This window comes from Callospermophilus lateralis, chromosome 6 (genome assembly GCF_048772815.1).
Source record: "Callospermophilus lateralis isolate mCalLat2 chromosome 6, mCalLat2.hap1, whole genome shotgun sequence".
NCBI lineage: Eukaryota > Metazoa > Chordata > Mammalia > Rodentia > Sciuridae > Callospermophilus > Callospermophilus lateralis.
In genome coordinates, this window is record NC_135310.1 from 139,963,175 (window position 1) to 140,035,263 (window position 72,089).

General features: G+C 42.3%; 2 protein-coding genes across 6 annotated transcripts; one reads left to right on the forward strand and one right to left on the reverse strand.

Moving 5' to 3' along the window:
- Positions 1-4,877: 4,877 nt before the first annotated feature.
- LOC143401547 (ribosyldihydronicotinamide dehydrogenase [quinone]) lies at positions 4,878-20,410 on the reverse strand. 5 transcript variants are annotated; one of them, XM_076859125.1, is made up of 8 exons: positions 20,234-20,410; positions 17,253-17,320; positions 16,795-16,889; positions 14,654-14,818; positions 9,879-10,009; positions 8,392-8,505; positions 7,420-7,521; positions 4,878-5,273 (listed from the first exon to the last, which is right to left on the reverse strand). In XM_076859125.1, exons 3-8 carry the CDS (start codon positions 16,799-16,801, stop codon positions 5,097-5,099), a joined length of 696 nt encoding a protein of 231 aa, XP_076715240.1. In that variant the 5' UTR covers positions 16,802-16,889; positions 17,253-17,320; positions 20,234-20,410; the 3' UTR covers positions 4,878-5,096. The 5 variants fall into 5 exon arrangements, with proteins under 5 accessions (XP_076715240.1, XP_076715241.1, XP_076715238.1 ...); XM_076859126.1 differs by lacking the exon at positions 20,234-20,410 and adding an exon at positions 19,997-20,223 and having other exon boundaries at positions 17,253-17,316; XM_076859123.1 differs by lacking the exon at positions 17,253-17,320.
- Positions 20,411-20,680: 270 nt separating this feature from the next.
- LOC143400898 (serpin B6-like) lies at positions 20,681-52,913 on the forward strand. Its single transcript, XM_076857863.1, has 4 exons — positions 20,681-20,852; positions 43,219-43,421; positions 51,726-51,881; positions 52,209-52,913. Exons 3-4 carry the CDS (start codon positions 51,747-51,749, stop codon positions 52,611-52,613), a joined length of 540 nt encoding a protein of 179 aa, XP_076713978.1. The 5' UTR covers positions 20,681-20,852; positions 43,219-43,421; positions 51,726-51,746; the 3' UTR covers positions 52,614-52,913.
- The last annotated feature ends 19,176 nt before the right edge of the window (positions 52,914-72,089 follow it).

Consider the following 72,089-nt stretch of genomic DNA (forward strand, 5'->3'; position numbering starts at 1 on the left):
ACAAATGACTGTATGCATTGCATTTTAGCCTATCAGTCCCACATAACAAAGAAGGAAGTGTCTGAGAGCCTATGTCAGGGTCATCAGACACAATTTTAACTCATTCCTGGGGTTAAAAGCCTGGATAAGCTTGCCTCAGTGTGGACCTTGGTTGCAGGATGACACCCTCTATATGGTGATTTCACAGCCTCCAGTCCCAAATCATGAAAGGCTTCTCTTGCCCAGTAGATCCAATTAATCCCTGCATTTAATCTCATTGTCTGCTTAGGTTATTGCTGAGCAATGGAATACTGTGGAAGCCAAGCCCTTGTCTGGGAGCTGTGAGATGGCAGACAGAGTGGGCTGGAGTGGGGCACTGAGCATGGGCCCTGTCATGAAGAGCCCACCATGCTAGTGTGAGCCTGAGGGTGTGACCCACCGCTGACTTGTTGCACAGTGGTAGCCAGGCCCAGTCTGGGCTGGTGCAGACGCCCACTCTACACAGTACTGCAGCTCTGAACCCCTAAGCATCCATGATCCACCAACCTCAACCTCCTGGGCAGCTGGGACTGAAGGCAAACAATGAGAAAATGGAAGGGGAGCAGACCAGAATAGAACTCCAGGGTTAACCAATAGCATTAGTACTTTCCCCAAATCTGATTAGCATAACTCTTAACCAACAGAAGCTAGCACTTCCCCAAACCCTGATTAGCATACATAGGGACCAACAGCATTGACCCAAGTGCTATATAAACCCTGAGACTAGCACTCTCAAGCTGCAACCTCTACCAGGTCCTGCTGCCCGTGGGAGCTGTGCATCTATTCACACTTGATAAATTCTACTTTTACACTCCTCTGCATCAATGGGTCTTTGGATTTCATTCTTTGAATTCACAAGACAAGAACCCAGACAGAAGAAATTGGCAGCAAGCTACTGGGGTCTGCTGCAACACTGAAGGGCATAGCCTATCATGGAGAGTTGCACCATGTTGCTCAATGATAATGGAGAAGAAACAGGCTTTCATGGCTGTAGATGCTTTCGGCTCATGCAGACCCCACCCGGGAGGAGAAGCAGAGAAACTCTGGTTTCACTGTGATTGATAAGGTCTGGCAGGGGCTGCTCCTAGGTACAAGGAGAGGTCGCGCCCATAAACATGTGTCTTGTCAAAAGGACAATTCCCCAAGGAAGATCAGGATGTTGCCATCAAAAGGAACAGAAACGATGTAGGACAGGTAAAGATAACTGTTCATAACATCTGCCACACAACAGCACAATTGGTGGCCATGATCTGTTTTCAAAGCCTTCATCTGCCTCTCTATAGTTATGACCCTTGGGCAAGTTACGACCCTAACTTTGCCTCACCTGTAAGTGGGGATAGTAACTTGTTCATAGGGCTCATGGGGCTGTTACAAGGATGAAATGAGCTATTAACACAGGTAAAGTATTTACATCGGCTATTTTTTCTATTATAACCAGCATTGCTAAAGAACAAAATATTTAATTAATAAAATTACTTTCTACTTCCCTAGAATGAATCTTTCTTTCTTTCTTTCTTTCTTTTTTTTTTTTTTTTTTTTTTTTTTTTTACTGCTAGGTACGGAACCCAGGGCCTTAGCACATGCTAGGCAAATGTTACCACTGAACCGCAACTCCAGTCCTAGAATTCATTCCTGTAAACAGAATGGTCTGCTGTGGTCAAAGTCTTTTTTCTTGACAGATTGCTCTCTGCAGTACTGAGCCAATTAATACCGTACCAGGCAAGTGCCTTGTATTGGAATATTCTAAGAAGAGAAACACATTTCTTTCTTTTTTTAAAAAAATTTTTTAGATGTTAATCAATCTTTGTTTTTTTCATTTATTTATATGCGGTGCTGAGAATTGAACCCAGGGCCTCACATGAGGTAAGTACTCTACCACTGAGCTATAACCCCAGCACCGCCCCCCCCCCCCGAAACACATTCCTTTAAGGGGAAAACAGTCACCTGCGCACACACCTGTCAGTGGGAGGGCTGTGTGGGACAGGATGGGTTGAACAGCTCACAAATCACCTCATTCCTCATCCCTGTCCTGTCACGATTTTCTGGGGCTGTTTACCCTGTCTTGAGACTTATGCCTGCTGCTGTCTCCCCAGGGTATAAGGCAACAACTGTGCTCCAGAGTCACCAAAATTTCCCCCCAATTCCTGAGACTTTCTTACATTAAGCGACATACATATCCTTCCTCTTTTTTTACCAACCTCCACCCAGACGCTCAACTACCAAAGAGACCACTGTAAGTCCACCAGGGGCCTGTGCTTGAGAGAAATGGAGTTTTATTACACAGCCAAGTCTTCAGTCATTTCCTTTTCTTTTTCAAACAGTTATTACCATAATTTCCTGCTGCCCTGGTGATGCTGAAGTTATTTTCTTTTTAAGTTTTTCAGCAATAAGATTTAAAGAAACAGTGATTAGTACAGGAAGGTGACGAGCTGATGGTATCTAAGTAAGGTCTCAGTTCTCAAACTGCAAGCAATTTTGCTTGGGAGGCAGAACTAATGTTCTTGGCATATGCAAGGCCAAGTTAAAGACATCATCTCTCAGGGCAATAGGTCTTGAGGAACTAGTACGGCAGTGGGAAGTCCTACCTTTGAAATTCCCATCTTCTCACCCTGACACTTTGGAGTTGGTAAGAGAGGATGGAGGACTTCCTAATTCTTCATAGTCTGGGTCTAGCAACCTACAAGGACCCCAGGATGAGGCTCTAAAGGGTGGGTGTTGCAGTCTCTCTACCTGCCAGGCTCTTGAAGGCTGCAGGCCACTGATCAAGGGATGGGGAGGAAGTTGTGCTGCTAAATATATCCTGAGCCAACAGGGAGAAGGAGCCTGTCTAGGGTATTTCTCCTGGGTCTCCCTGGCCTTGCCTGGTCTTCCTAACCTACAGTTCCCTATCAAGAGCCAGGGCCAGTTTGTGCAACCACTGAAGCAGAAGGGAAACCAGGGAATAAGCAATATACACTAAACATATCTGATTGGCCTGAAGTCCACAATTTCTTCCCCCTGGAGATGCATGCCCATCATACAGGGTGCTAGACTCTTGCCGAGAGTCACAATCTGCTGTCTGTGATCCAAGGCTGGATGCATAAGGAGGGTGCTGCCCTTGCTCTCCAATAAATGCTGAGGGTACACCTCCTGGGACTAGGTGAAGTTTGGGTCAACTAGGAGGCTCCTTCTCTTTGGCAGATGCCTCAGTGGTTAACCTCTGCATCCAGGATGAATGCATCCTGGGTCATTGCATTCAAATTGAGGTGGATGGTAGTTTGGTGGCTAGAAATTCCCCTCAAGGCATGGGATGGATCTGCAGAGGATAGGGTTGAAGAGACTGTGAAGCTAAGAGGGGCCAACAAAGGCATTCAGTGTTCCAATTTCATCTTTACCTCTTAAAGAGCAGGACTTTCTAAAGTAAAGCACTTTTGGGGTACCCTAGAACATCCAGGATGGATGTCCAAGAGGCCATAGTGAAGTGGTATTTAAAGGACCTATTCATGAATAAATGCTTGGGGAAAAAAAAAAGCAGAAGATGGGGAGATTTTGAAGAAAATGCTTCTGAAAAAAATGCTAAAGAAGTTAGCCCCTGAAAAGAAGCCCCAAAAGATAGTTCTAAGAAGGTACTTGGAAAAAGTCTTAAGATTCCTCAGAAAGTCTGAAGGCTACTCTGAAAAGTAACTTGAAGATGGCTCCAAAAATAATATTGAAAAATTATCCTGAAAACAGGGAGAGGAAAATGGCTTGGAAAGATCATTATCTGAAGATGATGAGTGTTCAGTGAGGAAAGCCCAGAAGAGAGTGTGAAGACTCAGAAGAGAAGGTGTATCTGGAAAAGTATCTGCTAGAAAATGCAGTTGGAAAAGGGTCTGAAGATGCTGCTGAAGAGGGGGAGGGATGCAGGTGAGAAGCAAGATGAAGACGCAGAGGACAGGAGGACCAAGATGATAACTCCAGCAGGAGCTGTCTGAGCAGTCCAATGAGGGTGGCTAAGAGTGGCTTTGGGAAGGTTAAGGAAGAAGGGCCCCTGGGCACAGGCTCTTTCTTCAGTAGTGACAACAGGGGGGAGGAATTATGATGACGATGAATATGTGATCCCTTAAACTTCCATTCAGAGAGATTCCTCCATCTACCTGTTCCTGTGCTTCAGGATAATTAGCAGTGGTGTCACGGGACCATGTGCATAGTGGCAGAATGCCATTCAGCTAATGCTTTGAAATTTTCACTGTAACCAGCACATAATGGTTCCAAGTACATGCTAACCAGCTGTTCAATTAAAACTTCATAGTAATAATGCAAGTGAAAAGAAAATAGGGGAGATATACCCCAATAAAGAACTAAAACATTAGCTACGAATGGATTAAACTTCCTGGGGAAAAAGCAAAAATTCTCTAGTTGAGTTATGCCAGCTGAGTTATGAAATAAAAACAAACAGAAAAATATAAATCAAGCTCCATGTCCAGAGAACTATCTGAAAATTAAAATTATCATGAAGGTTGAACATAGCAAGATAGATATTATCTTCTGTAACCTGGCTTGCTTGCATTGGCTAGACCCTCCGAACATCTCTTTTGCAGTTTTCAGGCTTATAAGGAGTGCCCTTACAATTGTTCAGGGCTGATTAGGGGAACAGCTTTATGTTCTGGTCAGTCGCCACCAGTGTGCTTCAATAAAGGCTTGATTCAATTATACGTGAGTGGTCTGGAAGTCAGTTTATGAAACCCTGGGACGAAGCTTTAACTATAACAGCTGTATAAAACTCTTGAGATCACTCATTCATAGTGACTTCATAGTGATTATTAACTCTATCCAGTTCACTTTGTTCTAATATTATTTATTTATATTTTTAGAGAGAGAGAGTGACAGAGAGAGAGACAGAATTTCTCAATATTTATTTTTTAGTTCTTGGTGGACACAACATCTTTATTTTATTTTTATGTGGTGCTGAGGATCGAACCCAGTGACCCGCGCGTCCCAGGCAAGCGCGCTACTGCTTGAGCCACATCCCCAGCCCCTAATTTTATTTTTGACAGTACCATCTCCTTGCATGTATTCTTAACTGCATCATGCACATGATGGACATGGGACACACAGTGTTATTCCCCAAAATACCAAGGGGGTGTGCAGCGGATGGGCTCTTCCTCCCAGATGCTCTTTAATCGTTGGGCCCAAGATGCCACCATTGCTTTTCTTTCTTCTTCTGATGAAAGCTCAGGAGCAAAACTGATCTGAGGGGCAAGAATTTTAAATCCACAGAAGTGCAAAGCCCCATGCTGAAGACATAAAGAAAAGAAGTGATCAGAAACCACATCCTTGATGTATGATTCAGTGAAATGATCAAAGGGAGAATAATAAAAAAATAAACCTTCAAAAAATAAAACAGCTCTAAAGCTATCAGGTCTGGAAACCTGTGACTTCCTTTTAACCTCAGGATGTGGGGAATAAACGAGCAGAAGAACATGGAGCAACTAGAATTTACAGATTTTCACCTGCAATTATTACTGCTGTTTCCAACCCTAAATGTCACTGTTTTGATTGACTAGACAAATAATGGTACCTTCATAGGATGGATCATTCTAGACTAAGGTTTTTCTAGATATAGTATGTCATTATAGTTGAAGTTATTTGTTAAATGAAAACTACAAATTTTAAGCATTACTTGTTGTATGCCATTTATATAAAAGAGCATTAAACATAACTAACCTATTAATAAAAGTTATGTGTATAAGAATATATATGGGTCTTAAGAAAATAAACCAAGTTATTAAAAGTGATGATTTTGTGGGGTTATAGATTGAGGGGACTTTTTATTATTATTTTTTTTTACATTATCTCCCTTTGTCCTGTAACATGTATTTTTGCAAACTGAAAAAAAAAAGTAGAGATTTTTTTTTTAAAAGAAAGAATGTAAGTGGGCCTGTGAAGAAGGAAGCTCAGACTTGTTAACTGTCGTCTCGTATTTCAGCTGAGTGTCACTAGTTGGAATCACTATTCTTTCTCCTTTCAGAAAGGATCACTTGTTTTCTTAGAAATCTCACACTCAGTCCTGTGCACTGCTTTCTTTTAAACCCACATCCTGGTCCAGGCCTGCCCCATCAGGAGGGTAGGTGGAGTGGGAGAGGCTCACACACCTCTTACTAGAGTATTTTTTCTCACACAACATTATTTCCAGAAGTCAGCTTTTCAGAAGCACCATTATGATCGACAGAAGAAATCAGAAATGGTCTGGGTGAAAAAGTAGTACTTGGAAATCAATAGCCTCCATAAATACAGAACTAAGTTTTAGAAGACACAATGAAAAAGTTGACAAAATCAGCAACAAAGGAAAGGAATTCACTTAAAAATAAATGTGAACTACCTGAAAGGAAGGTTTTCATGGTTTGAAAAGACACACAATAGGATTAATTTTGCTAACATCTAGAATGCTGATAAATCAATTAAAAAAAACAGACCCGTGGGCAAAGCATGTAAATCTAGAGTTCACAGAAAAAAGGCAATTCCTACTTCTTCTTTTGATTTTCTTTCTTTTTCTTTTCTTTTTTTTTTTTTTTTTTTGTGGTGCTGAGAATCAAAGCCAGCACCTCATGCATGCTAAGTGTGTCCTCTACCACTGAGCTATACTCTCTACTGCCACAACATCTATATCTTTTACAAGCTCACAGGCTGTGCTCTTCTCTATATATGCTCTCCTCTGCTAGAAATCCCTCATGACAACCTGGAAGCTTCAGGTCCCTCAGAGTCCCTCACCTAGAGTCTGCTTCTCTGCATCCTTGCCCCTGCTCTGTCCCTCACTGGGGAGCACTTTGCACATGGACAACCGAGACTGCTACAACTCACTCTGCCTACTGCCTTCCCCTTGGCAGATGCCCACTCCTTGGCTGCTCATCAGGCCCAGGGTGTTCACACAGGCATCAAGAGTCCACCTCGGAGAGCAGGTTGGAGTGGGGAAGCTCAGAGTCTGGGGTACCTGGAGTGTGGGCTTCTCCACGGGGAGCTCAGCCAGCAGAGGCTCCTGAGAGGCTACATGGAGCACAGGGCCTGGGGCACCTCTGGCCAGGGCTGAGGGTCTGCATGAAAGGCTCTCCTGGCCTCCCACATGCTCATCACACAAACACACACACACCTGGAACCACCTCAGAGCCATTCCAGTCTCCACAAAGCTGACACCAAGCTAACCAGGTTTGGCTTAGCTTTGGGCCAAATACCAGAGGCTACAATTATAACACATATTCCCTATTGATCAGCCTTTTCAATGCTCCCAAGTCAGAATTCAAAAGGGCAAAATGCTACCATCTGTATCCAAATGCAGTGAGAATGGTGTGGGGTGGCAGGCTCACATCACATGTCATTTCACACCTTGGAGAGGTGGGGATGTACAACAGGCTAGCATGGCATGGAAGCCTTTTGTCATCTGTTTACCTGGAGTGGCCACAGAAAGTACCGAACATCTCCACTGACCCCAGCTTTTGAGTACATCTCGGCTGTGCCTCCCGTGGTTAAGGAAAGGAGGGCTAGTTTATCCTGCAGGAGAGAGAGCAAATGCATTTAATGCGGATGCCAGAAGAGGATGTGAGTGCTACTGTGATCCTGGCAAAAAGGTTTATAATGGCCAGGGGAAATAGGGGGTCACTCACATCTCCCATAGGCCCACCCACAGGTGACAGCTATATCCCAACAGGAGGCAGAATGAAACAAACGGACCAAGTGAACGCAAAAGCTCTCACATGCCCACCTCCAGCAGAAGCCAGCTTCCAGAGACACCAGGTAAGTGGTCACTACTTAGGTGCTGTCTACAGAGCTGAGGAGGAGATGAGTGGAGCCCAGCACTCAGTGGCCACTCAGTAAATGACGGTGTCACTCGTGGTCCAAGACAGATCTTGTTTACAAGATTTGCTTTCCTCACATACAGAATTTGAGTCACTAATTTTAGCAGGAAATTCTTTTAGTGAGAAATTCATAGCTGCTAACATTGTGCATCTACCAGATTCCATGCAATGCTCACTGTGCAGTGTGGGTGTTGCCTTATCTTGTTTCATCAGGCCCACATGGGAAGTTCAGAGGGATGAACTCATACAAGGCCAGGGATGGTCTCTCCATCATGGAGCAGATGACCTCTGGAGCCAGGGCTGACCACTTTGCTGCCCATATTAACTTGCCCACTTCATCCCTAGCCCAATACTCAGCCCCCACATCCACTAGACAGAAAGATCCACAAGTTCAGAAATGATGGTTTTCTCATCTGTGTCCAGCACTCAATGCTGTGCACATCGTAGATGCTCAATCAGTACTTAATTAAAAAAAAAAAAAAAACACAGCAGCAAACTATAACTTGATAGCTGCCTCCTTCTTCCTCCCTAATAGTCCAGCGATCCTTATCCCTACAGCACATACCTTGAGAAAACCAGAATCATAGAACCCTGGGATGTCGAAGGCGAACCCTTGGCACAGCACCCTGTCCATCCAGCCCTTCAGGATAGCCGGCACGCTAAACCAGTACAGCGGAAACTGGGGACAGCATATTAAGAAAGAAGAAATACTGTGGTTTGTCTCAGGATTCCTAAGTTAGTCTGTTTGGGGATACAGAACAAATTCCACTCTCCTCCTCCCTGGTGGCTGGGTGGACAAGGGTAATAAACATGGCCAGCTCTGAGGTGTGGTGATAGTGGGAAGGGGCGTAGTTGAAAAATGGTCCTGTTGCTATTGTGTTGGCTCTGCCCCCCGCTGATGCTGATCCCCATGCATCGGGAAGAGGTGAAAACTTGACACTGGCTTTGGGGCAGCAGTCCTGTGACTGAGCCGATCAAGGACTGAGAAGAAGGGTGTGGAAAGATCATACACTTCCCACAGCTGGGGTGAGTTGTCAAAATCTGGGTGTCACCTGGGACTAATCAGATCCCTTGCTGGGAATTTCTGGATCTAGGGAATCAAGGCCTTGGCATGCAGCAAGAGAAACAGAACCAGGGGCTGGGGTTGTGACTGAGCAGTAGAGTGCTTGCCTAGCATGTGCGAGGAGCTGGGTTGGATGCTCAGCACCACATAAAAAATAAGTAAATAAAATAAAGGTATAGTGTCCAACTACAACTAAAAAAAAAAAAAAAAAAAAAAAAATGTTCCAGCTTGGGTCCTGTGTCCCTATAGCCTAGCCACAGCTCTGTGCTGCTTGTCTAGGGGACTCAAGTGGCCAAAGCCCTTGGTATGAACTCCCCTTTCTTTCCAGTCTGACTTGGATTTCTGTTAACCCACAAATTACCCTAAACACATGTGTTTACTTGACTGCTCCTTCTGCAGTGGCAGAAAGGAGCCTATATTCTCCTTGGGACAAATACAGGTAAGGTGGCTCGTGTGTGTGTGTGTGTGTGTGTGTGTGTGTGTGTGTGTGTGTTTCAACTAGTGAGAAGATGGAAACAAAAGTTTTTCCCCGTAGTAATCAGGCCTTTGACTGATATTGCCTTGATAAACATTTGAGGCCTTTGACCCCCATCCTTGATAAACAGTTGGGTAGAGAAAACTGGCTTTCAAGTGGCCCAGCATGTACAGGGTGGGGACTTAAAGAAAATGAACGCAACAAGACCTGCATGATTCTACTGTTTGTGGATCACTGGGCTAACAGAAAAATTCACTCCTGTTTACACAGGAGGTCAGAACTCTATAATGGCTGCATGAATCTCTCTACTAAACTAAGTAAAGTGTTGTAACTAGGTAAGTGTTACAACTAAGTGTTGTAACTAAGTACTGTGGTACAACACTCACCCAGTAAGTGTGTGAAAATGTGCTAAGAAAACACTGTTGCCACTTCTAGGAGTGTAGAATGTAGTATTTGCAAAGAGTCTTATGTAGGACGAATCTCATTCAATACGTTAATTAAAGGAAAAACAAACCTGGAATATCACGAGATCAGCTTCCTGCACCTTTTTCTGCTCCTCAGTGATGTCACTGGTTAGACAGTTTTTCTTGTAGGCTTCATAGGCTTCCACCCCATAACTGAAGACCTCAGGATTAGAAAGGTCACCTGAGGAAAGAGCCAAGTGCTCTCACTTCCAGGTGAGAGGTCATAGCCTGTCCCAACAATTTCACTAATGCTGTGTGCGTCTGGACTCCTCAAAGTGAGTCAATGACATTTGCTGTGACCCAACCCAGTCAGGGTACGAGAAGGACCCTACAAGGGCCACTCAGTGAGCATTTCCCACCCACCAGATGCTGTGCTGTGCACCCATCACCCTTCTTATGCTCCTAACAACTGATGACATCGTACTAGTTCTCTACCAGTGAGAAAGCCGAACTTTACAGAGCTTAGTAGTTTGTTTGGTGACACCCGATTCCTAAGTAGCAGAGGCAGGCGCAGAGGTGGGATGACTAGAGAAGCAAGTGTGACTTCCTCCACTGTTCCATGTGCAAACCTGAAGTCACTTTGAGAAAAGCCACAAAAGAAAGTGAACTAGCCATCAATTTGTAATTAAAAAAACAAAAAAGGATGTTCTTTGCTTCCTCTTTTAACCTATTTGTATTTGATTTTCATTCAAAGAATACACACCCAGTGCTTCTAGGTATAAATCTTGTCTTTTCAAGAAAACCGAAGAGAGTAACTACTGTAGGCCAGAGGCTGTGTGGCACCAGGGAGGTAATTAGATGGGGTCATAGCTGCCATATTACGTCAAGTCTGAGACCCCTCTGGGCCCTTTATACCTATAGTTGTCCCTCAGTATCCACAGGCGTTTGGTTCTAGGACTTTCCAGGTCACCAAAATCCATGGAAGCCCAAGTCCCTTACATAAAATTGTGTAGGATTTGCATAGAACCTACAAACATCCTCCTGTAGACTTTAAATCATCTCTAGATAACTTCTAATATCTCACGCAAGGTAAATCTATGTAGGCAGTTGTTATATTGTATTGTTTACAGAATAATGACAAGAAAAAATGTTTTTATATTCACTACAAGTGCAATTTTTCCTAGATATTTTCTTTTTTCCTTTTTTCCATCCTTCCTTCCTTTTATCTTTTTAATTTTTTTTTAGTTGTTGACAGACCTTTATTTTATTTATTTTTATGCAGTGCTGAGAATCAAACCCAGTGCCTCATACATGCCGGGCAAGTGCGCTTCCGCTGAGCCCAGCCCCAACCTCCCTTTTATTATTTTTTTATAGCATCCTTTTTAAGATTTTTATTTAATTAATTGATTTATTTTTATGTGGCGCTGAGGATCAAACTTAGTGCCTCATACGTGCCAGGCAAGCATTCTACCATTAAGCCACAATTCCAGCCCTTCCTTCCTTTTAAATTGGCGCTGGGGATGAACCCAGGGGTGTTTAACCACTAAGCTACATTCCAGACCTTTTTAATTTTTTATTTTGAGACAGAGCGTTGCTAAGTTGCTGAGGCTGGTCTTGAACTTGTGATCCTCCTGCTTCAGCCTCCTGAGCTGCTGGGATTACAAATGTATGCCACTATACCCAGCTCCAAATATTTTCAGGGTTAGTTGAATCTGTGGATGAGAAATCCACAGATACGGAAGGTTCACTATATATCTACAGAGTTTCAAAATTACACATGGTATGTAGTGGGTTAATATCTAGAATAAGATCTACAACAACCCACTCCAGAAAGTTAAGTATGTTTGCCTCAGGGCTGTGGTGCAGACCTAGAGGGTATGTGAAAGGGGCTTGCACTTTTTATCCTTTGGTTGCCTATATTTTAAAATACTTTTTACAGTAAGCAGGCATGGTGGCTTATGCCTTTAACCTCAGCAATTTGGAAGGCTGAGGCAGGGGATCTCAAGTTTGAAGCCAGCCTCAGCAACTTAGCAAGACCCTTTTTCAAAATGAAAAACAGAAAGGGCTTAGAATGTAGCTCAGTTGTAAAGCACTCCTGGGTTCAACCCCCAATTTACCCCCCAAAATACACATTAGATTTGAGTTGGCTTTTTCACTTAAAAATTAGTGGCAAGCTGGGTGTGGAGGCTCACACCTGTAATCCTAACAGCTCAGAAGGCTGAGGCAGGAGGATCACAAGTTCAAGACCAGCCTCAGCAACTTAGCCAGGTCCTAAGCAACTTAGCAAGAACCTGTCTCAAATAGAACATAAAAAGGGCTAGGGATACAGCTCAGGGGTTATAAATGCTCCTGGATTCAATCCCTGGTACAGATTTTAAAAAACAAAACAACCCCCCCCCCAAAAAAAAAAAAAAACAGTGGCAAACAAACAAAAACAAACCAGTAGCTCCTTATCCCACTATTCTCTATTTTTGTAGAGAAATAGAAAAATTTTTTGCTGTTTGCTAAGAGAAAATACTTTATGATGACGATAATGATTTTGCAGTGCAAAGGGTCAAACCCAGAACTTTATGCATGCAAGGCAAACCCCAGCCCCAGTTGATTTATTACAAAAAAAAAAAAAAAGAAAGCCAAAAAACACACAGGATGAGTACTGAATATTGTATCTGGAGATGTAGTTAACAGAACTACAAAGAAATCTGAGATATTAAATACTGGAAAAGAGGAGGTATAACTGTCATTATTTGTAGATGATTTGGCTGCATGTCTGGAAAGTCCCAAAGAATCACCTGAAAAGTATTACAAACAAGAAGGAAACTAGGAGTGGGCTACACACACACTCCTCTTCACATCAAAAAGCTACTGTTGGTTGGTAAGAATTAAACGAGATCTGTATGATGAAAATATACAAATACACCCATTATAAAAATAGACCTGATGGAAGGTCACACCATTCTCTTAGAGAAAATCAACATGAAAGGTCAGTTCATCCCAAGTTCATCTACACATTTAATGGGACCTGGATGAAAATACCATCAGGCTTCTTTTTGAATCTAGGTGGCTGGTTCAAAAGCTTTTATGGAGGGCTGGGGATGTGGCTCAAGCAGTAGCGCGCTCGCCTGGCATGCGTGCGGCCCAGGTTCGATCCTCAGCACCACATACAAACAAAGATGTTGTGTCTGCCGAAAACTAAAAAATAAATATTAAAAAAAAAAAGCTTTTATGAAAAGGTAAAGTAAAATAGTTAGAAAAATTTGAAAATAAGATAAATGTAAGTGACCTATTCTAGCTGATATTAAATTGTATTATTTGCCAAAATAATTTAAACCATGTGGACGTAGAAAAAAATAGGAGTAGAACTAATAAACTGGAATATAGTTAGTTGAAAAGTGCTTGCCTAAACCCCAGAACCACAATAAATAAAAATAAAAAATATTAAAACAAGTAGAATAGAAGTTAAGAAGTGGGAATTTGGATCACAATGAAGGTGGCATTTATATCAAGGGCAAACAGTTGAATCATACAGTATGACAACTAGGTAGGCATTGGAGAAGAAATTGGGCCCATATTTCAAATTATATGCCAAAATAAATTTGAAATATATAAAATACTTAAAATTAGAAGTAGCACCTATAGAATATTAGAAAAAACTATAAAACACTTTTTCTTATAAGCTTGGAGTTCATGTAAATATAACAAATTCCTGAAGTCATCAATGAAAAAGACTGATCAAATATTAACTAAATGAAAGTAAATGGAAGCTAAAAGGAAAAAGTCACTATAAGCAAAGTCAAATAAACAAAAACAAAAACAAAATAGGTAAAAGTATCTTCGGGCTTGGGTTGTGGCTTAGTGGTAGAGTGCTTTCCTAGCAGTGTGAGGCACTAGGTTCGATTTTTAGCACTGCATATAAATAAGTAAATAAATAAAGGTCCATCAACAACTAAAAAAAGATTATTTAAAAAAGGGATTTACAATTCATATTCCATACTATAGGTTTTTTAATATATAAGAACTTTTTAAAATCAATAATAAAAAGACTAACAACTCAATAGAAAAATGAACAGATGATATGAACAGATAATTCACCGGAAAGAGAATATTTAATATTTTATTAAATGTTAGTTAAAAATAAAAATAAAATGTTAATACAAATAAATATTAATAAATAGAATATAAATATTAAGATATTAAACCTCACAATGAGAGAAGGACAAATTAGAACTATTTGGAACACTATCTTTTCACCTGCTAGACTGACAATTATAAAAAAAAAAATTGGCAATACTATTGGTGACATTGAGGAAATAACATTTGTAAACATTGCTGACAATAGTGTAAACTGGTATGAGATTTATGGAGAGCAACTTGGCATTATCTAGGAAAATTAATATACACACTCTTCTAGACAAACTTGCATATGTGGGAAAACACATATGACTCTGACTGTTCACTACAACATTGTTTTTGATAGCAAAAGATCAGAAACAACCTAAAATGTCCTTTAGTAGGGAGATACCATGACATGGCCATACAACAGAATACTTTCTACAATAAGAAAAATAAAAGCAACTTGTAAAATGATGAGCATAATATGTTTCCATTTTTGTAAAATGTAGAGGAAAAATGAAGAATACTCTCATGACTGCTTATATAGCAAGGACTATCTCAGAAAGGACACAGAGAAAACTCCATCCTGACTACCTTGGGGACAGAGAAACTGGGTGGCTGGGGGATAGGAGGGAAAAGAGCCTGGCACTTTGGACTCCTTCCTGACCTGAGACTTACATATTTTGTGCAATGATTAGCTTTTTAAGACATGTTAAAATTAAAGAATACAAAGAAGAAAGTTAAAAAATAACCAAGCATTTATGCCATGACTCACCAGTGATATCTTTCCTTGTGGCCCTTGGCTCAAAGTTCATGGCATACAAATCAGACACGGTGACGGTGCATCCCTGCTGGCTCAATTCATCCACTGCCACTTTCTTCAAGGAGCCATTGAAAGACTTGGGTTCTTGGTGTGCATAGACAATGAGCACTTTCTTACCTACATCAGGAGAAGGAACATTTCCTACTGAACAACCATTTTCCTTTATCAAAATCCCATGAAGACTAAGATGAAAATTGCATGCTTAGATGCATCACTACTGTTGAAGCTAAGCAATACCAAGGATCTTATTGGATGACAGTTTTTAAATTAACATTTTTAAATTCAGTTATATCATAGTTCATCTTTACTTGAGTGTGCAAATATAGGTTGAGTATTCCTTATCTGAAATGCCAGAAGTATTTGGGAATTCATATTTTTCAAATTTTGGAATATTTGTGTAGATTTTTTAGGTAAAGCGTCCATGATATGAAAATCCAAAATCAGAAATACTCTAAAATCTGAAATTTTGTGTTCAGAGAATTTTGGATTTCAGAGTATTTTAGAGTCATAAGCTGAAAAATGTTTTGGAGCTTTAGGGATGCTCAACCTGTACATACAAACACAGCAGGCCAAATTATGTCTTCTCAAAACGAAACTACACAATTAAATCTTTAAAAGCCTGATGTAATCTGGTTAGCTCTATGAGAAGTTTTAGCCTGACTCCCCAACATTGAAATAAAAAGCTATTAGAACTCATCTTTTGTGCCAACCCTCAGCTATGGCCCCTTTCAGGCTGGCACATTCTGCTTCCATCTTCCAGGTTCATGGCAACTGGGCACTTAAACAAAACACGAGGAACTGGTCCCCTCGTCCCTTGAGGAAGGCAGGACTAGGTGAAAGCCATATTTTGGTGGCAATGCTAAAGCAGAGAGGACTCTAAGAACAGGTTTTATAGGCACTAGCTGTATCATGAACAGCAGAGGCTTCTGAACACAGTATCGTCCACATTCATGAGAGTCGGTGGGATTATGTACTGAATTCTTCTAGAAGGTAACTTGGTGATTTGCTCTGGTAACATCTAAGACTAAAATGTTAAATGCTTGACTTCAATTTTGCAGTCTAGGATCTTGAAGAGAAAATACATATATTAGCTTGAAGCAGACAGTTTCAGGGTATTCAGTTGAATGTAAAAGGCTGAATTCCATGAGTTAAGTAAATTATTAGTCTTGGCTTTCTCTGACTCCAATGTTATAAAGGAATTCTACTTGGGGGCTTACCAGGAGAATGGGTGTGAGTGAAATCCTGCACCAATGTTTCTCAACTAGGGGCAGTGTTGCCAGTCAGAGGATATTTCCCAATTCCAGAGCCATTTCTGGTTGTCACTGGTGGGAGCAGGCAGAGTCACTGGACTCTGCTAAACATTCTACAGGGCACAGGGATGTCCCCACAACAAAGGATTACATGGCCCCAGACATCAGTAGTGCCAAGTTCGAAACATCCAAATCTATAGTAGAATGTACAGAATAAAGTGAATACGTATATTCTAAAATAAAAGCATTTCCATGTTATGTTGTTGAGTGAAAAAAATAAGTTGCAAAATTCTCCATATAGGTGTGCAGGTGTCTGTGTCTGCAGGCATGGTAAACAAACACAAAAGTACAGATGGGGCCGGGGGTGAGCTCAGAGGCAGAGATTCTGCTTACCATACATGAAAAAAAATGTACTGAAAAAAAAAAGAAAAGAAAAAGAACAAAGAACAAACAAACAAAAGTAAAAATGGAATTATTAAAAAAAAGTAAAGACGAAATCATTTTAAAATTGGGACTTAAAGTGTAGTTTAAAATTGGGGCTCACTCACTCACTGAACAACTATTTTTTGAGGACCTACTATGTCACAGGATGATTTCTGGAACTGGAGGCAGGGTAAAGACAAGGTAGGTATGGCCTCCATTCTTGAGGAACTTGCCTTGCGGGGGTGTTTAAAAACGAACAAGAAAACTAAAAATATTCAAAACAAGATAATTCCAGTGTGAGATCCACGGTGTAAATAGGTTTTACACACTGCCATGTTGTTTGGGTTTAGATTTTTTAAATATCAAATGATATACTCAATCTTGGATTAAAAGTCTAACTCCCCCATAATGAGCCATTACCTGCCATCCCCGAGGAAGAGGGATTTTTTTCCTCTGATTTGGTGTGGCAGCCCCAGGCTTTCAGGTGCAGTCACTCTCTTTGGTGATCCAATAATCTGAAAGAGAAAGTCCACTCAAGGGAGGTGGGGAATGCAGAGGTGAGGTGCAAGTACAAAGTCTAGGCTCTCTGCTTCAGGAGGACATGCGCATGCATCAGAAAAAAAGGCTCTTGGGAGAGGCAAGGCTTCCTTTGGAGACAGGCCTCCAAGGACAAATCATGCCAAATATCAAAACCAACACTTCTTTTTTCTCAGAGGACTTGGAACCTTCAGTGAAGGCAGTCAGCCATAGAGAAGAGGACCTGAGAAATGAGTCACAGGCAGGAAGCAGGCACTGTACCTTCTCAGCCTTTAGGTAATACATGAGGGTGAAGAGGCAAAGGGCAGGCACATTAATAAGCTGACATGCACGCAGGGCACCTGAATACCCAGCTGGTGTTGGCGAAGCCCAGGATATAGTACTGGGTGTCACTGGGTCTTTTTCCTACCTGTAAATAAGGAGTTGGTTCAGTTCTTCTTTCAAGATAGAGATCTCAAAAGTTTCTCTAGGGAGGTAGCCTAGGCCAGTGGAGACTTCCACATGAGATGAATTTTATCCAGATTCCAGTTTTGCTATGTCTAATTATGTGACCTGCAGCAAGTCTTTGTACCTCTCTGTGCCTCAGCCTTCTCAACTACAAAGCCACAGAATGGTTTATCTATTTTGTTCATCTCTGTAGCCTTAGCACCTGGGTTCAGTATCCAGCCAGAGGGTCACTTCCACCTTTTTGGCTGCTATGAATAATGCTGCTGTAAATGTGGGTGCACAAGTGGGTATATATATATAGATATAGATATAGATATAGATATAGATATAGATATATACACTCACACATATATGTATACATATATATGTATATATATATACACACACATGCACATATATACATATATGTGTGTGTAGTGGCTAGCACACGATATGATTCCAGAGGGCAGGGTGGAGTTCAGTAGTAGAGCATGTGCTTAGCATGTACAAAGCTCTGGGTTCAATCCCAAGCACCAAGAAAAAAAAAAGAAAGAAAGAAAAATGTTAGTTCTCCTAAGAAGACCTCAGAGGCACAAAGGAGGCCGTGTCCTCACCCCTGGCTAGCCATCTCCAGAAAAACTAGCTTCATGCTGAGAGAGCAAAGGTACTGCCAATAAACCTACTCCCAGTGCCAGGGTAGGAGGGGGGCTCAACAACAAAAAACAAACAACCCAATTAAAAATGAGAGCAGGAATGGAATAGACCTTTCTCTAAATGAGATATATAAATAAGGACTAAGCAAATAAAAAGGTGCTTGGTGTCATTGGTCACTGGGATTAACCAATCAAAATTACAATGAGATATCACCTCACACCCATTAAAATGGCTATCATCAAAAAAGTCAACAATCCACAAGGTTGGTGGGAAGTGGAAGGATTTAGAACCCCTATGGACTGACTGTTGGTGTGGATGTAAAAAGTGCATCTGCTATGGAAAAATGGTACAGAGGTGCCTCAAAAGATTAAAAATGAAGTTACCATGCACCCTGCAATTCCACTTCTGGGTATAACTTCAAAAAATTGAAAGCAGGGTGAGATCACGTGTGCACCCACATTTACAGCAGCATTATTCATAGCAGCCAAAAAGGTGGAAGTGACCCTCTGGCTGGATACTGAACCCAGGTGCTAAGGCTACAGAGATGAACAAAATAGATAAAAAATTAAATGCTTCCATTTAAATGCTTCCTGGCACCCTATGCATTTTTCACCCTTTGGTGGGTGGGGGGAAGAGACAATAAACAAGAAGACAAGGAAGGCACAGAATTCCAGACAGAGATATGTACTAGTGATGATGATAATAGTGATAGTGCTAAGAAAATAAAAAACCTTAGTAGATAAAACAGCAGGAGTATGTTTGCTATTTTAGATAGGGAGCTCAAGAAGGGGTCTCCAAACAGGGACAGTGAATATGCAGTTTGCCATGCAAAAATATGGGGTCCAGGCAGACAGAATAGCAAATAAGTGCTGAAGTGGGAACTCTGCTGAAAGGTTTGAGGAACTAGAAGGGCTATTTGGCTGGACTATGGTTTTTAGTTTCAGTTTCGTTTGGTGGTTTGTTTAAGAGGTGGTAGGGGATACAGACAGAGTTGAATGGGGTCCAACCAAGCTGACCTTATAAGGAAGGGACAAAACTTTTATCCTAAGCCTAGCAAAAAGCCACTGGAGCCTCTTAAGTAGAAGAGTAGTACTGAAAGGTTCCCAGTGTCACTGCAGACTCAGAGATGCTCACCCTGAGACTGCCAAATTGAGGGACCAGAGACATCTTGATTTGGATCAATTGCTTCCATTTAAATGCTTCTTGGCGCCCTATGCATTTTTCAGCATTCCCAGGCCTCACCACTCCCTATGTCTTGCTTGGCTCAGGTGAAATATTTCTATCACATGTCTTGGCTGTTCAATAGCCACTTTAGTAATCTGGGTTCCCAATTCCAAATCATCCACTTCTTCTAGAGGCTAAGAATAAGAAACTGAGGCCCACAAATGAATCTCCAACACAGGCTCTTCACCCTCAGGCACCCCATCCACAGCAAGAACAACTCACCTTTGTTGGAAACCATGTCCACAGGAAGAGTCATGTGCTTTTAAACTATACATACCACACCAAACTATTTTTGACAAACATAATTTCATCTTAATGCATCCAAATGCTATTTTATAAAGTTTTCACTTTATTATTTCCTAAGCCTCTTTCCACAGTCAGCCCCATAATGGTCACAGGAACAACTAGACATTTCTTTGTGTAGCTACGCCATTGTCTGCTGCCCTTTTGTGCTCATTTAGGTTACTCTCCTCTCCCCACCCCAGAACTATACCTAGCACTACTAGAAGTCTGTATGATTTATACACGTTTCTTTTCATGTCTTTTCTTTGGCTGAGGTTTCCAGAGATTAAAGTTTACAGAAGCTGTTACTTTCAGAGATTACTGGTTAGGAAGATCCCGCCCCCCAGCCCCCCCCCCCCCCCCCATTACCACAATGTTTTTGAAAGCACAGCCAAACTACAGCGGCTCTGTGGCGCTTCGGTAAACGATGGCACCCTTCATGAAGGGTACTCTCGGGTTCCCTGCGCCCTTATTAGTAATATGAGGATAATGCGGTCACCTACTTCACAGGGCGGCGGGCACATTAAACGAGATCATTCGTGTGAAGCACTGTGCCTGGCATGCGGTGGGGCCCAGGCAGAGGTAAGAGATCATATTTTCTAGCCGGTCCAGGACCCGGAGTGCCAGGAACCACGGGGACACACATCCACAGTCTAGCTGGCAAGTTGTAAGCCAGAGACCTCTATGGCCTGCAGTCCCTCCCCTGCCCCCAGGTCCCTGGCCGGTGGGCACTCACTCTCTGGCCAGCGCGCCCTGGTAAGCGGCGGAAGGGCTCGCACATGTGCGTCCGTAAAGGATACTCCGTATCCGCGCCAGCTTCCAGCTACCCAACCTTGCACTGCACGCTCCACTCGCTGTACCGCCGAGGCTGCGCTCTGGAGCACCCGAGCCCCCTGCCAACACGACGTGGAGGCGCCCCGCCCTCTCCCTGAGGCCCCGCCCCAAGAGCAAGCTCCGCCCCGCAGCCCCTCGCCCCCGCAACAAGCTCCACCCCGCACGCCCCCTCGCCCCCGCAACAAGCTCCACCCCACCCCCGCACGCCCCTCGCCCTCCCACAAGCTCCACCCCACCCCGCACGCCCCCCGCCCCCCAAACAAGCACCACCCTGCACGCCGCCCCGCCCCTCTGATAATAAGGAGGCGCGCCTTGGCTCTGCGCTGTTGCAGGCTGGACTTGGAGGCGGTGCTCCACCGAGCAGTGGAGGAGCCCTCCTCTCGCAAGCCTGGTGTGTATCCAGGTTAAAACAAAGGAGGATCCGTAACATGCTGCTTAGCAATAAAAAGGAATGAGCTGTGGATCCACTCGGCTTGAATCTCCATGGAATTACACTGAGTGAAAAAAGCCAATCCCAAAAGGTTACGTACTGTATGATTCCATTTCTTGAAAGGTCGAATTATAGAAATGAAGAGCAGATTAGTGGTTGCCAGGAGTTAGGGAGGGAAGTGGCTGGGAAGTGGCTGTGGCTATAAAAAGGATCTGCGGTGATGTAAATGATCTCTCTGGCTGTATCTGTGTCGATTGTCTGTTTTGGTGTGTGGGGTAGTTTTGCTAGGTGTTGGGGAAAGCTAGATAAAAGGTGTATGGGTAAAAAAAAAAGAAAAAGAAAAAGAAATTTAATTGACACAATTAAATTCAGGGCTTTAGCCCCCAAGAAAGTGGAAAGAGCCTATTAGTTGGTGGGAGGGAGTTTAGAGGGTACTGGTGAGCAGTTTGGGTTAATTGTCTCTTTTTTCAGCCTTTTTCTGGTGCCACCTTATTTGGTAGCCCACCTGCCATTGTGGCCCCTCCCAAGGGCCCTGGCCCTCTCCAAGCTTGTTTTTTGGTGTCCTGGGATGGTCTATTCATGCTTAGAGCAGAGAGAAGCTTTTGCCTGCATTTATAATGTTCCTAGTGAAACTTGCTGTTGATTGTGCTCCATGTCAGTTCTTGGTTCTTTCCTGCTTAGATTTAAGGCTTTGGGTTTTAGATTTCTTTTGACTTTTTACCTACAGTGGCACCTCACAGTGTTGAGTCAGGTTGAAAACCAGACATCCTTGTCTTGTGAGCCCAAATCCTAGAGGTCATCTTCATTTTGGAATAGAAAAGCAAGTGTAGGGAGCTTTAGTACCCGCTCCTTGGTCATGCATGACTGTGGTATAGCACTGCCACCTTGTGGTACATAGGAGAAATCACAGATGTGGACTGAGCAAGCCGCTTTCTGCTTGGGACTGGAAGCTGGAATGCCTACAATCCCTGGGTTTTTGAACTTTGTAAATTGAATGGTGGTTGACTCTAGGACAATTTAGTAGAAGGCCGTTTTAAAAAGGAAAGAAAAGAACTTCCTTCTAATCTGGTATCGTTGCAATTATTGCCAACATGTGAGATGTGACTTTTTTGTGTTATGAGTTTTAGGAGGATGTCTATGCTCTCAAAATGAGATTAGAGTTAGCATCACTGACAAGCATCACCTCTAGGGGCTTGAAGATTTCCATTTTTTTTTATTTCATCTTTAAGTTGAAGAAATGCAAAAATAGGATTAGGTATTTTAGGCAAGGAGGCAGATAATCCAGTTATACATTTCCTCTTCTCAACTCCCCATATTTTATTTAAGAATAAAATGGAACATAGTGAAACTACCTTAAGCCAAAGCAAATTAGCTAAGCTATCAAAGAGCTGGTAATTTTGGATTTCATTTAATAATAGCTCTTGCCCTCCTGCTAACAGGAGGAAACTGTTTTTTGTTTTTTGTTTTTTTGTTTTTTTACATATAGCATTTGTGTGTGTGTGTGTGTGAGTCTCTGAGATGTTATTTGCCATTTATCATTTTAAAGTGTGCAATTCAGTGGCATTGATTACGTGCACAGTATTGTACAAGCATTGTGGCCATTTATTTCCAAAAACTTTCCATCACACCTAACAAAAACTGTGTTCCCATTTGCTATCGTTGGGATCTTGAATGTCCTCCAAAGGCACATATGTTGAAGGCTTAGTCCCCAGCCCATGGTGTACTGGGAGGTGGTAGAATCTTTAGGAGATTGGGTCTAGGTGAAGGAAGTTAGGAATTGGAGGCATGCCCTTGAAGGGATATTAGTACCCTGATGCCATCCCCTTCCTCTCTCTCTGTTTCCCCACTACAGTGAGGTGAACAGCCGCTCCCCCTCCTGCTCACTGCCATGATATGCTGCCTTGACATAGGTCCAAAAGTAAGAAAGCTGATTAACTGTGGACTGAGACTTCTGAAACCATGAGCCAAAATATACATTTCCTTCTTCAAGTTGATTTAGCTCAGGTATTTTGTCACAGTGATAGAACACTGACACACTATTTAACAATAACTTCCCACTCTCCCCTCCTCCCATCTATCTGTAGGAGTCCAGCTCTGGCAGGGGGTCTCAGGAGACAAATGGATGGTGAGGAGTCAGCGAAAGGGGGTGGAGAAACAACACAGACACAAAAGTGAAGGTGCTGAATCCCAATCTTTACTTGTGAAGTTAATCCTATATACTTTGCGTTTTGGCAGGCTCACAGTATTTTGTGGTTACAAAACAGGAATCATTATTCAAAGAAACAAAATATTACGTAGCTACAATTAGATAAGAAGAATGTATTGTGGCTTATGCATAAGCAAGCATTTTTACTTTCAGTTCCCGTTTTGCTTTGAGCTGTTTCTGCTTAGTTAGCTTTTAATCATAGTTAGAAATGTCCCAGACTATTGGCCTATACCTTGACTTTTCTTTCTTGACTTACTGACTAGAACCGGCGTCATGGTCATGGCAAGTGGTTCACTTGAAAAGAGAGGCTACTAATTTTAATCAAATAAGAGTAAGAGCACCAAACCATTGTGCACAGGAACAAGAGCAAGTTGTCCAGTACTAAGCACTAATCTGTCTTCTTAATATTAATTCTTCTTCTCTAGATTTATTTTAATTTCTCAAAAACTTCCTTGACTGTTTTTCCTACAGGGGGTTTCTCATTAAACATTAACAATTTACGCTCCACAGCTGAATCATTGCATTTAGAGCAAACAGATTTATTCTTTAGAAGTAGTTGCATTAATTGGGAAAGTCACTTTTTTTTCTTCATACTTAATGGTCATATGAGAAGTCGCAACTATACTTATTAAAAGAATACAAAAACAAACCAGAAACATACTGCGCTCCTCCAGAGGATGGATGCCTTGCACCATCCACCTCAGCAGGGCCTTGCCATTGCCTGAGTCAGGGGAGGGGCGCAGCACCCATCCACTGGAAACTTAATAAATTTGTCTATTCTATATATTTCATATAATAGGGGTCCTTTTCACTTAGCTTACTTCCCTTGAAAGCCGTGTTGTCAGGCTTCACCCATGTTGTAGCATATACCAGAGCTTCATTCTTTCCTCTGGATGAATAATATAAAAAGCGCCTACCACATTTTATTTATCCATTCATCCGTTGACAGACACTTAGGTGGTTTGAGTATTGTGAATAGTGCTTCAAAGATAATTTTTATACAAGTATCTGGTTGAGTCCCTGTGTTTGGGCCTTTGGGGTATATAAATATTTTATTATATATAAAAAATTTTACACATGGGTTTTGGTGGGGCATTTAAATTTCAAACTATATCAATAGCCTTTGACACATACAAGTTTTTAATTTTAATTAAATCCAATTTATCAATTTTTTTGTTGTTGTTGTTCTACTTGGACTTTCTGTTCATATCTAAGAACCCATTGCCAAACTCAAGGTGATGAGTTTCAAGAAACTCCTATGGTTTCTTCTTAGAGTTTTATGGTTTTAACCCTTATATTTAGGTCATTGGTTTGACTTATTTTTTTATAGAGTATGAAGTAGGGGGCCAACCTTACTCTTGGGTGTGGAAATCCAGTTGTTCCAGCATGATACATTGAAAAACTGTTCTTTTCCCAATGAATGGCGTTGGTATTTGTAAAAAGTCAATTGGCCATTAACATATGGTTTTTTTTGAGGATCCCTGGTGTATCAAGTATTACATCTCTCTTGCTGTTTTTAATATTCTCTTTTGTCTTATAACCAGTTTGATTATAATATATCACAGTTTCAGAGGTTCAGTCCACTGTTGGCTGACTCCACAGCTCTGGGCCCTGAGTGAAGCAGAACATCACAGAGAAGGATGTGGTGGAGAGAAACAGCTCAGTACAAGGCAAACAGGAACCAGAGAGAGACAGTTCTGCTCACCAGGGACAAAGTATAAACCCCAAAGTCATGTGCTTGTGATATACTTCCTCTACATACACCATATCTGCCTACAGTTACCACTCAGTTAATCTGCATCAGTGGATTAATCCACAGATTAGGTTACATCTCTTATAACCCAATCATTTTGCCTCTGAAAAGACATGCATTGTCTTCCAAGTGAGCCTTTGGGGGACACTTCATATCTAAACCACAACAATAATATGGCTTGGTACCAACTTTCAATTAATTAATTTGCTTATCAGCCAGGTATCTATTAGGACTGACATGACTTGATCACGTGATTCTGAACATTTTGAATACTTAAACTGAGCATCGGTTTCTCATGCAGTACATAATCTGCCTTTTTTTTGTGGGTGTGTGGTGTCCAATTTTCATATATGCTAGATATTACATAAATGTCAGTTCTCATGACCTTACTATTGTATAGAAAAGATGTTCGGATTATTTAGTAAAACATATGAAACTGAAGAGAATGGTAAATACAACTGTAGATAATAAAATATTAGATTCAAGCTCTTGTAATGAAAGACCCACCGATTCCCTGTCCAGGAAAGACGCACGAGGCACTGGCTGCAAATGCATGAGGTTTATTCGGACACAGACGCCTGTGGGTGCTCAGCGAAACCTCAGCCGGAGCTTTGGTGAGCTGGCACACCGGGCTTTGGGGTACAGGTTTTTTATAGGGTCAAGGGGCAGGTTTCACGCGCGCGGTAAGCAACAGGTTTCTTATTGGCTATTTTGAACCCAGCATATAGGTTACCTAAAGGGTAAAGTTATTTTTCATTTTATGTTCCTGAAACAATACCACATGACAGTTACATATGAGCATTCTGATTTTTCTGTTCCTGCTTATTAGTCCCTGTTTATTCAGGCATGCCCTGGAATCTGTTTTTCTGCTCTTTCCCAACCATCCTGTTTTTCCCTTTTCAATCGGTCACACTTAACTGATTATCTGAAAAACACATTGTCTGCAGGTTTGTGACGTGCCCTAATAATTTTGTAACTAAGCCTAAGGTTGCTGGGCTGGGGTCTTTCAGTAACATGCAGGCTTCTTTCAAACAGTGCAGTTTCTGACCTGTAGCTGTTGTCACATTATTGATGCATGACATTTACAGATGTTGTTAACAGTTAATAATCAGGTCTAGAACACTCTCAAACTGCAAAAGAATGTGCTTTGAAACAAATGTGTCATTATTTTTTTTTTTTTTTAAAGTAAGTGAGTCTTGAAATAATGTACTTTGGAGATCCTAGTATATCGATGCAGGTAAAATGTACAATTTTATTCTATTTTTATTTATTTATTTACTTACTTTAGAGTGGAAAGTAGAAGCTTTATTAAAGTCAGCAGAAAAGACTTCTCCCCGGAGGAAAAAGAGGACACAAAAGGTGGAATCCAAGGAAGGGGGAGGTCTTCCCTCTTTTATATAGCTAAGGTCTACTTTCAGCTTTCCTGCATTCCTGCACATTCCTGTCCTTTGTTCTCTGTTATCTTGCAGTGATGGAATGTAGGTGGGAAGGCCCAAAAGGTGGGGGACAGGTGAGCTGAAGGAGTAATCTGGGCAGGGAGGGCCTGGGGAGGCCTTTGCATTAGCATCTCCAAGTTTGCTGGGAGCTGCTTCATTAACATTTCCTTGGGATGGGCTGGGGGGCCTTGGGGACATTAACATTTCAGTTTTCCCAAGTGCTGCTTTGGTTTCCTGGACTCCATTTTCTATAATGGCCTCCATTCTTGATTTTACTCAATATTAGACCTGATTTACCTAACTACACTAACTATCTATCTGTAAATCTGGCTTCATTCCCCCCTCTAATTTTGGGAACGCCTTACTGCTGTAAGGATAGAGGGCCATGACCGTTCTGTCTTCTTTGAGCTGAAAGGGGGCAGTATTGAGCAAGCAGTTTTGGAGTCCCAGAGACCCTGGGAGGGTTCAGACTTAAGGGCCTTACTGCTTTCCTCCCTGCCACTAAAAACCCACAGCAAAAGAGAATCGTGCACTCTCCTTATTGCCTTTTTGCTCTGTATACTAAAAGAATCTCCTGGGGGTGAGGATATCTACAGGTTATAATGTAAGAGTAAAAGAAATTGAAGTTAAAGTGTAAAGGACCAGGTATTGTTAAGTTCCTCTGCTACACCCAGAACCTGAAATTCCTGAGGCAGTTAAGACAACGCCCTACTGGCCATTTAGCTGATTAATAGCCTAGGGCCCTGTGCAGCTTGTCACATAGGCATATAGGGCCCAAACCAATCTGTTTGAATGTGTACCCCGCTTAGGAGTGACCAATCACTTTTTTTTTTTTTCAGGGCCTGGCCTGTTCCTGCCAATTAATGTACTAATCAAGTTTAAGAGTTGTTGTTTGATTTTCCCGAGCCTCATGATGATTTGTCCTGATGTATGCAAAGCCTACGCCCTCCCCAAAAAGTGTACTTAAGCACAGCTTGACCTCTGCTTGGGGCTCTTGGCTGCTCTCCCTTCTTGAGTGAGCTGGGAGCCCCAGCGCGCTGGAATGGAATGGATCCCCAATAAATCCCCTTCTGCAATTGCATGAGCTGTCTCTTGGTGGTCTCTTCCTCGGACGGTTCGCCGGACCCTTACAATAAGGCATATAGTGCTTTCTATCAGAGAGACTACTGGAAGAGTTGATTCTAAAAATGCCTCCCTCTAGCAGCTTAAAGAGAACACAGCACATTCTAAACATCGGAGCAGTAATGGGAAATTTTAAAACAGACTAGTGAAAGTTCCTATGCACATGAGGGGAATCTGGGCACCTTTCACTAATCATCCCATGTCCATGTCTTTCTTAGTCCTACAACCTGAGTTGCTAGCTTTTCTGACCGGCAAAGGGAGGGGAGCATCCAGGAGGGAATGGATGTGGGTTTGGGAGTGTTGCACAGCCCACATGGAGGCAAATGTGATTGGGGCTTTCCCTCAGTGCCTTTCATCTACTGATCACCTTAGATACCCCTTAGGGCTGTTGGGAGGGGGTTCAAGAGAAAGGAACCTTAGGAATACATCTGAGTGTAGCCCAGACCAGAATTCTGCAGTTGTTCCAAACTCCTTCCTCCACCTCCACGCATCCAAGGCAGATCGGGATTAGGGACACTGTGTACTCACACCAATGCTCTCTGGGCCCAGACAGAAAAGTGGGAAGCGGTTTTGGCAGAACCCAACATGCCTGCTCTGTATGGAACAGGTGATTGAGAGCTGCCTAGGCCAGGAAACCTCTCACCTGATTCTTGAAGAGTGGTGGCTGCACTTATTGCGTTTAAGTAGCCATCGGGTTCCCACATCACCCTCCAGAAAGAAAGATGCACCTCAGATAGAGGTGGGGTGTGTGCAGAGGCTCTTACCTCTGTGTAGATCTCAGTGGGGAACCTCCAATCTGTTACTGCTGTTTACTGATGACAAGTCCTTGCTTCCCTGAATGCTGAAGTGTAACACCAGAGAAGCATGCCGAGGCAAGTTTAGAGTGGAAAGTAGAAGCTTTATTAGAGGACAGCAGAAAAGACTTCTCCCCAGAGGAAGAAGGGGACCCAAAAGGTGGAATCCTAAAATGTTATTTTAATCACATAAACAAATTTTCTCTTTATGTGACTTTTTATAGATTTATCTTTCTTTTTTTAAGAAAGAGAGAGAGAGAGAAATTTTTAGTATTTTTTTTTTTTTTTTTTGGTTTTCGGTGGATACAACATCTTTATTTTATTTTATGTGATGCTGAGGATCGAACCCAGCGCTACCGCTTTAGCCACATCCCCAGCCCAAGATTCATCTTTTTACATTTCAGAAATACTATGCATTTCAGTTGAGTGCCTAATAATTCTTGAGGTCACTGTATTTTCATTGTCATTTCTAACACTTATATACATCAACTAGTGAAGAAACATCTTCACTAAGGCCTGATGTCTCAGGTATATTATATAATATAAAGGTAAAAGTGATATGTTACTGATAATCATGAAGCTTTTCAAAAATATCATTTGTGTTTTCACTGAAAAATTCCTCTATTCTGCTGATGACTTTAAAAAGATTTATGTTGACATTCATGGAAAAACTAGTGACATCGAAATGAAGTCAGAAGTTTAGTCAATAGCAAGAAATAAATGTTAGCATCTTAGGTTTGGCAAATGTGTCATATAAGATGACTATCAGGGGAAACTGTACTGGGAGATTAAGAGGGCTCTCTGAATTATTCTTCCAATTTTTCTAGGAATACAAAATTATTCCAAATTAAAAATTATATTAAAATAACTGTTATTTATAAATTTTGAATTTTATGACTATCCCTGCTTTTAAAAATCTTATGAGCTAGTGGGGCATGGTGGTGTGTGCCTTTAATCCCACCAATTTGTGAGGCTGTGGTAGGAAGATTGCAAGACTAAAGCCAGCCTCAACAACTTAGTAAGACCATGTCTCAAAATAAAAAGTAAAAAGGGCTGGGGATGTAGATCTGTGGTAAAGAACCTCTGGGTTCAATCCCCAGTACCAAACAAATGATGAGCTAAAAGAATACATTTCTAGTGTAATTATTATTAGTAGTAGTACCAGGGATTGAAGCTAGAGGGCGCTCAATCATTGAGCCACATTCAACCACCACCTCCTCTTCTTTTTTTTTTTTCCAGGGCCTGGCTAACTTGCTCTGAGGCTGGCTTTGAACTTTCCATACTCCTACCTCAGTCTCTGGAGCTGCTGAGATTACAGGTTACGCCACAGCAGTGGACAAATTTCAATTATTTTATGTAACTATATATGCTGTTGGTTTTAAGAAAATATTCTTAGTAATATGAAGCTCTCCCCCAAAATTGTTTTTGCAATTTCTTAAAAAAATCCTAATACACAATTTCTTTTTGGCAAGCCCACTAGCTCTTCTTCTAATTTTAGATAGATTGCATTATTTTAGATTCTTTTTCCATATCCTTGTAATATAATTAAAGACTGGACCTGACATGGACAATGTATAAATTAATACAAGATAGACTATTTTCTGGACCAAATTTTGGTCCTGTATTGCAGACCTAAAGAATTATTCTGTCCGTAACACCCAAAATAGAAAATTGCGGCAATTGTTTTACAATATCTTTAAGAAACATTTTGCATCTATCATTATGTCACATTTAGTATTACTAGAAAAAGTCCTTTATGTTTGTGTTCTAACAAATTAAAAGTTGTATATCATTGTGAACCCAAAAGAGAAGCAAGTAACAAATGAATTAGGACCATGGAAACGAAGCTGGAATGAAGGAAGACTACCACAGCACTATCTCAGAGGCCGACAATTATAAGATTTTAGACATGCTACATTAAATTCAACAAACTTAAAAAAAAAAAAAAAAAGACACTAGAAGCTTTTGATCAGTAAGATTCATTCAGGCAGTCATTTTACTGTGTCAGTCACTGTTTGGGGCACAGGGAAGTCACTGCCTAACAAAAGTACCCTAGCCACCAGTTCTCTTGGAGTCGCGGAGCTTACAAAGAAATGAGGGAATCAGATTCTAACAGGGAGCTGGTGCAAAAAAAAAAAAAAAAACTGCAAAATAAGTTGCAGTCATCCTGAGGCTATGTGCATGTGCATTCATATGTATCTATGCATACTTATTTATATGTTTTATGTATATGAATGTATACATATATGAATACATGTGTTTATGTACATACATATTTTTATTTTTATTTAAAAAGTTTTCAAACCAAGAGACTAAGTGGGGGCATTTTGTTGGTGTTACATTTTCTCCTCCATTAGTACAAATGTATATAGCCTGTCTTTTTGTTTGTTATGTGCATATTTTCTTTTTTCTTTCCTATTTTCTTTAATGTTCTTTTTTTTTTTTTTTTTTTTTTTTTTGAGGGTCACAGTGGATGATAATCATTCTCTGTAAACTCATTTGTTGCCAGTGGAAAGTAAAACTATTTCAGGGTTGTGTCAGAAGGGATCTCACTTGCTACTGGTGTTGTTTTTTGTTTGTTTTTGTTTTTGATTCCAACTCTTCTTTAAAAATAGTCTAGTTTTATTTTTGTAAAATATTATACAGATGTAGATGTTTCTACAAATACATATCTTAACGAACACTCGGGTGTCTGGGGGAGAAAGGAGAGGGAAATTTCACTCTTTCTGCAAGTCTGGATTTCTTGATTTTGTTACAAGGACACATATTGTGTTTGCAGCACTTTTAAAGTGTATGTAGAGCAGTCCTCTGTGCTGAGATCCATGTGGAAGAGGAGAGGCTCACATTTATGTAATTAAGAACCTTGTGGAAACATTCTGTTGCAAGATGGTAACAGAACTGTGTGAAGCCCATCCACATCCCTTGAAACAGAAAACGTTTCAAAACATACATGATTGCTAATCCCACGGGAAAAAAGAAGGGAAGCTCTGGTGGGCCAGAAAACCTCCCAGCAAGTACTAAAAAGACAGAAAGCTGCTACAAACTGTGGCTGACAATTATGTGCCAATGTAGGTTCATCCACTTTAACAATGATGTACCACTCTGGGGTGGAGGATGTTGGCAGTGGGGGAGGGACAAAAGGGATGTGGGAAATCTCTCCCTTCTTCATTTTGCTGTGGACCTAAGAGTGCTCAAAATAAATGAATAAATAAAAGGGGTTTATCTGTCTGTTTGTCTTAAATGGAAAGCTGGGATCAATTCAACTGTATGACTGATCCAAACATTCACAGAATACTGCTATAAAAGATGGAGAGAGCTCCAGGAAAACCCTGGGCCAGTTCCATCATTCCCTGGGGCCCTCAGGTCGTGTAATCACCCAGAGTGCTTAGGTAGATGCCGAGGTCCAGCCCCTGCCGGGGGAGTGAGGGTCCAGGGTGGTCCTGAAGGAGGAGTGGCATCTGGCGAAAGAAGAAGAGTTGGGACGACAGGTTGCAAGTTAGGAGCAATCTCCAGAAGTCATCTCCCTGTCCCTGGAGGGACCTTTATTTTTATACCTGTTTTACAGGTGTTTTTTCAGGTAGTTAATGGATAACTTCAAAGCCCGAAACTTTTTGGATTTACATAATTTTCAGGAATTACAACTTTTGTGACATACATTGATTACCTAAGATTTTGAGTACATTGTTCAAAATATTTTTCTGTAACCTTAGTCAATCATGATTAAGCTTTTAGGTTTTCACCTCCATCACTAGGTGCTAGGCAATGCAAATAGACTACATGACTCCTGACCATTATTCACTTCTAACTTTAAAGCATACCTATAATTATTCAATTAACCTTTAACTTTAAAGCATACTTATAATTATTGGTAAGCTTTCTTATTTCTAACCTAAATACACTTAAAGTAGTGAAAGTCTATTATTTAAAAGCCTACTACTCTGAAGTGCCTCTAAAATATATCTATGTTAATTTTACATTATTCTATTTTAATTTCCAAGGTAATTTCCTTTTATCATATGATCTATTCAACTGCTTTCTAAAAGAACTTCCTGGATCCTTGGTCAAAGCACACCAATTCTCATGTCTTTGTAATCTTTAACTAAAGGCAGGATTTACACCTCAACCCATTTGTTATTTATATTAACTGTGTTTTCCATTTTCATCATAAGTTTCTGCATAAAGCAAATGAGGGTCTATTGGTTTGAGAATGTATTTTTATTAGCCTCTTGTCCTCAAGGGGATACCATAGGCTACATATGGCGGTCCTTGTACCGTTGGCACAGCAATTGTTTTTCTGTAGCTATGTTACTGTAAATGTTGTGGCTTTAGGATGGGGTTGGGGGTGGGGCTAGAGTAAATTGTTAACCATGAGATAAATATTTCTTGTTGCTTAGGCTTGAGGAATAACACCATTGTTTGTATCCTGAGAGACACTGAAATGCACTTCATGGCATATCTCAATTGTATCCTTAGTCTCATTCTAGGAATTTTCCTGCACTCTCAGGCAATACATACTTTTATTAATGATTGACATATGCCCTGTTATCCATATCATGAGTATCACAAACAAAACACTTAACATTCCTAATGGTTCCGGTTTCCAGATGGTGCGGCCTTGCCACTGCATCCCCCATGCTGTGACCCTGTCAGACAGCGGGTGCAGGAACACCTTCACCAGGTAGAGACCTCAGCAGCCAGACAGGAAGATCAGAAATGTGAGGTCTGTTTCTCCAACCAAGGTGAAGAGTAAAGCTTTGCCATATTTATTTGGCACACTTTGAGAAGAGTACACTAAAGTGACTGACTAGCAAATCTGCAACATGCATACAACATTTTAAAGGTCTGCACCTGATACTGGAAACTTTCCTGTTGAAGTTTGATTATTTTTATCTTGTGTTATTTTGGAAACTGCTGTAAAAATGGTCTAAGGTGGAGGGAAGATCTCAATTATCTAATAAAAAATTGGAGTGACGATTGAGAGCCTGTCTTAAGAAGGCCTTCTGCAAGCACAGACTAAACATGGGACCCAATGTTAGTGTGACTTGTGGCTCTGACTTATCTACGGGTAGTGCCTTAGCAAAATCAGGGGTTCTTAGCAATGGTCTGAAAGGGCAAATTGGAGTGGACCAGCAGTTCAGATGCGATGTGAAGTTTCTCTTCCTGTGACACCTCGGGCACAGCCAATGCCAGCACCTGATGCTGACCTTGGCCCCAGGAGGGCTGGGGAGGGGGGCCCTGTGCATAGGCTTCCCACCCTGAGGGCCAGGCCTGGATTTTCCAGGGGCTTTCCAGCTTCCTGAACTTGACCTTCCTCCCAGCCTTCTGGATACTTGGCGACTCTAGCACTGCTGCAGTAGTGGGGGACGTTAGCAAACTTGGCACCTTGTCCTGGAAATCACCGTCCAGTGAAAACCGAGAATGGACAGATAAAACTGCTAGGCAGCTGGTGCTTTGAAGGAAACGGTGCTGAGGCAAGAAAGTAGCAAATAGGCCACCACAGGGTACACACACAGTGTCTCACTTGACCCTCTTCTGTGCCCACCCTGGGCCCCAGGTGATTCATCCTCCCAAGGATCCTTCTCTCAGGCCATCTCCCCACAGGTCCTAGCTCCCTGGACTCCAGCTCTTCCTGACCCTGTCCCCAGCCACATTCCTCTGAGCCTCAACCCCAAGAGCTCCTGGGCCCATCCCACAGGGCCTCAGACCTTTTGTGCCTCTGGCCATCCTCCCTGGCCCCAATCCTACCCTTAGGGCCCAGCCTCATACACCCTTGCCACCCCTGCCGATCTCCACCCCTTAGCCCCACCACCAGGGCCTTAGCCCTATGATCCCCAAATCCCCAGCTCTGTCCACCTTGGTCCCCAGCCAGGTCCTCCCTGGCTCTTCTCAGCATGAGGAGCTGGGATTCAGATGCACTGGAGAGGACTCGGTGGCACGCTCGTCGGACTAGGACTCCTCGCCTAGCACCCAAGCGCACCCGAGATGCCAAAGGTAGGGCGCTGAGGGTTGGGCTTCTGCCAGCCTGGGCATGGGCACGCAGCTGGTGCCAGGACACAAAGCAGAGGTAGAGTCCTCCGGGATTGGGCTATGGCCAAAGGACCCTGGGGTCTCTTCCCAGCTCCTCCTGCACCCTGTAAAGGTGGGGGTCAGGAGTTGACCTGGGTTCCTGCAGGGCTTAGACCCATTGGGAGGTGTCTGTGGCTTTCAGTGGGTCGAAGCCATGTTCTCTCTGTGTCTGACCCGGCAACCCAGGCCATGTGAGCCCTTCCCAGGCCCATGCCCAGTGACTCAGCTCTTACTCAGCCCTTTAACTCTCCCTATAGCTGCCCCTGGTTTTCCTGGAGTACTGTATCCTCTCTCTGGAATCCCATTTCCCCTGCAGAAGTCACTCAACAGAAGTCACACATTCTGTTCCCTCCAATACAGGGTTGGGGAGGCCTAAGTCCACTTCCCTGCTCTTGGGCCACTCCCAGGCCACCAAGCAACAGCAACCTCCACCCTCATTGTCCCGCAAACCTGGTCATTTCAAGACTATTACTGGAGGATTTCAGCATCTGATTCAGCTGTCCCTGCAAGAACATCCACACATGCATTGGTATGACTTACTGAATATAAGGCCCTTTGTAGATGTAGGTTTAAACCACTTTACATTTAATGATATAAGTTATTTGTGTCCTCAAATACAAGATATGTTGGATGGGTTTCCAGTCTCCTAGATATTGTAACACCTCCCTCCTATGTGTTACCTGATCAGCTCATCCTCATTTTTCAGTTCTCAACTCTGGTTAAGGTCTCTGGTTCCTCCCAGTTGGCATTATTGTTTCTCCTTTAATTTGTTCTTGCCCCTTATACTCAGCACCATTATGGTAGTTCTATTTCATCTGTTTGCACATCTGTCTGATATCTTCAGGTCAGCGACTGTGTCTTTTCCCTTCCTAGGGCCAGCCCCTAACTGTAGCTCCTGATCTATATATTAAATGCTCAGTAAAAGTCTGGAATGAATGAAACAGTTAGTCACACCACACTCAATGAGTCACTGATATCACTTCAGCAACACAAACTCGTTTATATATTAAAGTCATTGAGAAAACATCAAATTATCCAAAGAACAACATTGCAAGTGAACTAAAGGGCTGTGTCTCAGATTACTTGATAACTCAGAGGATAAGAATTCCCCGAGTCCTTCTAATCTTATGTTGCTTTTGGAAGCGATCATAGCCCTGGGAAACAAAAAGGTCAGTGTACTACTTGGAGATCAGAGTGGAAGCCACAGTGGCTACTGGAAAATAGAACCCTCACTGGACCCGAGCTATTGTTGCAACAGGAGCTGGGGGACTGGGGTTCTACTACATCAGGGTGGAGTGTTGCTGTGCTTTGATTGTCCCTACCAAAACCCATGCTGAACTTCATCCCTAGTGTCAGATATGAAGAGGTGGGACCCTCAAGAGGTTATTGGGGGGCTGGGGATGTGGCTCAAGTGGTAACACACTCGCCTGGCATGCGTGTGGCCCGGGTTCGATCCTCAGCACCACATACAAAGATGTTGTGTCTGCTGAAAATTAAAAAATAAATATTAAAAAAATTCTCTCTCTCTCTTTAAAAAAAAGAGGTGATTGGGTCATGAAATGTCTGCCATAAATGGATTAATCCATTCATAGATTAATGGATCTGTTATAAAAGCCAGTTTGGCTGTGTCTCTTGTATGTGCCCCCTACACATCCTCATCAGGATTCTGCAGAGAGTCCCCATTAGCAAGAAGATCATCACTGGATAAAGTCCCTCTACCTTGTACCTCTCAGGCTCTAGAACCATGAGCTCAGTAAACTCCTATTCTTTATAAAAATCCCTGACTCAGCTATTCAGTTCAAATAACAGAAAATGAACTAAAACAGGTAGATATCAAAAAAGTGATCTGCCCATCTTTGTTTAAAAGGATACAAATTTTCTGACCATCTTCCACCAAGGAGGAATAATGAACATGTTTATCTGTGCCTCATTCTGTTGTCATTCGAATGCCCAAGCCTGCAATTTGAAATTAAACTGTTTGCCCTTTGTGTCAAATCCAAACACCATGTTCAAGGAGATTGTGTCAAGGGCAGCATTGAGTTTGATCCAACAAGGATCCTACTGGGCCACCTAGTTTGACAAAGACCTCCTTACTATAATACAAGTTTCAATCTGTCAATATCTGTCTCCCAGAGTACCCTCAGGGCCAGGGTAGCAGGGTCTTGAGGAGCTTGATGCTCCATGGCTCCAACCACAGGAAAACTGAAATTAGCCTCATAATCTTTGAACCTATTCTCAACAGGTTTTGTTTCCTTTATTTTTAGTTTTAGGAATTTGATTGTCACAGGGTCAGGACTATTCTGGTCAAACATGCTAGGTTTCTCTCTCACTCAGTCTACTATCTTTTAGTTCTTGGATTTGACTCCAGAGGCATTTTATCACTCAGCTACACCCCCAGCCCTTTTTATTTATAATTTTAAGAGGGAATCTTGCTAAGTACTTAGGGCCACGCTAAATTGCTGAGGCTGACCTTGAACTTGCAATCCTCCTGCCTCAGCTTCCTGAGTGGCTGGGATTACAGGTATGTGCCACCATTCCCAGCTCATGTTAAGTCTCTCTAAATTGGCATTTATAAGCAGTATTCTTGAGCTCCTTAGCAAATTTTTCCAGTTCCCTTCAGCAAAGCTGCCCTGTCCTATCCTGACACAGTGGGCACTGGCTCACTTGGGTCTCTATTTGCATTTTGAAATGGATCACCCAGTAATTCTAGCCCAGATAAGGAGATGAGCATCTCTTGTTATGAAAAAAAAAAAAAAAAGAGAGAGAGAGAAGGTAGGGCACTGAGGGCCTGCTGTAGAACCAGGCCTGTTTGATCTGCAGCACAGAATGCCTGGTCACTGGCAAAAGGAGTTTTGCAAAAGAAACAAAGTATATTCCCAAAGTGGCTGAGCATGGATCAGAAGACCAAGCCTCAAATATGCCTCCCTGATGATGTTTTTTAGGGGCATTTGTGGGATGGAAAAGCAAGATGAGTTAAGGTGTGGGGAAAGGTGATTGAAGCCATTGGATTAAAGGTGATATAAAATAAGTTGAAGGTGAGGGGGCTGGAGGTGTAACTCAGAGGTACAGCACTTGCCTAGCATACTATCTGCAAAAATAAAACTATAATAATAAAAACTTGTCAGGATATAAATAAGCAGCATTGCTGTGCTTCACCATTGTACTCTTGATAAAGCAACTATTTTCAGTAGATTCTCCTTTAAATCAGACAACTTCCTCATTTCCCAGTATTCTGCTAGTTATTTCTGATTGTCAGTCTTCAGGAGGCAAATGACATGCTCAACTCTGTTGTCTCCTTAAAACACAACCCTCTTTCCAGCCCACCTCCAGCTCTGGGTGGCAGTCTGGCTCTCATTCTTCACAGCTAAGTTTCCTGGGTTTTCTAAGAGGCTGCCTCCATGTGTCTCTTCCCATGCCTGTGTCCCACTCACTTTGGTATCTGTGCCTTCCACTGCCACTGGGTGACTGTTGACATGGCAATAAGAGGTGACCTTCACTGAGGTCCACCACCTTCAATTCAAACGCTCCTCTTCCTCGGTGTCAGCTTCTGGATGCTGTTGATTTCAGGGCAAACACCAGCCTTGGAGCTGAGGCAGCCATTTTTCTCACCAGTTCATATGATCACGCCAGAAAGACTCCAGACATCCCACTCAGAGTTGCAGGCTAAGTTTATTGAAGGGACAGGAAAAGGGAAAAGAGGACACTGTCAAGGGAGAGAGTGGGTCCTCTCAGAAAGGGGGTTTTTAAGACTTTTTGAGTCCCAGTGTTCTTGACTCCATTTTTCATGCTTCTTTTATCTGTTTGTTACCCTTTGAATAGCCCTCAGCAGACCTGGGTTGTCCAGGTCACAAGAAGTGGTGGAGGTAGTTTTGGTGAAAAGGGAGGGTCCAGGTCACTTGTAGGGTATGACATGATCTTGAAGCAAGTTTTTCTTTAAGGGGATGTAATTAACCATGGTTGTGGAAGGGGTTTTTGTTGGCAGGGGAGATCCTGGGTGCTGCAGTCTGGCTGGGCACAAAATCACGAGCCACTCACAGCTTTGTAGATTCAAACAGCAATTCTTTATTCCCGATCTCACACTGGCCCTCTACAAACACGTTCTGGGGAAATCCACGTTCTCTGCCCCAATCCACCTCCTCTGCCTCCCCAAAACTCTCTGGAATCCAAATTGGCTGCTGTTCTCCCTGTGGAAAAACACAAACAGAACCCCGACTCCAGACAATCACTGGGTCAGGACCTTTCCATTGTCCTGTTAGAATATCTTTCCAAAGTACTTTAGGCTTATGTACATTTTTTGGATACATATGCCTTTCTGCAGCACTAAGTCTTGATGAATCCAAATTTTAAAAGTTTAGAGTAAAAAGGGTTATTTTAAGTTTATCTTTGGGGGGATCATACCCAGGGGCACTTTATCACTGAGCCACATCCACAGCTCTTGAGACAGGGTTTTGCTAAGTTGCTTAGGACCTTGCTAAGTTGCTGAGACTGGCCTTGAATCTAGGATCCCCCTGCCTCAGACTCCTGAGCTACTGGGATTACAGGCATGTGCCACCATCCTGTAACTTACCAAGCCTCCATCTTCCAGGTGCCTGTCTGTCAGATAAGGCTCCTGTGACTTTCAGTCTCCCTTCCTTGTCCCTGCCCTGCTCACCCATCATGGCTGACTAGCTACCTAACACCCTAGTCTCTGGGCTCTGTCTTTTCCTTTTACTCTTCTCAACAACTGGTTCCTAAACCAGTAAAATCATCCCTACCTTTTACTCTACTCTCTCCTTTTGCTCCCCAAACTTTGTCCCTTTCATTAAGGATCTTCTTTCCCTCACCCCTGATGGAACCAGCTGGGGAGACCCGTTCACCTTTATCTACTGGTCTCTGTCTTAACTGCAGCTTCTGGTAAGTGGTGGTTCATGTCCATTTACTTTCTTCAGAGCCTCTCTTCCTGTGCACTCTTCTGAGTCCAACACTGGCTCCCTCTGGCCCTTGGCCATGGTCTTCTAAGAACATTCTCTTCTGTTGTTTTTCTCCTCACACTCTGGGCAGCCAGTTCTCAACTTCTAGGTCTCTTTGTCTTAACCTTTTTTTGATAAAATAAAGGCAGACAGAAGGATGTCTCTGAGTGGGTATCTGTGAGATCACAGCCCACATTAAGTACCTGGGCAGAAGAAATTCTTTTGGGGGGTCTTAGGACTGAAGATCCAGGCCACATCCTACCTTATGGGCTATCACACTCTTTGGGATATTGGGATATCTTGTCTGGCCCTGACATGATCTGGAAGTGCATTCTGCCTTAATGTAGTTGTTTAATGTGTTTTTTTGTTTTTGTTTTGTATATTGGTTTTGTTCTGTGTTTTTCATAGGGGCTAAGATATGAACTTGATGACTGCAGGGACAGTCCTATTATTTCACTGACTCTTGTTCCAGTCATCAGAAAGCCCTCTCACAAAATGAGTTCTGGAGGTAACATTGAACACATCCGAATCCAGCATTCACCAACGTAAACTGCCCCTGGAATTCTTAGGGCTAGGATTTCCCTAGCTGCTTCATTTTGGGCAAAATTTTTATATTTATTGGCAGAAATTTTTATATTTATTTTTGGCAGAAATTTTGTAATTATTTTTTATTGAGTTTACCTTCATATCTTATGGCACTTCTTATGATAAATTCACTTTTGTGTTATGTGCACTTAAGTAGATATTCTTTGTGTGTGTGTGTGTTTGTGTTTATGTGTGTGTGTGTGTGTGTGTGGTACTGGGGGTTGATCCCAGGGCCTTATGCATGCAAGGCAGGCACTCTATCAACTGAGCTATATCCCTAGCCCCTTAAGTAGATATTTTTGTTTGTCCAGCATGCCTGAGTTAAAACATTTCAACAAATAGTTCTGGGAAAACTGGAAATTCATATGTAGCAAAATTAAATAAAACCTCTATCTGTCTAGATAGGGCAGAGGGGTGGGAGGGGAAGGGAGGAGGCAGGGGATTAGCAATGATGGTGGAATATGATGGACATCATTATCCAAAGTACATGTATGAAGACGTGAATTGGTATGAACATACTTTATATACAAACAGAGATATGAAAAATTATGTTCTATATGTGTAATAAGAATTGTGATGCATTCCACTGTCATGTATTTAAAAAATAAAAGCAATTAAAAAAAATCCCCCAAACCTCTCTCTCTCACCCTGCACAAAAATCAACTCAAACTAGAACAGAAACGCAGCATGTAATAGAAGAAAAAGTAGGCCCAAATCTCACCATGTTGGCTTAGGAACTGACTTTCTTCACAAGACTCCTAAAGCTCAAGAAGTAAAATCAAGAATCAATAAATGGGATAGACTCAAACTAAAAAGCTTCTTCATAGCAAAGGACACAGTAACAAGAAGGCAGAGCCTACAGAATGGGAGAAAATCTTTTCCATACACACATCAGAGCAATAATCTCCAGGATATATAAAGAATTCAAAAACTTAACACCTAAAATCCAAATAATCCAATAAATAAATGGGCTAAAGAACTCAACTTCACATATTTTACACAATCGATCAATAAATATATGAAAAAATGTTCAACATCACCAGCAATTAGAGAAATGCAATCAAAACTACTCTAAGATTTCATCTCACTCCAGTCAGAATGGCAATTTTCAAGAATACAAGCCACAATAAGTGTTGGCTAGGATGTGTGTGTGGGGGGTGAAGAATGGAGGAATTTGGATTGGTGGGGGCAGGGAAGGGGGGGATTTGAGGGTGGGAAGGATGGTAGAATGAGATGATCATTATTACCTTATGTACATGTATTATTGCACAAATTGTGTGACTCTGCATGCTGAACAGCTGGAGATATGAGAAGTTGTGCTCCATTTGTGTACTACGAGTTGAAATACATTCTGCTGTCATGTATAACTAATTAGAACAAAAAGAAAGAAAGGCATGGCAGAAGAAAGATCTCAGCTCATGGCAGCCAGGAAGGAGAGAGTTGGAGGCGGGGTTGAGGGGAATCGGGGATAAGAGGCACATCCTCAGTGAACTCTAACCTTGTCCAACCTGCCTATAGTTTCTACCTCCTCCTAGTAGTTAATTCATTCCATTAATCCTTCAAAATGGATTAATCCACTGATAAGGTCAGAACCACTATGATCCAATCACTTCCCCAAAACCTGATCTCTGGACATTGCTCATTGGGGACCAAGCCCTCAACACATGAGCTTTTGGGGGATATTCCAGATCCAAACAACAACAGTCATATAAACAGATGACCTTGGCTTGGTTCAGTTTTTCATGAATATAGTTTGTATTCAACTCTCATTTTGTAAGTTAATATTACCATATTACTCTTTCTCATAAGTAAAATCTAATGTAATATATCTCACAAATGAGCTAATTTAAATTTGTTGGTAAGATAAAATTAAAGATGTCTAAAATTGTAAATAATTTTTTTGCCTAGGTTGCTGGCCATTCAGGATTATATTGATCTGTTAGGTGTTTAAGATTCAATGTCCATTGATTTCTGTTTTAAATACACTACAATGTTTAGGTTTAACAAATAAATAAGGCATTGATTATGCTTGTCTGATATCTTGGTTTTCATGGGTAATCTAAAAATGGGTGAATTAGGTAAATATAGGGGATAAATGTTTATGTAGATGGAGATAAAACATCTGAGTCATTTATATATTACAATGCTGAAAAATCAATTGCTAAATATAAATTCAAGCAGTCTTGGATTCCTAAAGTTAAAACAAGATTCTATCTATCTATTAATTAAATGTATTTTAAAAAACTGTTGGTATAAAGGAAAGTAACTTACTATTGCTTTTCCCTGGATCTTTACTTAAAAATAAGTTTTCTCTAGTGGCAGTGGTGCCCACCTGTAATCCCAGCAGCTCAGAAAGTTGAGCCAGGAGGATCTCAAGTTCAAAGCCAGCCTCAGCAATTTAGTTAGGCCCTAAACAATTTAGTGAGACACTGTCTCTAAATAAAATATAAAAAAGGGTTGGGGATATTTGGCTCAGTGGTTGAGCATCCCTGGGTTCAATCCCTGGTACCAGAAACCAACATAAAGGTTTCTAAGAGTTTATGTTCTAATTAACATGTATTAAAGTGCAATTCTTGGGCTGGGATTGTGGTTCAGCGGTAAAGTGCTCCCTTAGCATGGGCGAGACCCGGGTTCCATCCTCAGCACCATAAAAAAAATAAAGGCATTGTGTTGTGTCCATCTACACCTAGAAGATAAATATTAAAAAGTCTGTTAAAGTGCAATTCTATACAGAAAGAAAAAAGACAAAGACTTTAAGCTGCATTTTGATGAAAATACTGGAAAGTGTAGTATTTTATCTTGTTGGAAAGGAGTAATTTGTCTAAATCTTAAATGGATTGTTTCAAAATGTAAATTTACACGTAAGAGAGAAACAAGTCAGAACAACTTTTTACTTCAAACAAAATGTAAGGGGAAAAGATACAAAGAAAGTTACCAGGATGAGGATATATCTTTTAGAGAATGTTTTTGAATGAAGCAGGATTCTGTATAATAAAGTATGATTTTTGTCCTAATGTAAAATGACTGGATTGTTTCAAATGGGAAGAAAAAATAGGCCAAAAGCTCAAAAGCTAAAGTTGTAAACAAATTGCAGATTGTCTAAGCAGGTTGCAGGTTTCTGAAGGACAAATGTTATAAATGAAATGTACATGTAATTATGCTAAAAATGTACATGTAATTAATTATTCTTAAATTATAATTTAAGAAAAATTATTTGCAGGGCTTTCAAAAATAAAAATTTAATCCACTGAATTTAAAACCAGAATCTAGGTTTTTTATAATTGTTTGTTTTGGTACCAGGGATTGATCTCAGGTGCACTTAACCATGGAGCCAAATTCATCCCCTTTTTATTTTTTATTTTGAGATAGGGCCTTGCTAAGTTATTGAGGCTGACATTGAAACTGTGACCCTCCTGCCTCAAGGTCCTGAATCACTGTTGTGTACCAGTGGACGGGGAGGGGGACTGGGCAGGTGATGTGGTGAGGGGTTGATGCCTACACAACCTTGCTGAATTTTGATCCCACCCTAATCTTGTTATCTTTAAGGACAGAAGCCTGAAGACCAGAAGTCCTCCTCAAGGGGGCTGGCCAAAATGGGTTGGATCTAGGATGACTGCCCGAGTGACCTCCTGATAACCTCCAAATTCATTATAATTCCATCTGCGTGGTAAATGACACTCTCCAGTGCCATGAAGGTTGACAGTCGCCATGATGATGACCAGAAAGAAATATAAAAGGAGCAGAAAGAGGTGGTGCTCAAATTTCTAGAGGGGGAGGGATAGACTAGTAAAAAAAGGAATCTTCTTATCTCATTTATTTTATCCTCTGTCTAGGATTTTCCATACCCAATGAGCCAAGGAACTGATTTTCAAGGCCTTGTCTTCTGTTTCTTCTATTCTTTGACCAACAATAAACCTTTCCTTGCTCCTGAGTTGGATATGGGTCTTATTTATTGGCTCTGTATTTCCAAGAGAGAAAAAGGACCCAGTTTGGGGTCAAAATTGGTAATAATTGCTGTATTTTTTTTTTTTTTTTTTTGTCCAGGGATTGAACCCAGGGGCAGTTAACCACTGAGCCACATTCCAAGCCCTTTATTTATTTAAAAATTTTTTAAGTTATAGATGAATACCTTTATTATTTATTTTTATAAATAAATATTTATTATTTATTTTTTATGTGGTGCTGACGATTGAACCAGTGGCTCACAAATGTGAAGTGCTTTGCTACTGAGTCACAATTCCACTCCCCTTTATAGACAAACATGTCTTTTTTTTTCTCTCCTCTTTTCTTTCTTTGTCTTTCCCTCTCTCTTTCTTTCTTTCTTTTGAGATGAGGTCTTGCTGTGTTGCCCAGGTAGGTCTCAAACTCCTGGATCAAGTGATCATACAACCTTGGCTCCCCGAGTGGCTGGGCCTACAGGTACCTGCCACCATGCCTGGCTAGTTTCTATTGTTTGATTCATTCACATGTGAGTTCCAGTCTGATGCTCTGATACCTAATGTACTTTGAATTCAATAAGCTAAATGGGAGGCAACATTCTTTTCCAAGGTGTCTTTGTCAATGTATTATATCTAACAATCTAATATTTGCTTACAAATATACAATATATATAGACCTAGTGGTAAAGCATATGTTCAGCAAGCTTGAGGCCCTGGGTTTAATAATATAAAAGAAAAATAAACAGAACAGAAACCAGAAAAACAAAATATTTAATTGAAACAATTCCAAATACGGAAGTAAAACAAGCTGTGTTAGTACTTATGACCAGATTCCCGGTACATCTTTATTTCCAGTTTATTGATTGTAAATTCAGATTGCTGTCTAGCTGCCAAGAAAGCTTTTATTTTGCATGGAGTACTGAAGTCCTTTCAAAACCATCCAGGGATGTTTGGAAAAAGAAAATGTCAAGTTGTTACCATGTAAGAGCGGTTGCCCATCATTGTTAGCCTCAGGGACCAATTAAAGCTGGAGTTAAGAGACCTTTTTTGGGATCAGATCTTTCTGTTGTCATGACTAGTTTTATAGTAAATTTTTTTAAGTATTAGACACCAATGAATCACTGGTAACCTCTGAGTAACAGCTGAGTAATCTTCTGCAAATGACTGGGCACCCTTGTTATTCCACTGCTTATCCTCCTCTGATAGTGGCACTCCTTCTCCAGCTATTGCCTGGCACTGAAATGGCTTACTGGCCCTCCAAATTTAGCTTCCAGGACACCTGGGGACATTCCATGGGGGAAGATACAGACACAAAAGTCTTAGGGAAAACTAAGTTGCAGATGATACTCAGCATTCATGGATTTGTTCCTGCATATCATTCCTTCCTCTTTCTTGACCCCACCTAGGGAGAAGAATATATTTACCAGTTATTCAGTTCCTCATTAAATGAGGAAGAGAGGAAAGAAGAAAAATTCCAAGGTAGCAAGTGATAACCTTTACTCTTCTATTTTTTTAAATAGAAGAGTAAAGGTTACCTTTATTTTATTTTATATTTATTTTTATGTGGTGCTGAGGATCAGACCCAGTGCCTCATATGCACGAGGTAAGCACTCTGCCACTGAGCCACAATCCCAGCCCCATCTTTACTCTTTATCATCAGTGGTAACCTTTATCCTTTATCTGGAAACTGGTTTGCCAAGAGTCATATTAAAGATCACCATCACAGCCACTGTGCAGGTGCAGCTTGGTGGTAGAGCACATGCTGTGCTTAACATTCAGGAGACCCTGGGTTCAATCCTAGCATGAAAACAACAACAACAATGACAAAAAAAATAAACAAAAGGAACCAAAATAGAAAAACAACAAAAAAAGAGATTTCCAGCACCTGTTTCTGCCCCCTGTAGTAAATGGCTAAAAAGAGCAAGAAAGGCCCTATAAGCATTTCAGGTGGTGCCAGTTCAAACTGATTTTCATGTTGGATTATAGACAAATCAAGTCCCAGGCCTTGGTCACATGAACACCAGAACTACTAACTCACTAGAATAGTTCTCCAATTGTGTATTCCTATCATATATGATTAAAAACCTGATATTTTTTATTTTGATTCTATTTTTCATCATGAGCCTGTTAAGATTGTGTTATACAAAGGGGGAAAGATGTGTTAAGCAACTTTATGCTGAAAAAGGTTTTTAGAAGGCTGCTGAGCCTCGTGATATTAACCTATGTGATTTGTAAACATTTCTTTAATTTAAATAATTAGAATCAATCCTTCAAATTTGAAATAGTACTAGAACAAATCCTTCATGGATTTAAGATAGAGCTCTTGCAGACATCAAAATCTGCATGTGCTTGAGTCCCTTATATAAAATGGAATAGTATTTGCAGAGTCTATACATCTTCCCATATATTTAGGTCATTTCAAGATCACTTTTAATACCCAATACAAAGTAAATATTTGGTAGATAATTGTTATACCACATATGCTCAGTATAGACACAGTTTCCCCCCTGTTTGAGAGTTCTCTAGAGGAACAGAATCAACAGGAAGTATAATTATAAAAGGGGAACTTATTAGATTGGCTTACAGGACCAGAAGCTGGATAGTCCACAATGGCCATGTGCAGGCTAGAGAGCTGGAAGAACCAATAGCTGCACAGTCCAAGAAGCTGAAGCCCCAGAACAAGAGGGATCAACAGTGCTACCCTAGTCTGAGACCAAAGGCTTCTGGAGAATAATCCTAAAATCCATAATTGGAAAGTGCCAAAATGTAAAATATTTCTGCACATGTACATTTTGGAATATTCAAACTGTATATGTTTTCTGTATGTTGTTTATTTACATATTCTGTGCACATTTTTCTCTTGATCTGTATTCCCTTTTCTTATTGATTTATAAGAGTTTTTGTATGAGATATCAATGTTTTGTATGATTTTTTCTCATTTTTCAAAACTATTTTAAACTAAATTAATTGTTTTAAAAGGAAGTGATATAAAATGAACATAAACAAGCATAGGTTCAAATATTGATAACTATCACAGTATGATTTTTTATAATCTGTTTTACTTATTTAATTAGTCTTAGCTACTTTATAGGTATCATCACCCTCTTCAAGCCTTTTATATAAACAGAAATTCCAACACACTCACATGATTGGCTGCTTTAATTTTCTTTCATTTTTTGGGTGGATATTTTAAGAAAACTATTGATATTTAAAAATTTATATTAGTATACAAAATAAGGAGATTAGAAATATTTGTCATTCATTTTTTTAAACTTCCAAAAATTGAATACCAACCATAATGTAAAATTACATATTCCTTGAGTTTGATTATTCATTGTTTTTGTAATAGTAACTTGAATAGCAGGTAGTTATTTCCTAGGGTGTTTAAAAGTTGTTAAAAAAAATCCACAAATATGGCAAGTTATCAATATTTGAATGATCAGTTTGCTTTCAGACTATTTTCTTAGATTGAAAGATTTAAAATTTTTAAAAAACAGAACAGTGAAATTGGTAAAGCAAGAACTCTGTGAGAATGAAATGGAATGATACAGGAAGTTCTCCTTTTAAATGCCCACAATATGTTGAGAATTCAGTAACATTGGATAAAGTAGTAATAATGAAAGTAATTCAGCTGGGCCTCAAAGTAACTCTGGGGGCTTCATACAGCCAGTGCCGTCCCATTTATGGGGCAAACGAAGAGGCAGAGACACTAATTAACCTTTTTAAGGCCACCCAGCTAATAAATCAAAGAACTTGTGTTCCTAACACCTGTGTCTGTGCAATACTGAAGGAGAAATGCGAAATCTTGCCTTATAAATAAATAGAAATCAAATATGGTGCCATAAACTGTTCAAAAGGAAGATTAGAAAATAATTTCATAATGCAATGCCATTGTAATGGGTTGTAAGCACACTTATATTCCACAGATTTTCTATTTTAACATGGTAGAATGTATGTGTTCATCAATGTCATTATCATTTCATAGGATATGTTAGTAAAACACTTTGAACTTCTTTTTCCTTTCTTTTTTTGTGATGCTGAGGATACAACCAAGGGCTTTTTCCATGCTGAGCAAATGCTTTACCACTGAGCCGAATCATAGCCCTGCTCGTTTTTTGAGAATTGCTTATTACTCCAAACTGAGATGTTCAGCAGCACTGGCAATCTCTAGACACATGTAATTAATCAAAATAAAATAAAAGAGAATATTCAGTTCTGCAGCTGCACTGATCTCAGGTGCTCTGTAGTCACCTGGGACACCATTTTTGATGGTGCTCATTTTTCTGTTATCACAGGAAGTTGTGGTCACAGGGTGGTGCAAAATGGCTCATTTTCCTATGTTCTACTTTCTGTGTTCAGTGTCCCTTGATTCAGAGTGCAGAGGAGTGGTAGCTCTTGCTGGATTAACTTTCTCTCCACAGTTATTGCAGCTCAGCTTCCTCCCAGTTACCTCTTGAGGCTCAGCAACTCCCATAAAGATCCAGCCATTCATGAAATTTATTTGATATTTGGGACATTAAAGATGGCCCAAAACTGAGAAGGTGAATTTTAGGTTCATTCTATGTATTAATTTGTAAATTACCTCTCTAAATCAGCACATTATTGAGTTTCTGCTTTGGAGGCCCCCCCTTACTATCACCTGGTGTGTTAATCTACTAGGTGTGTTCATATACTAGGCAAATCTGATGGTGTAGCTCTCAGGCTAACTTTAAGTCTTTCTTGGATTCTCATAACTTTTGAGAAAAAGTTCAAACTCCAAATTTGGTGTATGAGGGTCCTGGCGGACCTGGATCCTCCCCATTCACTTCAGTACCTTCACACTCCTTTTTTAACTGCTGTGTCCCCACTGGAAACCCCACCTGGTATCTGCCCTTTATATAACCTGTCAATACACCCCTTGATAGGTCTCTACAAGACATAGCAGTGGTTGAAGGACTTTTCACTTTGCTTGAAAAACCATCCCAGGGCAGATGGCTGTCATATAAGTGCTTGACCTCTATGTAGCTGGAAGTTATCGAGGAGTTATGATAGCTGATGCTCAGGAAATACTGAACCAATCACTGATCTTCAGTCTTCTTTTGTTTGTAAGGATAACACCATTACATTTTTTTGTTTAAAAACAAGCAAAGAAATACATACGTAGAATTAGACTCTTGAGTTTAACCACCTTCAGCTTGGAAGGTGTTTGCAGATGGCCTGGTGTCTTTCTCTCACAGAATCCAATTTTTAAAAAGTCTTTTTAATTATAGAGATTTTTTTTTGACATGCTGCAAAGCCGACAGGATGGACTAACGTGTTCTTGATCACTAACCATAAGTTAGATCTTCCTCATCCACTTGGATCTGAACCTTCAGTTTTCCAAGACATACATTTTGTGTTGAGATGTATTCTGAAATGAACTGTCCTGTTTTCCCTTAAAATATGATTTTTTCTCCTTGAAATTCATTTTTAACAATATGTGTGTTAGGGCTTCATTCAACTCTAAACAACAGAAACCACAGATCTCTGAAGTTTAGCTCAGATCTCTGCAGTTTAGCTCAGATCTCTGCAGTTTAGCTCACAGCTCATCTCACCACCCAGGAGACCCAGAGGAGAGGAGAACCCAGGGCTGATGTGACACTGGGGTGAGGCTCTTGGGAACCAGCTCTCCCTGCTCTGCCACCTCAGCCTGTGACCTCTTCCTCGTGCTCACAGGAGGGCTCAGATACTGCCTCCACTGTCCAGGCAGGATGGAGCAGGAAGGACAGATGATGGAGAGCTAAAAGCCTTCTTTGGAGGTTCTGCCATTGTATTCAGAGGGAAACCAGAACTGCTCTCACGTGGCTTCTGCTTGGTACAGAGCGGTGAAGAAGTTTACCTTGCTTTCTGCAGTAGAGGGAGAGGGTGGAGCTGCAGCAGGGATTGACTGTACCAGCCCACAGAGTGTGTGGCAGGGGTGTCTCCAGGGACATGGATTTTAAGTTGATAAGGATTTTTATTTGGATTCCTCATTTCTAAACAAGATTAACTTACTAACACAATTATATATTTAGTGAGTCATTAAATTACCAAGATTGGATTCTTTTCTATTATAAGATTGGAGACCTTGGGTCCTGGAGGGGAATGCAGAGAAATTGAATAAGGTGGGGTCAGCACCCTGAGGCCTGTGGGCCAAAGCCGGCCCATATCAAGTTTACCAGATAAAGTTTTGTTGGTGCACACACATACTTACTTGTTTATATGTGTCACAACAGTAGAATCCAGTAGTTATGACAGAAATTCTCTGTAGCACAAACGCCAAAATATTTACTGTCCACCCATTTGTAGAAAAAGTGTGCCTAGTTCTGGCCAAGGACATGTCTGAGGAGCCGAGGGCAGGAGACTGTTGTGGCTGAGGTCTAATTCAGGCAAGCTCAACAAGGCGGAGACAGAAAGTGACAGCAGATATGTCTTTGGTTTACTGCATTTGATACAAATGGTGTGCTGTGCCAGAGAACTAGGGAGCTCCCTCAGCTGGGCCTGTTGCATGGAATTAGAAAAATTTCAGAGTATCTGCTGGTATCAAACTGTGGAGTACTCATGAGTTAAGCAGTATTGTAGGGTAGGATGTGGTCACTGTCCTCTGTCTTTTTCTCATGGTCTGAGGATGGCCCTTTGCTATTTCTGTTCATTAGTTTGTTTATACATTTATTGAGCTGATGTTAATTGAGTGCCTACGATGTGCCAGGTATTGAGTTCTGAACATGTCTGCCCCATGAAACTTACAGCTTAAATGAGACATTAGTAGTTTTTAGGCAGTGGTAAGTGCTGCAGAGTCACAAAGGAAGCAGACAGGAAGCTGTGGTTGGGAGGTACAGTTGCAGGTCAGGTCTATCAAAGAAGCATTCACTGAGAGGGTGATACTTGAGTAAAGACCAGGAAGAGACCAAGGCTACACTCTCTAGGTTTTAGGGATGAGTGGACAGGGGAGGAATAGAATGACCCTGATTTTCCATAGAGATCCCTGTGAGTGTAGGAACCAGCAGAGGGAGAGTAGTAGGAGGTGAGGAGAGACAAGGAATGGGAGATGAGCTGTTGTGACTATAGGATGTACTGAGCACTTCAGATCTTGCTCCTAGGAGAGGGGGTGTCATGGAAGGGTGTCCAGTCAGAGGGGTGTGATCTGACTTATGTTTCACTGGGATCCCTCTGAGGTCATCTCTGTATTCCAGGGTTAGGGTGATGGCAGTGGAAGAAAGAACAACAGATGAGGTTTTGGTTGTATTTCAAAGGTAGAGCCACCATAATTTGCTAAGGAGTGAGATGCAGAGTGTAAGAGAAAGACATGAGCAAGGACGCACCAGGGCTTTTGACAACTGGATGCATGGTGTCACTGCCAACTGTGATGGGCAGTGGTGTAGATGGAGCAGGAAGGGGATATAAGAAGCCCACAGTCATGTGTGACACTAGGACTTTCTTTCGGTCTAAGTGTGGGTGTCACGCAGCCAATATAACACATGAGCCTGGAGTCCAGGGGAGAGGTCCCGGCTAGAACTGTAAATTTGTGGATTAAGTTCAAAGTCATGAGACTAGGTGAAATCACCAAGAAAGGTGTTGGGTGTGAGTCTGGGCACCATGGAGTTGGGCAGTTTGTTAGTCAGCATTCTCTCAGTGTGCCAAATAATGAGATAATCCACTTAAAAAGGGACAGATTCATCTGAGCTCAAAATTTAAGTTTCCCATCCATGATGAGGCAGACCCTTTGCTCTTAGACATGGGGGTGGTGGATGGCAAAGTTGGGAGCAGTTGATCAAGCAAAACTGGTCACCTCAGTCAGGAAATGAAGGAGAGAGGAAGGGCTTGGGTCTCAGAGTCCCCTCCAAGGACTTGCCCCAAGGACCTAACTTCTACTAGGCCCTGCCTTTTAGAGGTTCCACCACCTCCCGATAGCTCCACACTGTAGATAAAACCTTTAACACACTGGCCGCTGGGGACACTTGGTGTCTAACCATAACAGGGGTTCAGGAGGAACCTCATGGCCTGTCCTAGAAGCTGGGTCAAGAGTGTTCCTGGGGCCCACAGGGGCTACCTCTGTGGTATAGTCCAGTGTGCCAGCTGGGTCAAGTTTCTACTCAACAGTTGTCCATTTCCTTCCAGAATGAGGAGAAGCCTGTGCAAATGATGTTTCAGAAGTCTACTTTTAAAATGACCTATATACGGGAAATATTCACCAAGATTCTGGTCCTTCCCTACGTCAGCGAGGAGCTGAGTATGATCATCATGCTGCCCGATGAGCACATTGACTTGAAAACGGTAAGGAGCACTAAGCCACAACGAGGCCCTGATGGCAGGGGAAGGGCATTGGGTTTCTGGTGTAGCTGCTTTCTCCAGTTCCCAATTAGCCTTTTATTTTATCTTATTTTTTTGTGTCTGTGCTGGGGGTGGAACCCAGGGCCTTGCAGATGCTAGGTAAGGTCTCCTGCTGAGCTGTCCCTGAGCTCTGTCTATTTACCTTGGTTACCACTAGCACCACCTCTGGCCAAGGTGAGCTCCCACTCACAACGTGGAGCATCTCCATTATCGCACGTGACCCTGTGTGATAGCACGAGCTCGGTCTTGACATGTTCAACTCCCTTCTAGGTGGAGAAGGAACTTACTTATGAGAAATACATAGAGTGGACCAGCCCAGACCTGATGGACGAAGAGGAGGTGGAGGTTTTCCTCCCTCGGTTTAAGCTACAGGAAAATTATGATCTGGAGGAAGTCCTTCGCAGCCTGGGCATGACCGATGCCTTTGATGAGGCCAGGGCAGATTTTTCTGGAATGTCATCCAGGAGAGACCTGCATCTGTCCAAGGTGGTGCACAAGTCCTTTGTGGAGGTCAATGAGGAGGGTACTGAAGCTGCAGCTGCCACAGCCTGTAGTTTCATGGTGCTGTGCAAAAGTTTAACTTCGTGCTTCTGCACAGACCACCCCTTCCTCTTCTTCATCCAGCACAGCAGGACCAGAGGGATGCTGTTCTGCGGCCGAATTTCTTCTCCATGAGGAAACAGTCATCCCTGGGTACAGTCCTCTGCTTTCACCCTCTGACTCACTTTTCTTCTGACACTCCACCATGTGCCTGTGACCCAAGTGACCTTATCAGTGTAGTGTAACAATTCAGAAATATAGGGCCCATTTTGGAGTCCCGTGTTCACTACTGTTTGCATGTGAGATGTTTTTCCAGGATCTGAGTTTGCCCTTCTCTGTGGACTTAAAATCAGCATACTATAGTAATGTAGCCATATCAATGACCATAGCAGCTCAATTCACAATAGCTAAACTGTGGAAACAACATAGATGTCCTTCAATAGATGAATGCATAAAGAAACCATGGTATATATACACAATGGAATATTACTCAGCATTAAAAAATAATAAAATTATGGCATTTGGAAATACATGGATGGAGTTGAAGAATGTCATGCTAGGTGAATTAAGCCAATCCCCAAAAACCAAAGGCCAAATGTCCTCTCTCATAAGTAGAGGCTAATCCATAACAGATGGGGGCAGACATGGGGAAAATGGAGGAACTTTGATTGGGCAAGAGGGAGGGAGGAGGTAGGGAGAGTGCATGGGGACAGGAAAGATGGTAGAATGAGATGGACATCATTACCCTAGGTTCACATATGACTGCACATACGGTATGACGCTACATCATGTACAACCACAGATATAAAAAATTGTGCTGCAATTGTGTACAATGAATCAAAATGTATTCTTCTGTCACATATGCATAATTAAAATAAATTAATTAATAAAATAAATAAAAGATTAAAGTCTGATGTGGAATTGAGTCCTGCACTCTATGTAACTGAATGGTCAGGAAGTTGAGTACATGTGGTGGAGTGCTGTCTTTATACTGAGACAAGCTACATCACACTCAGGTACCCTTGAGCTGCCCAAGTCAGAGGTACTGAGCTCATCAATGAACAATCAATGAACAAAGCCTAGGGGCTCTAGTTTGCAGCTAGTGTAGCTGACAGCTCACAGTGACACGTGCCATGCAAAATTCTAGGCAAAGACAGCAAGAAGGCACCTTACAGTCATCTTAGAGCACTAGTCTCTACTAGTGCTCTGTGGAACAGTGCCTAGATGGTAACACATGGCACAGAACGTACAGAGAACTCCATGCAGAATCAGTCCAACATCTCTTAGAGTGTGGAGGAGGGGATGAAGTCACATTCTGCTAATCTAAATGTAACAGAACTTGAGCTCCACAGAGCTGCCAGGTGATGCTCCTGGGATCTGCTCTAGGGAAGCTTCTAAGAAAGGCTGTCCCCACACTTGCACTTGAAGACTAGGCAGAAGTGCTAAGAGCAGAAGTAGAGGGGAGGGAGGTGCAGGGACACCTGTGACTTGGGGGTAGCATGATGGGGTGTCAGAGACAGGTGGTCAGACTGGTCAAGGCTGCTGTGAAAGAGGGCCTGAACAAGGGCCAATATGTTTCCTGGGCAGATTCTCTCATCAACCTGTTTGGAGGTGGAGGAAAACTAGTGGTGGCCATTCATCTTGGAGCAAGAACCCAGAGGAGCAACAAGGGGCACTAGCAGCATTGGTATCATGAAAACAAGACCTGGGGGATGAGTCTGCAGACACAGTGTGGAGAGAAATAGCTGAGGTCTACCAGTCTGGGAGGCATTTGGCTTAAAGGGGCAGCACTCTTCAGAGTTTACAGTGGACTAGTTGTAGGGGTGGGTGTGGAGGCATCTTTAGAGGCCAGTCGTTAGAGGAGGAGATAAGTTTTTAGAGAGGAAGAAGTAGGAAGGAATTTAGTGAGAACTGGACACAGCCTGGGCACACCAATGTTGATGGGCTGGGCAGAGCATGGGAGTCCTTGAAGAAGACAGAAAATAAAACTGGGAGTCTGGGAGGACCCACAGTGGCAGAAGCAGTTGGGAGTGGGTATGAGAGGGTCAATAGTGATGAAGACCCTGGAGGTTCAAGAGGGAGGGTGGACAGCGGGCCTTGATCACCAAGAGACTGTGGACACCCTCAAGGGTGGTGATGTTTGACACCAGAGTGAGGGTTGGAGAACAGACTGCAAGGTGGGGAGGGAGTCAATGAGCAGACGCCTCATTGGCCTGTTTTCCTGGGGTCCCCTGTTTCCATGGATGTGGTACAGGGGACAGAGAGAGATCAGAGAGGGCCATGCTTTCTGCTTTTCCTTTTTGCTTCCATTTCCTTTACACAGAGTAGAGACCCAACTCATAGAATGCCTCCTGATCCTTTTGCCCATGTACAGTGGACTGCAGCAGGGATTCCTCTCCTGCGAGCACTCTGGGTACCCCTGTGTGCAAAACCCTGCTGCATCTGCCCCTTATGAACACAGTACTCCAGAGCCACCCATGCAGGGCCCACAAAGTTCAAAGCCCTGTAATAGCTGAATGTGTGATCAAGACAGCAGCCTCCAAGTAACTTCCAACTCACAGGACTTCTTGAGTCCTGGGTAGGAGTCACCAGCTTTGTACCGCACACCCTGGGCACGAGACAGTCTTGAGGAGGCCACAGAGGCTAGGTCAAGGCTGGACTGACCAGTCTATGTCCCCTGACCTGCCTCCCTAGGTTGCCCCGTCCTGCCTCATTCCCATCCACCCTTCCTCCAAGGCAACACTGCCAACCCAGCACCATGTAAGGCAGCTGCCCATCAAATCTGAATTTCAGATAAAGTCCAAGAATCTTTAAGGGATGAGAGTGCCCCATGCAATGTTTGGGTGTTGTACATTTCATACGGCAAAGGCTGCTGTTAGGGAAATCTGCAGGGATAGTCTGGAGGTTCAAAAGAGATGAACAGGACAATCAAATGTCCAGGTGGCATTTTGGACACCCCAAACCATGAGAGATGTCATGTGACTTAGTCTTGGCCAGCAGTCTAGATGTGGGCAGCCTCCTGCCCTTTCCCATCTTCTGGGTGTCTGCCTTGATTCCGTCCAGGGATGGCAGTGTGGTACTGAGGGTGCCTGGTGACTTACTGGGACTGGCAGGGCAGCTTCTCAACTCCTAGCCTCTACTTTTAGTTTCCTCATTTTCAAGACATCTTATTCTGTCTTTAGACCTAATAGGAAGTGATCAGCTCAGTAGAAGATAGTCCCTGCTAGTGCTCTGTGGAACACTGTGCAGATGGTGACACATGGCACAGAGCACACAGAGAACTCCATGCAGAAGTCTGTCCAATATCTCTTAGTTCTGACCCCAACGGAGATTTTCCTACAAACACTAGTGTTGCTCCCCTGTGCTGCTGGAGAAATGGCCCAAGGAGTGTGCCAATTGCCTCAGGACAGTTGATCTAAGCATCAGAGCACAGCTTCAGATTTTAGCCACAGAGGGTCGTGGGCATGACTCACAGTGTCTTGTGCTTCCCTGCAGTCCTTCAGCACCTGTGTCCTGGGCATCTGTTGGTGACAGGATGATCTGCCTGTGTGCCGCTACTGTGCTCTGGCACTGTTGTATGGAAGATGCCCCAGTCCACGTGTAGGACAGCCATCTACATGCTGGGTAAGCAGCCCCTCCCTGGGCTTGCAGTGGAAAGTGGGTGCCAGCTTACCGGGGGTATGAGGACTGACTGAACAGGTGACACCAAGTGATTGTGTGACCATGGAGCCCCATAGGAACACTTTACTAAGGGCCCTAGTCTCACCCTATTGAGGATTCCTTCTCCAGTCATTGTGTCTGGGTCCCCTCAGCTCAGGAGCCTCCTGGGGTCCAGGCAAGTTGGCCTTGGACCTGCTAGGCTGAGGCGGCTAGAGACCACGGCAGCAGTTTCCCCCAGGCAGATGTGTGAGCCCAGCTTGTCACTCACAGTAGGCCCCACACCGTGCCAGCTTCCAGAGTAGACCCCCAATCCACTCACACTGTGTGGAGGTGGCTAAGCAGGAAGCAGAGGAGGAAATGTGACTCCTCAGCTAGAGGCTCTGAGTGCCCACAGCCACTCCCTGTCCTGGCTTCCTCCCCCTGACACAGGTACACAGGGACTTTCTCTGATTGCTCATCCTTTTTTAACCTTTTCCACAGATGCCTTTGTGGCTGTGTCAAGCACCCTGGTGAGAGCCTGGAGGAAGGAGGCTCGCAGCTTCAGTGGTAAAGGGTGAATGCTGGGTCCCAGGCCACCCAGAGCTGCCAGCCCACAGAGCTTAGGAGTATCGAATTGTGATGGACTTTCAAGGAAAACTGTCAAATGATTTTAGATTTGTTGTTGTTGTTGTTGATAATGAACCTTTATTTTATATTCAGTGCTGAGAATCGAACCCAGTGCCTCACACATGCCTCACACATGCTGGTGCCTCAGCCTCAGCCTCTAAACCATTTAATCTTTCTCTTGGTTTCCATGTACAATGAGATTATTCCTAATTTGCAAAGGATATTTAAAGCCATGGGTTCCTGCAAAGCAACATAAAAAACTAGGCCATAGAACACCCAGAAAACCATTTGCTAGAACAAGGCCTTGGTGAATCCCTTAGCTGCACTGGAATTCTTACCAGCTTTGATTTGGCTTGGAGTATCCATCTTAAATGCTCATGGCCCAATTCCCAGGGCTCAGTAAGAAACACAGACCTTGAGCTTGAGTACTTGCTCAGAGCAATTAAGAAAGGCAAGATTTTCAAAAATAAAATGAAATTTTAGAATTTTTGAGCTTCCCACAAGAGGTTCCTGAGATGAGCCCTCACCCCTCACCCCTCCTCACAGCTCTGCATTCTACTCTAGACTCTCACTAAAAATGGGATGAGATTTTCATGCCACAGTGGAGAAGAGAGAGGCACCACTTATCTTTTTATGCCTGGAGAAGGGCCAATGGTGATGGCAGTTATCTGCCCACAGTGAAGCCACAGGGTCCTTCCCAGCTGCAATGGGGTAGGTGACAGCTGATCCCCGACAAGGTTGAATGAACCCAGCAGCCAACGTGACCACAGACCCACAGAGAAGGGCAAACTCAGATCCTGGAAAAACATCTCACATGCAAACAGTAGTGAACTGTTTGTTCACTACTGATGGAGTGAACAAAGATGGAGGAGTGGGATAGCTGGGTCAAATGGTGGTTTCATTCCAAGTTTTCTAAGGAATTTCCATACTGCTTTCCACATTCGTTGCACCAATTTGCCATCCCACCAGCAATGTATGAGTGTACCTTTTTCCCCACATTTTTGCCAACATTTATTGTTGTCTGTATTCTTGATAACTGCCATTCTGACTGGTGTGAAATGAAATCTTTAGAATAGTTTTGATTTGCATCTCTCTAATTACTAGAGATGTTGAATATGTTACATATATTGGTTGATTGTATATTTTCTTCTGAAAAGTGTCTGTTCAGCTCCTAAGCCCACTAATTTATTGGGTTGTTTTTTGGTGTTAAGTTTTTTTGAGTTCTTTATACATCCTAGAGATTAGTGCTCTATCTGATGTTCTTGTAGCAAAAATTAAAATTTGCTGACAATATGTAGGCTCTCTCCTTACCTCATTGATTGTTTTTGTTTGTTTGTTTGTTTGTTTGTTTGTTTGTTTTGTTGCTGGGAAGATGCTTTTTAGTTTGAGTCCATCCCATTTATTAATTCTTGATTTTATTTCTTGTGCATTAAGAGTCTTGTTAAGGAAGTTGGGGCCTACTCTGACATGATGAAGATTTGGCCTACTTTTTCCTCTATTAGGAGCAGGGTCTCAGGACTAATTCCTGGGTTATTGATCCGCTTTGAGTTGAGTTTTGTGCATGGTGAGAGATAGAGGTTTATTTTCATTTTGTTACGTATGAATTTCCAGTGCTCTCAGCACAATTTATTGAAGAGGCTATCTTTTCTCCAATGAATGTTTTTGGTACCTTTGTTTAGTATGAGATAACTGTATTTATGTGGGCTTGTCTGTGTGTCTTCTATACTGTACCATTGGTCTACATGTCTGTTTTGGTGCCAATACCATGCCATTTTTGTTATTATAGCTTTGTAGTATAGTTTAAGGTCTAGTATTGTGATGCCTCCTTTTTCACACTTCTTGCTAAGGATTGCCTTGGATATTCTGGATCTCTTATTTCTATAAGAAATGATGTTGGGATTTTAATTGGAATCACATTGAATCTGTAGAGTGCTTTGGGTAGTATGGCCATTGACTGTATTAATTCTGCCTATTCAAGAGCATGGAAGATCATTCCATATTCTAAGGTCTTTTTCTATTTCTTTCTTTAGTGTTCTGTAGTTTTCATTGTAGAGATCTTTCATGCCTTTTGTGAAACAATTAAAAAAATTGACAAAAATACTAATTCTTTGAAAAAATAAATGAAAACGACAAACCATTAGCCATCCTAATAAAAAGAAGGAGGGAGAAAACTCAAATTACTAAAATCTGTGATGAAAAAGAAATATAACAACAGACACTATTGAAATACAAAAGACAATTAGAAACTATCTTGAAAATTCATACTCCAGTAAAATAGAAAATCTTGAACACACTGACAAATTTCTAGAGGCATATGATCAACCCAACCTGAGTTAAGAGGACCATACACAATTTATACAGATCAATTTCAAGCAAGAAAATAGAAGGCTCCATTAAAAGCCTACCAACAAAGAAAATCCCAGAACCAGATGGATTCATAGCTGAGTTCACCAAGACCTACAAAGAAGAATCAATGCCAATGCTCCTCAAGTTATTCCATGAAATAGAAATGGAAGGAACCCTTCCAAATTCATTCTATGAACCTAGTATCATTCTAATATCAAAACCAGGCAGAGCCACATCAAGGAAAGGAAATTTCAGACCAATATCCCTGATGAACATTAATGCAAAAACTCTTAATAAAATTCTGGCAAATCAAATACAAAAGTATATTAAAAAAAATAGTGCACCATGATCAAGTGGGGTTCACTCCAGTGGTGCAAGTTTGGTTCAATATATGGAAATCAATAAACATGATTCTTCACATCAATAAACTTAAAGATAAGAACCATATGATTATATCAATTGATGCAGAAGAAGCATTTGACAAAATACAGCACCTTCCATGTTCAAAACACCAGAAAAACTAGGCATTGTAGGAACATGTTTCAACATTGTAAAATCTATCTATGCTAAACCCAAGGCAACATCATTTTAAATGGAGAAAAATTGGAAGCATTTCCTCTAAAAATTGGAACAAGACATGATGCCCTCTTTTACCACATGTATTCAGCATAGTCCTTGAAACTCCAGCCAGAACAATTAGACAGATGAAAAAAAAATCAGATACAAATAGGAAAAGAAGTACTCAAACTATCATTTTTTCCAATGACATTATTCTATACTTAGAGGATCCAAATCTTCCATCAGAAAACTTCTAGAATTAGTTAATGAATTCAGCAAAGCAGCAGGATCAATACCCATAAATCAAATGCATTCCTATACATCAGTGATGAATCCTCTGAAAGAGAAATTATGAAAACTACCTCATTCACAATAGCCTCAGACCTTTAATCTTTAAGGACACATCCCAAGGCCTTTTGCACTCCCAAAATTCAAGAGTGACAGAGGATACATTTAAACACCTTTCAATATGGTTTTTAGAAATGTTTCAATGTATCCCCTTTAAATGAGTAATGAATCTATGAATATGCATAAATTCTTGAAGAAATCTCTCCATATATGTTTCTTCATTTTGTTGTATCTCTGAGAATAAGATTCATTGTAACAATTTTTCTTGGCAAGCACTTATTTGTGAATGTACAAATTCTATGCACACTCAGTGGTTTGGTGATAGTGATGGGGATCCACAGAGCTCATCTTGGTGCCACTAGGGTCAAATGCTTTCCTCAGAGGAAATAATAATTTCCAGAGAATCTGACCTTTCAGGGTCACTTGGGCATGTTGGTCCACAATGTTCTTGTCATCTGGGTAGTATCTGTTAATGGTAGCTGCTAGTCCTGAGTGGCCATTGAGCATGTGAAGTCTCTCAGGACTGCACAGGCCTACACAGGGGAGGGACACTAAATGGAAACAGCTGGCTTGGGATCCATGGATGCTTCTCTTCAACCTAGGAAGACCCTGGGCTTTGCTTTGCTCAGGACCCTCCCCTGAGGCCGAGGGCACATTCCAGTGCAGATGCACAGAAGAGTGTAGATCAGCTCCTGGGAAGGGTGGTAGATATTGTTGTTGGGGCTATGGTCAGCAGGCAGTCATTGGCACCACAATAGTCCAGGTGCTCCTCTGGGTGGCCTCTGTGGAGTCAGGAGCACACAGCAGATGAGAGTACTTATGATAGAATGTGGAACCTGATAGAAGCATCAGGGAGAGGGTGGAGGAGCCTCTGAGGCAGGAAGTAGAGAGACCTGGCTGTATTTGACAAGGACTCCAGGGGACACTCATGCTAAGGCACACTGTCTGCAGACTTGACATCAAGACCTCTTCTCTGGAAAGTAGAGAATCATATCAGCATTCTCTCAAGACCCAGAGAAAAACAGACATGGAGTGAGCCCTGGCTACTTGTTATCCCACTTTCCTTACATAACACAATCAGTGTTTGATGGTTTTCATGATGCAAACCTCATGACATCAGCCTTACAGCATCTTCTGGGCTGGTGAAAGGTGCAGCAGAGGAAATGGAAGGCAGTGGAAGCTGAGGGCACAAGGTGGTGCAGAAACCCTGCAGCCCTAAGGATGCATGTGCCTTCAATTCCTGCCCTTAGCTCCCAGCCTGAATGTCCAGTGAGCTGCTGCTCCACTGTCCCAGCCACACAGACTGAGCCCTCACTGTGGTGGGACAGCAAGAATGAGCATCAGCAGCACCTGAGACACTGTGGTTTCCTGTGGGGATGCGTGTAGCCAATGATGACCACGCTCAGGGAAAGAGCAGGAAGCATTGGCTACAGAGCTTCACAAAGGTGGGCTCCATCTGGGAGAGCAGGTTGCTGGGCCAGGCTGCAGGAGAGATTCCACCCTGATAGCAGCAGCATGGCCAGAGCTTATTACCCTGTGCGGGGCTCCTGAGAGAACTGAAGGACTGATCTCCCCTGGCCAGTCTCAGATCCTCAACACAGTGGTGTGCAATTCACGCCTGTTTTACATCATGGCTGGGCAAGGTCTTGTGAGGCAGGTGCAGGAGGGCTCTGCCATGAGTGGTCCCCAACCACTAGCAACAGGCACTCTTGGACGAAGGACACTGTACCTGAGTGGCTTAAGACCAGCAGTCTCTCAGCAGCAGGGAGGTGCAGCATGACTTCCTGGAAGAGTGGTGGTTGGGACCCTTACCAGTCTCAGAGGTTTGGAGGAGAACAAGTAAAGGCTACTGGAAGGCCTCACTCTACACACAGGCAGAAGACCATTCCCTCGATCCTCCCATAGCACAGAGCAGTGACAGCAGATGCTATTCTCAGAGCAATTTCATGAGTGTGGCTGGCACAGCTCCTGTAAGTTCCAACCACAGACCAAATAGGGAAACCAGAGCTGAACTGGCCGAAGCCATCCCAGGGTGATGCCTGGTGTCCACGGTCAGAGAAATCCAGCAAAACGGATTCTTCCCCTTATTTTACTTGGTAAGAGAGAAGGAATGAAATAGAGGAAGATGAGGAAAAGGAAGAAAGAATGGGGAAGTGCATAGGGAAGGAGAAAAGAGGAGGTGAAAGAAGATAGAGGGAAGAGGAGTGAAGGAAGAGCAGAGGAGAATTATTTCATGCTGTGGGAGACAGCAAGTCAGGGAGGCCTTCTGGCTGGGAGGCACTACCACGGCATGAGCACTCCCCGTGGAAGGAGCCCCAGGCTGCCCAGACCAAGCAAAGCACCCCCCACCAGCCAAGAGCCAGCAAGGGTGTGCATCCAGACCTGCTCCCGAATTTAGGGGCCACCTGAAGAGCGGCTGGGCAGCTTAGCAGGCCCGTGACCCTGACTGATTTTTTCCAAGGGAAGCAGAAGTCAAGACCTCTGCTGCTCTCTGGGATTTTCATTATTATCCTGGGGAGGATGTTTTTCCTTAAGACTTTCTTTTTCTTAATGTCTTAAGTGTTTTTATTTAACTTCTAATAGCATTTTTATTCTTAATTGTCACACAGGAATTGGACACATGTTGGGGTTATCCTGAGAATGTAGAGCAGAAGAGTTCATCCAATAGGCACAGGGTCTGAGCCTCCCCCATTGCCTTGGTGAAGGGGCCACTGTGGGTGGAACTGTCCTCACAGGACTAATGCTGATCAAAAAGTCCTCAAAGGGTGGTATAGATTAGAGTGGCCTTACTGGATTGGTACAAGGTGGCCTCCCAGGATACATATTGACTGAACTTTCCTCACAGATTGGTATAGGTCACAATGGCCTTACTAGATTAGTATTATTGAGCTGTCTTCACAAGGTTGCAATCACGTATCTTCTCACAGGGGCCTGATATTTGGAGAGGAGTGAGTCTGGTCTGTGTGATGGGCTAACTCCTAGACCCTCTCAGTCCTAATTTTGAAGTCCTAAATCCAGTAGCTCAGAGTGTGTCCATATTTGGAGTCAGGGCTTTTGCAGGGATTATTAGGTTAAATGAGGCCATCTGAGTGGCCCTAATCAGATGTGAGCAGCATCCCTATATTTAAGGAAATCATGGCACAGGCTTCCAGAGGGGCCACTATGAAGACACAAAGAAGGAGGAGTCTGAACGCTCAGAGAGAAGCCTCAGAGGGCACCAGTCCTGACCAAACTTGCTGTCAGACTCTGGCCTCCAGAAATGTGAGTGAATGCCGAAGTCCCTGACTGTGCCATCTGTTTGGCAGCTGTTTCAAACGTGTGCACTCTGAATAATGCTTCCAGATGAACATACATCACTTAGCCTCCTGCTCCTGGTGGTGATGTTTTTGATAGATAGAGATGAGATCTGCTAGAATCCCCTCTGGGACAGGAGTGAGGGGCAGGTGTGTCTGGTACACTAGACTTAGAAAGATTCAGGAGGACCTAGCTAGGTTCCCTAGGTCAGTGTTCCAGCCCTGCCTTGGCTGCTCCTTCTTCTACCACCCTACCTTCTTCACAATGACTACCCTTCCCTCCCAAGCTGTCACTGCAGACCCTTCTAAGTGTGCATGAGGCCACTCTGTGAGCCTTACCCTATCTGTCTCTTCTTACCACTTACAAACATACTAGTCACTCGTGCAGCCTTTTCCCCTCTCCTTCTGAACCTCCTCATTTCTTGATATTTCTGAGCAGAGGGGAGTTTCCACCAGCATGGGGGAATTGGGTCTTCCCAAGCCCTGTGACAGGGTCTTGCTAAATTCCTGAGGCTGGCCTTGGAATTGCAATCCTCCTGCCTCAGCCTCCCAAGTTGCTGGGATTACAGCTGAGCACCACAGCAGATATGGGGACATGCCTTGTCAGCAGTACAAACTCAAGGGAGCTTAGTGAAGCCAGCATCAGGAATCCAGCATTAAAACACCACTTCTAGATAAGGCAACTAACTGTAAGCACACACTCCAAAAGAAATTACCAAACACGTGAGAATGAGTGTTTTCCAACATGTTTGTCTTTGGAAAAAAGAATGTACCCAGCCTGTACAATTTTCAGAAATAATTTCATCTGAAGCTATCTATTATCCCAGGGTTCCTCGTTAAAGTCATTCATTGGACTTCAGTATTTGTTATTCATTGGCTCTTTGGTATCTATGTACAAGTTTTGACAAAGACTTTGTTTGCCCAAGAGTAATTTTTATGTGAATATAAAGAAGGAAATTAGAGCAATTATTCATGTGTCTCAGGGAGAAAGAAAACATTCTTATTGCAATCATGTTAAACATCTATAGAGCAATTTTACAGACTATTGTAGGGCTATTTACCACATTTCCTTTATTTTTAGCAGATAAATTTTTCTGAAGATTCTCATTCCAGGTGTGGTGATGCACACCTGTAATCCCAGCAGTTTAGGAGGCTGAAGCAGGAGGATCACAGATTCAAAGATAGCCACAGCAATTTAGAGATGCTGTAAGAAACCTAGTGAGACCCTTTCTTAAAATAAAAATTTTAAAAAAAGGTTGTAGATGTGGCTCAGTGCTTAAGTGCCCTTGGATTAAATCCCTGGAAACAAACATAAAAAAAGAAAAAAAAGAAAGAAAAGAAAAGAAAGAGTAAATTCTAATGAGTTTTGAGAAATAGTTTATATTCTAGGTTATTCATTTGCAATATTCATTAAAATTCTAGAACTCTCACAGACCTTCTTGGAGGTGTTGAAATAAGTTCTTTCTGGGTTTCTCATAAACACAAGACACTCAGAGAATATACTTCAGCCAAAGAGCATGTTGCATAGTCTTCACAGCCTGGTCTCTCTCTCATTTCCCTCATTCAAGCACCTGCTTACTGACTGATGCTGGGATTGGCTGGGAGCTGGCGACCACAACAGTGGCTGCCTGCTTATTGTCAGTGCCTGGGGGGCTAGGCCAGTGGGCCACAGGGCTACACATCATGGGTTCTGGGTACTCATCATTGCTCTTCATCAGCCAGACTGCATCCTACATTCCCCACAGGCAGGGAGTAGGAAGAGCACTGCAATGTGGGCTGAGTGTGGGCAACACAGCAAGAGGGCGATGATCCAGGAAAAGTGGGTTGCTTCACCTGGGTCAGAGGGAAGAAGCCAGGACAGGGAGTGTCATGGGCACTCAGAGCCCTCAGGAGGAGCCACATTTACTCATCTACTTCCTATTTAACCATCTCCCCACTCTGTGAGCAGATTGCTGGTGTACTCTGGAAGCTGGTGCATTGTGGGGCCTACTCTGAGCTGACACTCTGGGCTCCACAAATCTGCCTGGATGAACATGCTTTCCTGGTCTATAGTCTCTAGCTGCCTCAGCCTGGAGGGCTGCGGATAATCTTGTCTGGACCCCAGTCGCAAAATCCCTGTTGGGTGCTGCAGTCTGGCTGGGCACAAATAACCGAGCCACCATGAGGCACTTGTAGATTCAAACAGGAACTACTTTATTGCCTGAAATCTCACCGGCACTCCACTCGTGCTCCTCGGGAATTCTCTCAGCCCTCCACCAGGCTCCGCGAGAACTCAATGGGAACTCCGCAAGAATTCAAACAGGAGCTCTGCCAGTACTCAAAAGTAGCGGGGGGGTGGGGGGGAGCCCAAGGAAGCAGGAGCCACCCTATTGCTGGACAGCAGGGGTCTATATACAACTGAATACACACCCTGTTTCAATCCAGCATCATCTAGTCACAGCAATTATACACAGATTAACTTAATTATCATCATCTTAATGGCTCCCTGGCATCACCTCTCAACCACTCCTTCTGGCAAAATGCCAGGCGCCATTTCTACTCGCTGTGGCTCTCAACATCTCCCCCCTTCTGTTTAATTAAACAACAAGCGTGTGGCTTAGGGACCATGCCTGTCTTAGGTTGTCCAATACTACATATGGCCCTTATCCATCATTGGATGAGCTGACCTCAAGGCGTCAGCCTCCTGTCTTAGGTTGGTACCATTGCAATTGGATCTTACCCATCATTGACTACCAGCCCAGCATACAGCCATACTTGTGGATAGGCCTTTGCACCAGTGGGGGCGGGGGTGAGGTTCTTTGCCTCACCTCTGTTGGCCCCCAAATTTTAGCTGAACCACCATCATAAGCAGAAGGGAGGAGGATACAAAATGCCATGACACCAAGCCAATTGACGGCTCCTTTTGGAAAAATTGTATCACCAATGACACCATCAGCAAAGATACCCCAGCACTACCACAATTTGCTGCACCAACAGATAGTTCACAATGCATACAAGTGATACATAGTCCAGGCAAGTTCTCCAAGAAGTTCAAAACAGATGAATCTATTAATATGTTCGTTTCCTCCCAAAGTAAATTGACTTCTTGATTGAGCATCACTTGTTGAGTTACATTATTCATTGATGCATCAGTTTATACAGTTTGTTGTGATAGCTATCGCAGAAGTTGTAGTTTGGTTTTATCTTTGTCTTCACCGGCATTGGGATGAAGATAGGAATTCTGGCAATGATGGCTAAAAAAAAAAGTATGTAACATTCCAGCACGCACTAAAAAAAAAAAAAAAAAAAAGCTATTTTCTAAACAATTTAGTATCCTGAATAGAATTAGATATAATGAAAAGGAAAGGTGAAAGTAAACAAACAGATCTGTTAACCTCCTTTTTTGTTCACATTTTAAATAATCCTCAACAGCTGTTTAGCCAATTTAAATTAAACCATTTAACTCACGTGAATAATAAAAAAAAAATTTGGATCCATTTTTTCATGAGCGCTCCTCATATATGATATATGGGCATATGCACATACAGACATACAACACAAAACACAAGTGTGCACACATAATACAATACATACAACACATAACATAATATCAAAGGCCTTGTAGCTTTTCACAGGTGAAATCCCCATTGCAATGCTCAAAAACTCCACAGTCAAAAAATAGAACTGATCAGAAAAACATTAACCTAGGTCTGTATGAGCTCAAAAAACAAAATAGAACTTCATGATGTGGGAAAGGGCAATAATAAAATAGATATTGAAAAAAGCATCCTGGTTACCACCTGGGTTTGACTCTTCTTTTGATATCCCAATCTTCTTCCTGTAACTTGCATATGGGTTTGAAGGTATTCCCACAAGTAAGCCTCAAGGTTTTTTACATTTGAAATAGGCCTTAATGGTGTTCATTATTCATTAGCCTCCAGGTGTGGGAGAACCACTATTGCAGATGTAAGGATAGCCAAACTGGAGTTCTGGATCTCAGCTGTTATGGATTTGAGCCAAATCATCTTCTTTTTGGTCTGTAGAAATCACTTTAGTTAACTCTCTGGAATCCAAATCAGCTGCTGTTCTCCCTGTGGAAACACACAAACAGACCCCCGACTCCAGACAATCACTGGGTCAGGACCTTTACATTGTCCTGTTAGAATATCCTTCCAAAGTACCTTGGGCTTATGTACATTTTTTGGACACATATGCCTTTCTGCAGCACTAAGCCCTGATGAATCCAAATTTAAAAAGTTTAGAGTAAAAAGGGTTATTTTAAGTTTATCTTTGGGGGATATATACCCCTTCCCAATTCCCTCTTTTTTGCTTTAATAAGTATATTTTAATAGTTTGATGAACTCTTTCAACTGTGCCTTGTCCCTGTGGATTGTATGGGATTCCTGTTATATGAGTAATGCCAAATGATGAGCAAAATTGTTTAAAAGAGGTAGAAGTATAAGCAATGAGCTATAATATCTTTAGTTTTTTCTCCAGCATGAAGGGAGTCCATCAAAAATCTGGAAGAAGTATCCATTGTAACATGCAAATATTTTAATTTTCCAAATTCTGGCAAGTGTGTGACGTCCATCTGCCAAATATGGTTAGGTATCAGTCCTCTAGGATTGACTCCAAGATTAACTTGTGGTGAAAAGGTCACACAATTTTGACATTGTTTTATTATTTGTCTAGCTTGTTCCTTAGTTATTCTAAAATGCTTTTGTAAAGTATTAGCATTGACATGGAACCTTTTATGAAAAATTGTAGCTTCTTGTAGTGTAGAGAAAATATGTATGTCATGTGTAGTTTTATCTGCTAAATCATTGCCCAAACTAAGGGCTCCAGGCAATTCTGTATGTGCTCTGATATGTCCTATACAGAATGGATCTTTTCTGTCCCAGATTAGACTTTGTATAGTGGAAAACAAAGAGAAAACAGTAGAAGAAGGGGAAATCCTACCAGCATCTTCAAGGGATACTATAGCATTCCTTGTCCATTTTTTGATAATGGAGTACCCTCTATGGTGGTTTGAGAACAGCATCCATTAGCCCAATGTCTCCCTCTATGGCATCATGGGCAAATAGCCAGTACTCTATCCCTTTGATCATATCCAGTTTTGTCAAACCCTCCTCCTATGGAGCAACTCCTTCTAAAATGTCCTGTTTGTCCACAATTGTAGCATGTTTTTTTGCCTGGCACCTAAAGCCTGTTGTACTGCAGCTGCCAAGACTTTCCCTTGTTCACTAATGTCTCTACATAATTTAATATATGTGTTTAAATCTTCATGTTTCCATGGTCTAATGGCCCCCTTGCACCATCTATTTGCTTGTTCATAGGCTAGCTGTTTAATTAATGGCATTGCTTGTTCTGTATCCCCAAAAACTCTGGTAGCTGTTTGAATAAGCCTATCTACAAATTCAGCGTAAAGTTCATTAGCTCCTTGTATTACCTTAGATAATTGACCTTGTAAATTTCCATGTCCTTGTAAAGTCTTCCATGTTCTAACCCTGTCTGCAGCAATTTGTGAGTATATGGCAGGATCATATCCAGTTTGTTGCTGCTGACCCTCATAAGGTCCCTTTCCTAACAACATATCTAGATTTCTCTGAGGATAACCGCCTGCTGCATTTCGCCTAGCCTTCTCCGTGCAAAATTGCTGATTGGCAACCTTCCATAACAGATATTGTCCTCCATTTAGCACAGCTTTGCACATACTAGCCCAATCTGCTGATGTCATGTCCAAGTTGGTAATGGATTCGACCATGCTTACAGTGAAGGGTCCTTGAGGACCATAGGTTGTTACAGCCTCTTTCAGCTGCTTCACTGTTTTGAAATCTAGAGCATGGTGAATTCGCTGCCCTCCTGTCATCTCAAATACAGGGCATGCTAATCTTTGAGGTCCTGTCTCAAGATCCCATCTATCAACTACGGGGGTTGTCTCCATAGGTGGAGCTGTTGGTTGGACACTTATGCCCTCTGGTGATAGAAAGGTGTTAGTAGCAGCCTCCTGTTGTAACTTATCCCCTGATAGCCCTTCCTCCTTTAAATTTTCTTCCTCTGTCTGATTAGCTCGAGAGACCTTCTCTTTTACTTGATCTAACATGTCTTCTACCACAGTCTGAACTGAAGGCTTTGGACTAGGAAAACCAAATCGTATCATCATCCACAATGGCAATGTGCCAACTGGCAGAGTTCCTGGGTTTTTCTTTTCCCTCTCCCTTAAATCTTCACCATGATGGTCCCATTGTGATATATTCAACAACTCCTCCTTTAAAAGCCATGGGCTACATTTTTGTATTGTATAAGTGTATGTCCTAACTGTTCTTGATTTTACTGGGGTGCCTCCTTATTTAACAATTTACTTAACACTCTTTTGGTTTGTTTTTTACTAATTTCTGATCCCATATTTCTACTATAAAAATAATGCAACCCAACAAGATATCACAAAACAAAACCAAAACAGAATGAAACAAAAACGGAACAAAAATGCATTGTATCAATTTTCCTATTTTCTTGAAATGTATATTCGTGGTCTATCTTTATCTCTTACTCAGGGCCAAACAACTTTTCTAGCATCCTATTTATTTCTAGGGGCAGGAAGCTTGAAACAGAAACGTAACAAATCAAAACAAGAACACATTGTTTTTTTCAAATGGTAACCCATTCTCTTGCCCTCCCTCAAGGCGAGCAATTTCACTTGCCCCCAAGCTTCAGGCATCTCCCCGACAGGCCACCAAATGCTGCAGACTGGCTGGGCACGAATATCCGAGCCGCCATAAGGCACTTGTAGGTTCAAACACGAACTACTTTATTGCCCGAACTCTCACTGGCATTCTACCTGCGCTCCCCAGGAACTCTCTCAGCCCTCCACCTGGCTCCACGAGAACTCAACGGGAACTCCACGAGAACTCAATAGGAACTCAACTAACTCAAAAGTAGTGGGCGCCCGAGGCAGCAGGAGCCACCCCATTGTCCGAAAGCAGGGGTCTATATACAACTGAATACACAGCCTGTTTCAATCCAGCATTTTTCTGTCACAGCAATTATACACAGTTTAACTTAATTATCATCATATTAATGGTTTCCCTGGCCTCACCTCTCAATCACTCCTTCTGGCAAAATGCCAGGCGCCATCCCAATTCGGCTGTGGCTCTCAACAGTGGGGGTCAGAAATGAAATAGTAAATTTCGAACAGACTGCTGCATGGAGTTATCTGTGCATTTTGTGCCATGTGTCACCATCTAGACACTGTTCCATAAGCGCTAGCAGGGACTATTTTCCATCAACCCCATCACTTCCTATTAGATCTAAAGACAGAATAAGATGTCTTGAAAATGAGGAAACTAAAAGTAGAGGATAGGAGTTGAGAAGCTGTCCTGCCAGACTCAGTAAGTCACCAGGCACCCTCAGCACCACACTGCCATCCCTGGACAGAATCAAGGCAGACACCCAAAAGATGGGCAAGGGAAGGAGGCTGCCCACATCTAGACTGCTGGCTGAGGCGGGAGTAACATGACAGCTCTGATGGCTTGGGGTGTCCAAAATACAACTGGACATTTGGTTGTCCTGTTCATCTCTGTTGAACTCCAAGCCTATCCCTCCAGATTGCCCTAACAGCAGCCTTACCGTATGAAATGTACAACACCCATACATTTCATGGGGCACCCTCTTCCAGAAAACATTCTTGTAGTTTTTCAGAAATTCAGATTTGATGAGCAACCATCTTATATGGCACCCTGTATGAGTGGAAGGGGAGATGGGAATGAGGTAGGAGGTGGCAAACCTCAGAAGGCAGGTGTGTGGGACACAGGATGGCCAGTCCCATCTTGACCTAGCTTCGTGGTCTCCCCATGGCTGTCTCATGCCCAGGGTGTGATGGAGATGGCAATGGCAATTCTCACTCAGTACTTATGAAGTAAATTAGTCAGAAGTTACTTGAGGGCTGGCATCATAAATTGCATACTCAGCCATTGAAAGGCTGGAACTCCTTGGACCATTTTGACCATGGACACTGAATGGGTGACCCTGGGATATTTTGTGTCCTTCAGATGCAGACACAGCATGGGGGGCAGCAGCATGGTGATTGCATGGTATTTGCCTAAGAGGAACCCCTGCTGCTGTATACACCAACATCAGAATCAGGAGGCACAGGCACTTGTCCCTAAAGAGCCTGAAGGTTGAAAGTACAGTGAACCAAAAGGGCAGTGGTGTAAAGAAAACAAAAGGAGATAGAAGCAAGGTGCAGGAGCAAAGTAAAAAATGCTGCTTATGTGAGCTGCCAGCTTTATTTATATCCATAGGTTACATTAGGTCATTGACATCATTAGTACATATTGCTCACTATATAAAGTTACCCTTATGTGGGCAGGTTTAGTTTTAGGGACACATTTGTATTGTCTAAGAGAGTTCCTTTATTCCCAAAAGCTGAGTATCTGAGATTAAGGTTGAGGCTGATAAGACTCTAGCACAGAGCCTCCTCTCAAGGACATTACCACAGCAGCTAGGCATTGAGCAAGTATTAGTCATCTTACTAGTTCCACAGAGAAACTGTAGAATATTCCAAGTGTGGAAACAGGGTGCCTGTTACCCTCTGGTAGTTTGCTCACTAAAGGAACACTGCCTTGTATATTTCCATAGCCAGAATCCTTACATGGTGGTTTCATCTCATCCTCACTCTAGGATTTGCTCTCCTCTATGAGTCTGAGATACATGACTATTGGCAGGATTACCTGGGCATCACTTGAAGAAAGGAACAGAAGGTCAGGGAGCTTCAGTGTTGACAGGACTCATCCCATCTTCCTCCATCTCCAGATATTTCATT

Coding starts and splice junctions, on each gene's coding strand:
- LOC143401547 (XM_076859123.1), bottom strand. Junction 10,010..14,653: donor CACAAGGAAAGATATCACTG/GTGAGTCATGGC, acceptor CTCTTTCCTCAG/GTGACCTTTCTAATCCTGAG. Junction 5,274..7,419: donor ACTTTCTGTGGCCACTCCAG/GTAAACAGATGA, acceptor TTATGTCTTCAG/CATGGGGCTTTGCACTTCTG.
- LOC143400898 (XM_076857863.1), top strand. CDS start 51,747: ATGATGTTTCAGAAGTCTACTTTTAAAATGACCTATATACGGGAAATA. Junction 51,882..52,208: donor AGCACATTGACTTGAAAACG/GTAAGGAGCACT, acceptor ACTCCCTTCTAG/GTGGAGAAGGAACTTACTTA.